This window comes from Aegilops tauschii, chromosome 3, assembly GCF_002575655.3.
Source record: "Aegilops tauschii subsp. strangulata cultivar AL8/78 chromosome 3, Aet v6.0, whole genome shotgun sequence".
Lineage (NCBI taxonomy): Eukaryota > Viridiplantae > Streptophyta > Magnoliopsida > Poales > Poaceae > Aegilops > Aegilops tauschii.
In genome coordinates, this window is record NC_053037.3 from 168,642,983 (window position 1) to 168,715,071 (window position 72,089).

The window sequence follows — 72,089 nt, forward strand, 5'->3', positions numbered from 1 at the left end:
CTTGTTAATCATCTGTGAGGGAAACATAAAGCTCATGCAGTCAGGATAGAAATGGCTAGTTAACTTCACTACTGATACTGATAGCTTCAGTCCTCTTAACTGTGAAGATAATATGTAACAGTTTGAAAGAAAAATAAAGTCCATAGTAAATGTAGATTTAGTTGGTGCGGTATTTTATAGTGATTTAAAGCCAAAGCAATCCTCGTGGTCAGCTAGCCAACTATGTCGAAGTTTAGACCCTTATACATACAGCTAGCTGATTGGACTATTTCTCTAGAAAATATCAAGTCTGAACACACTAAACTGCACGGGCTAGAGCTCAATGCGCATATTACAGTACACAAACTAGAGCTAGTCTTGTTATTGCACAAATAAATATTGTTCTATTCGGCTAAAATTTCGTCCATGTGGGTTTTCATTGACCACATGATGCTAATTTGACCCCTAATTTCTAACATAATAGGGTAGAGGGAAACATATGAGTTTTGACAACGTATCTATCATATGTCCATACACAAATGTATTCTCATGTGTTGAAGTTAGTTACGGATATTTTAGCTATTATAGGTGACAGAATTTCAATTGCATAACCGGGGAAATGAACATTTTATAAAGTGTACTTATTAAGATTGGAGGGTCTGCATATGTTGAATACAATATCCACTTCATCAAATGTCTGATCAAAGCTGATAAGTGTTAGAGATACAACAGGCAAATCAACACGAGAAGAATGAAAACAAGCAGGAGACACAAGATTTGACGTGGAAAACCCTCCAACATGAAGGGGGAAAACTATAGGCGTCAGCCAGCAAATTTTCACTATATTGGGGGAGGTACAAACGCCGGGGATTTACAACTGATCAACTTATCCTGTGCGGCGGCTTACAAGAATTATATATAACACAGGTGACCTAGGTCAATACTCTTCGGCCCAAGCCTACCGGCGACGGGCCTCGCTCCGCTCACTCGACAGAAGTTAGCCTTTCTCTTTATACTTGAATTTGGAGCATAACATAACAATAAGTAATCATTCAACAGTACCAAAACGTATATTTTTACTGAGAATTCAAGCAATATACATCATTGTCTTATTTTTGTAAGAGCAGCTAACAATACACAAACAAGGCATATTGTGCAATTACTGCTTATGCAACTCATATCGGATATCATACACATATATGCCAACATAGAACCTTATGATAAAAGATAATGATGCACAACCCTATGGTGCAGCAGGGGATACATAACACAGATGTAAATCACCAAACGAGCAAACTACATCCGTACACAAAACAAAGACACATTGTATCTGAAACCCATACCTCAACAGGAACCCGAAGATACTTGATTGTGTTCCCACGAATATAGCACTCCGGCATCCTCCAAAACGTATCACCATCCTACAAACCCAACCATAAAAGTAAGACAAGACATCTCAGTCTAATCTAGTAACACTACTGGAATTGCCCTATACGCCGAGTGCCACGGACACTTGGCAAAGGGCCAATAACCACTGGCAACACCTTTGTCGAGAGTCGCACTCGGCAAAGGCCACCCGACGTACACCTCTTAGGAAAACAGGAATATGCCGAGAGCCAAGACATGGGCAATCGGCAAAGTGTTTGCCGAGATCCAAACAGTACAACTCGGCAATATAAAGTGACTTCACGTCGGCTGGTTCCGTCACCTCTTTGCGGGGGCATGGCACGTGTCATGCGGTTTCCCCTTTTAGAGCATGAGAATTTTCAAGGCCAACGGAGCAACAGAACCCGCACTTCCTGCACAAACCGGACACGTTCCCTCTCAATACCCAGAGACTAGCTCGGAGACGGTGCGGTTTACAAGTGGCCTCAGGGTAGGCTTACTCGAAACGCGCTGAAACTTTTACCACACCCTACAGGGGCCATGTGATGACACCATGCCAGATCCCGAGCAATCCTACCATCGTACGATTTTCTGAAGATTTCAACGGTTGCATCAGGAATGACACCGAGCTACTTTTGGTAACCCGGTGGTAGGGCATGCCCCTCCCTCATTTGTGCAAGGCCTAGGCATGCCACAAGGACATCACAAAGGATTTCCCATGCCGCTACTGGGCATGAGTTTTTTTAACCTTGACCGTAGAACAATCATTCTACGGTATTTTCATTAATAAAGGTATAACAAATTTACAAAAATACAAATAAATTCATACAAGAGGCTATAAGCACCTCAGCCTATACCAGTTATGGGAATCATAAGTGTAACCATTACAAGAATTGTTCAGACTAGGCTTTGATCTTATCTACTTTCCCTTCTTTCATCCTGAGTAGAACAGCCCATAGCCCTTCTTTCAAGTAGAATTTCCATGTACCTAGATGAGGAGGAGCTGATCTGAAGATTTTATCATTTCTGCTAACCAAATGCTCCAACAGCTCATAATGATGATGTCCAGTGCAAAGTCATTTGGTAAATGATTGGCAATGAGAAGGAATTCCTCAAATGTTGACATGCCTCTAGTCCTTCCTGGGGAGATGATATCCCAGCATGAGATCGCAAAAGGGCAGTTCCAGAATAGGTCGAGCAATGTTTCTTCCACAGCATCAGAGCATAAAGCACAATGGTGATCTGGGAGATGCATACTCCTTCTGTGTGGCATGTTTCTGGTGTTAAGTCTGTCATGTAACAAAAGCCAGCAAAAAATCTTATGTTTAAGTCTGCAGGATGTACCTTAGAGGTTTTTGAAGATTACATGAGCTGCGTTGGTTCCCATGATTCGCTTATACATTTTCATTGAAGAGTATTGCCCGGAGGGACAATGGTATTTCCAAATGTCATTATTGTCAGAGTTTTCTCTACTGGTAATCATATCTTGCACCCTATTAAATTGCTGGAAAGCTTGTTGTGAAAGGGGTCTCTGAAATTGTATGCTGAAATCATCTTGGTTCATAATACTCCTTAGAGCCATCTCCTTGTTGATGACAAATGAGAAAAGTTATGGATATTTTCTCTACAGTGGTTGTCCAGCCCAATTATCTGACCAAAAGAGGGTTGTGTCTCCTTTTCCAGCTTGACAAATAGAATGGTTCTTGTACAATGGTAGTAGTTTAAGTAAGGCTTTCCACCAAAAAGAACGAACCATTTTATCTCCAGGTAGAGCATCTTGATAGTAGGATTCCCAGATGATGTGAACCCATGGAGTGTCTGTTTTATTGAGGAACTTGTGGAGGAATTTCATTAATAGAACCTTGTTGTGAACTGTGATATCCAATATGCCTAATCCTCCCTGAGATTTGGGCCTACAAACTGTGTCCCATGCTATCAAGGTTGTACAGTTTATTGGGTGCCATTTCCTCCAAAAACAGTTCCTCAAGTAGCCATCAATCTGGTTACCACAGCTTTGGGTAACACCAGTGAGCACATGAAATAAATAGGCATGTTGGCGAAGACTGATTTGATCAAAGTAAGTTTGTCTCCGGTGGATAGTAAGGTGGAGCAACTTAACAGTCTACTTTCAATTCTCTTCTTCATGGGCACAAAGTCCACAATTTTAGGCTTGCTCATCCATAGTGGAAACCCAGATAGGTATGGGGAAGAGTGCCAATTTTGCATCCAAGGATGGCAGAGAGAGCATTCATCTTATCAGGAGGAGTGTTGATGGAAATCATGGATTTAGCATAGTTAACCTTGAGTCCAGTATAGGCAGCATAGTGCAGAGCAAATTCTTAATATGGTTCAACTGACCAAGATCAGCATTAACCACAAGGATTGTATCATCAGCACAGTGAATGATGGGGTAATCTGGGCAAGTTGTATGAAGGATAGGGGAGCTGATCATGGAATGTTGCATGGCCTCATTGAACATGGTTTGAAGAAGATCTGCTGCTAGAACAAAAATTTGGGGTGAAAGTTGATCTCCTTGTCTGACCCCTTTCTTGCAGAGAAATTGTTTCCCTCGAATGCCATTCAGAAGAATTGAGGAGAAACTAGTGCCATAAATCATTTTGATCCTATTAATCCACCTGGCACCAAAACCTTTAGCTTGCAGAATCTCAATTATTGTATCATGGTTGATCATGTCAAAAGATTTTTCAAAATCCAATTGAGAAGAATAATCTCTTTCCTGGATTGATGGCATTGATGTATATGTTCATAAGACCAAGCTAGACAATCCTGGATACACCTATTATTGAGGAAGCCATATTGATTTCTGTGGACCAGTTTCAGTATCACTTTCTACAGCCTGTTTGCTAGTAGTTTAGTGATGATTTTTGGAGTGCAGTTGAGTAGGGATATGGGTCTGAAATCAGCAGGAGTGGATGCTGAGTCTGTTTTGGGGATCAAGGTGATGAAGGAGTAGTTGATGCTTTGAAGGTTCACTTTCCACAGCAAAAATCTTCAATCAATCTGTAGAAATCAGGGGCAATGGTAGGCCAGCACGCTTTCAAGATGTGGCATTAAATTCATCAGTTCCAGGTTAGTTATCTGTAGGCATGTTGTGAACCACTTGATCTATCTCTGTTTTGGTAAATGGCACCTCAAGCTCCTCTAGGTTTTCCTCTGATGAGAGGAGATGTTGCAACAGTAAAGGGTTTTGAGTGTAGACAGTTGACCCAGTCTCTCTTTGAAAGCCCTATATAGTATAGTTGCCTTTGTCTGGTGGTTGTGATGCTCAAGATCATTTTCATGTCTTAACATAGCAATACAATTGTTCCTGTGTTTGATGGTGGCCTTAGCTTGAAAATATTTTGTGTTGGCTTCACCTACCTTAATTTTTCTGATGGTAGCCCTCTGTTTCAGGTATAATCTCTGGTGCTTCAAAATGTTCTCAAGCTGAGCTTTCAGAATTCTTCTTCCATTAGCTTCTACAGTGGTAAGGTCTCTGGCCTCTTCAATATAGTCAAAAACAAAGAATTAGGAAGTTGGTGTTTTCAATAATCTTCTTGAGGTCTGAGATATTCCTAGCCTAGTTCTTAAGCCCTCTTCTCAATCTTTTGAACTTTGTAGCAATAACTTTGCACTATCTCCTTCTCTCACTTCTTGTGTCCAAAGGTTTTTGACCACCTCTTGGAAATCATTGTGTACTAGCCAGAAATTTTCAAATCTGAAAATGTGTGATTTGGGAATGGATGTCCGGGCATGATTTCATGTGCCGCCTTGCTGATCTACAATTTCCGGCGATGAAACCCTAGCAGAGTAATAAATTTCTCGAATATTGCACGCGTGCCCGAAAAATGCGGGGGCGTGGCACGTGTCATGCGGTTGCCCCCTTTTAGAGCACGAGAAGTTTCGAGGCCAACGGAGCAACAGGACCCGCACTTCCTGCACAAACCGGACATGTTCCCTCTCTATACCCAGAGACTAGCTCGGAGACGGTGCGGTTTACAAGCGGCCTCAGGGGAAAATAATAGTTGAATTAATAAAAACACACCAGCATCCACCATTAAGAAGATAGTCTATCACCTTGAATCTTCTCCGCCCGAAACAGGTGAAGATTCAAAGTGATAGTTCATCTCCTTAATAAGGGTGTAATGAATACCGAAGCTTACTGCATCTGGACTATCCCACTATTTAAACAGGTCATGTTGCTTGTCTCTAGGCGAGGTGGGACTAAAGTTTGATGGTAGCCTTATCTTTACCGAGATCTACTCTCGGCAACCGTTCCTTTATCAAGAGTTCCTCTCGATAATTGTCCTCTACCGAGAGCTGCTCTCGGTACAGGTGTGGTTGGATAAATTCGTAAAAAACGCCAACATCCATTCTTTAGAATACAGACTATCAATATGAATTTTATCTGTCCGGAACATGAAGATTCATAGTGACAATATGTATTCTTAATAATGAAGAGCGAAGCTTAATGCGATTGGAGTATTGAACTATTTAAATAGGTCTGTCTGCTTGTCGGTAGGCGAGGTGGGACTAAATCTTTGCCGAGAGCCACTCTCGGTAAAGAGTTGCAACCGTGACCGTGCCGTTATCCGGCGCCGGATGTGCCACCTAGCAAAACTTTGCCGTGTGGTGTCCACTTGGCCCTCGGCAAATAGTGCCTTTGCCGAGTGTTGCCTTTTTGCCGAGGCCTACTCTCGGCATTATCATGTGTTTGCCGAGATACTCCCTTTGCTGAGAGTCACTCTTGGCGTCTCTTACTTTGCCGAGTGCTTGTGGTTTGGCTCTCAACGAAGACCATGACACCCGCGTATACGAAATTTCCAGTAGTGTAAGACAAAAATGTTAAAGAGTCCAAGAGAATACCCAGCAATCTCTACATCAAGTGTGCAGTTCTGTGCATAACTTCTTTCAGAAATAAAGAGCTGCATCCCCTATTCTTTTTAGCCAAGTACTCCCTCCATTCCTAAATATAAATCTTTGTAGAGATTCCACTATGAACCACATACGGATGTATATAGATGCATTTTAAGTCTAGATTCATCCATTTTGCTCCGTATGTAGTCCATCTAGTAGAATCTCTACGAAGACTTATATTTAGAAACGGAGGGAGTATATAATGCCCTTAGCAAGCCATGCAAAAAAATTGCAATTAAGGGGCACCCACCGATCCCATATTGCAGTGTAAGTGGTGGCTTTGATCGTGCCAGCAAGTAACTCATTGTACGCCGAGCACACCAAGTACTGTCCTGAGGTGGACAGGTTCCAAATGAACTGATCCTCGACGCCCATGGCTAGACATCAAGGATCAGTTGGCGTGCAAGCTACGATGGGTGAGTGCCCCTCGATTATTATTATTTTTTGACGAAAAGACTGCATGATGCAGCATTTCATTGAAATTAGGATAGAGTTATTATAGGGGCATTTGGATATGCCCAGAATACAAAGCTACTCCCTCCGTTTCAGATTACTCGTCGTGGTTTTAGTTCAAGTAGTATGCAGCGACCGACAGATGAAAGCACCAATACTAGCCTACCAACAATGATTAGAGGGACAGTGATTTGCTTAAAAATCCTATTACATCTTCATGTGTCACATGCAATTAGAATTAGAAATGTTCACTTCCAGAAACCTGGGGATACCAGTGTCCCTCTAACCATCCAAGGACAGTGGTATCCCCAGCCCACCAGGACTTCATAAACTCAAGATGATATGACGGTTCAGTCTCTCGAAGATGTTCATATGAATAGGGTGTGCGTGTGTGTGTTCATAGGAATGAGTGTATGCGCGCATGTATGAGCGATTACGTCTGTACTGTGTTAAAAAATAGGATTTTCAAAGAAGAGGTGTAAAGGCATCTCGAATCCAAACCCCTACTTGGCCATCAAATGTTAGAACAGAATTGGTTCGGTCACTTTTAGGCCTCCAACGTGGGCTAAAATCTCCCACTATGGCCCAAAATCGAGGGGTGGAGTAGGGAGTCTGCACATCTGTCACGCCGAACTTCGACACCCCAGATCCAACTAAAATCCCATCTGAAGTACACGTTTTTCACTAGTCCGCACTGAAGCTCACCACTCCGCATGCCTGCATTCATGGTGCGATATCAGAGCTCCGTAGAGGAGCCTTCCTGGGCTATCAAAAGGACCTTGGCGATCCCAAAACTCTAGCTGCCGGAATCCCCCTCCCTCTTCCTATCCTTCTGTCGCCCGGAACTAAGCTCGACACGGAACCCATCAATCATCGCAAACCCAAGACCCCGTCTGCCATTGCCATGGTCCGCGAGAAGGTCACATGGTACAAGAAGCTCACGCCAGAGTAAGGCGCCCTCATCGCGGCAGAAGTGTGTCGCTGAGGGCCGGCGCGCGGCTCACATTGCGGTTGCGAAGATCGAGCTCGGGGAAGGAGGAGGAAGAGGAGATCATCTACTGCAAAGTCGAGCATGCATAGATGTATGACGACCTCGTAGCCAAAGAGGAGGACGAGGAGGCTGGCGGCATCGATGCAGTGGATTCGGCTGGCTGCCAATGACCACATGGCTGATGACTCGAGTTCACCTCCAAACGGCCAACGTTGGAGTTCCTAGCTTGCAAGTCGACCGAAACGTTTGTCCATCGACCCGTTGAATAAAGGAAAAGAAATTGGACGGCTGTAGGTGGGCCTACGAGCACGGGTGCAGCGTACTGTACATCCGTTTTTCACGAGAGCCCGGACAGATCACATCAAACCTCGTCCGTACATGCCACACCCCTTCGCGCGGACAACGGAGAAGACAGCAACGCACAACCGATGAGGCCTCGGCAAAATTGATAAATTTGACCTATGGACGAAATCAAATCACAGAATGAACTGTCCGTGAAACTATTTCACGCGGCTGACCTTTTTGTGTGACGCCCGACACGAAGGCGCCACACTATACTGTGCAACGCCTCACAGATAGGTGCTACACGCCTGGCCAGCGTCGCACCCGTGTGATCCGAAAATTACTAAGTCAGTGTGCAGCGCCTGAGAGCTAGGCGCCACACTATACAGTATAGCGCCTAGCTTCTAGCCGTTGCACTAGTGTTGCTTCATTTTGTAGTGCAACCACTAGTGCAGCGACTGAGAGCTAGGCGTCACACTATACAGTGCAGCGCCTAGCTCTTAGGCTCTGCACAATGACTTAGCAATTTTTAGGCAGTCTGAGGTGCAACGCTGGCCAGGCGTGTAGCGCCTATCTGTGAGGCGTTGCACAATGTAGTGTGGCGCCTTCGTGTCGGGCGTCACATAAAAAAGTCAGCCACGTGAAATAGTTTCACGGGCAGTTCATTCTGTGATTTGATTTCGTCCACAGGTCAAATTTGTCAAATTTGCCTGAGGCCTCTCCGCGCTGTTGCTCTACTCCTCGTCGCGACGGCGGCGGTGGCGGCGGCACCGCCATGGGCGGTGAGCGGCCAGCATTACGGCTGTTAGAGTAGTCATTATGGTATACGACTTCTAGTCCAAGTCAGTTTTGTACCACTACCCCAAGTCGGTTTGTACCCTCTTATATACTCTTGTATGCCGCACCAAATCATCAATAAGCAACAGTTTTATTCAGCTTTCATGGTATCAGATACCGGTCCCAGGGTTTAGGGTATGGCTCCGCCAACGCCACCGCCGCCGCCGCCGCCCGGCTACTTTGAGCGCCGGGCCGCACTCATCGCCAAGGCTGCCAACGCCGCGGTCGCTTCTCTCTCGGCCCTCACCATAGCTCCACAAAACTACCCTGCACCCATCCTCGCCGCACCAATATCTCTTGCTGACACAATCTCCGACGTCAGCCCCTACATCCCCATAGTTCTTGATCTCGCCGCCCACAACTACTACCATTGGAGACATCTCTTCGATCTCCACCTCGGCCGCTGCAACCTGCGCTCGCATGTCGCCGCCAACTATCTTCCCCGCCCCGACGATCCGCAATGGTTGAAAGACGATCTCGCGATCGTCCAGTGGTTCTACACCCGCATCACCACCGAGATCTTCAACATGCTCGATCACGATGGCGCCACCGCTGCCAACATCTGGCACTCCCTCCGTCAGCTCTTCCAAAGCAACACCGACGCTCGGAAAAACGCTCTCCACACCGAGCTTCGCAATATGGTGCAAGGAGACGCCCCGGTGAACCTGTTCTGCCAGCGCGTTAAGACCATTGGTGATGAGCTCCGCGAACTCGGCGATACAGTTAGCGACTCACAGCTAATCAATATCGTCGGCGGCGGCCTCAGCGAAGACTTTGACAAGCAAGCCTCGTTCATACCGATCATACGGCCCCCTCCTACCTTCGCTGAAGTTCGTTCCTTGCTACAACTCGTGGCGGAAACACAAGCTTGAAAGGACTCTCGCCCCAAGGTCTTTCATGTTGCGGCTCGTCCTCCTCTGTCGTCTACACCAGCGCCGCCTTCCAGGCCGGCTCCTGCCGCCGGGCCGTCCGCATCGTCATCTGTTGAACCGCCCCCAGGCTGGCGTCCTAGTCCGAACTACCGCGACAAAAACCCTATCTACAGGCCGCCGTCGACTCGTTCGGTTCCGCCTACGACATCACCAGCACCGAGTCCTGCATCACCCACCAGTGCTCCATCTGCGGTTGCATGGCGTCCTCCTCATGATCCTTGGACGGGGCTTGTTCAAGCATGGCCCATGCCCTGGTCCGCTCCGTCCACCCTCGGTGCTCCGCCGGCATACTCAGGTGCCTGGCAACCCGGCCTTCGGCCGCCTACTGGTGCTCCCAGGGTTCTCAACCCCCGACAGCCGGCCAATGCCTATCACGCCGCCCCGACGTATGCTCCTTATGGTCATTACAGCACCGACGGCGGCGCCTACTACACACCTCAGCCGGCCCTGCTCCCGACGCCACCCCCACCACAGCTGGCCAATGCCTACTACACTCCCCAGCCGGCCCTACTGCCTTCACCATCGTATCCGCCGGCACCGCTTCCGACGCCACCCTCACCTGCGATGCCGAGCTGGGATCAAGCTGCCTTTCTCCAGGCCATGAATAACTTTGCTGCACAAGGAAACTCAGGTACGGATTGGATCTTTGATTCAGGGGCCTCTAGTCATATGTCTGCATCTAGTAATTGGTTATCTTCTTGTACTAAATCTCCTTTCCCTTCCATTATCCTTGGAGATGGATCATCTATTCCTATATATTGTGTTGGTCAGGCTCAACTTCCCTCTTCCACCAAACCTCTTTTACTTCGCGATGTTCTAGTTGCACCTGCCCTCATTAAAAATCTTATCTCTGTTCGCCAATTTACTTGCGACAATCTAGTTTCGGCTGAATTTGACCCTTTTGGTTTATCTGTGAAGGATTACCTGACCAAGGCCGAGATCGCTCGCTTCAATAGCTCCGGTGATCTTTATTCTCTTAATGGAGTTCCTGCCGCCACCCCTCCAACATCCATGCTGGCCTCCGTCGATCTCTGGCATCGTCGCTTGGGCCATCCCAACCCCGCCGTCTTAGCTTCTATGCTTAGTGAATTTACCATACCATGTAATAGGAAATATCATAATTCTGTGTTTTGCGAGTCTTGTCAATTAGGCAAACATGTGCGTCTTCCCTTTAGTTCCTCTAGTTCTTGTAGCACTTATCCCTTTGAATTAATACATTGTGATTTATGGACCTCTCCCATTGCAAGTGTTTCGGGTTTTAAATACTACCTTGTTATTGTTGGGGAACGTAGTAATTTCAAAAAAAAATCCTACGCACACGCAAGATCATGGTGATGCATAGCAACGAGAGGGGAGAGTGTTGTCCACGTACCCTCGTAGACCGACAGCGGAAGCGTTATCACAACGCGGTTGATGTAGTCGTACGTCTTCACGATCCGACCGATCAAGTACCGAACGTACGGCACCTCCGAGTTCTACACACGTTCAGCTCGATGACGTCCCTCGAACTCCGATCCAGCCGAGTGTTGAGGGAGAGTTTCGTCAGCACGACGGCGTGGTGACGATGATGATGTTCCACCGACGCAGGGCTTCGCCTAAGCTCCGCGACGGTATTATCGAGGTGTAATATGGTGGAGGGGGGCACCGCACACGCCTAACAGATCTCAAGGATCAATTGTTGTGTCTCTGGGGTGCCCCCTGCCCCCGTATATAAAGGAGCAAGGGAGGAGGAGGCCGGCCCTAGGAGGGGGCGCACCAAGTGTGGAGTCCTACTAGGACTCCCTAGTCCTAGTAGGATTCCACCTCCCATATGGAATAGGAAAAGAGGAAGGGAAAAAGAGAAGGAAGGAAGGGGGCGCCCCCCTTCCCTAGTCCAATTCGGACCAGACAAGGGGAGGGGTGCGGCCACCCTTGAGGCCCTTTTTCTTCTTTCCCGTATGGCCCAATAAGGCCCAATACGTATTCCCGTAACTCTCCGGTACTCCGAAAAATACCCGAATCACTCGGAACCTTTCCGAAGTCCGAATATAGTCGTCCAATATATCGATCTTTACGTCTCGACCATTTCGAGACTCCTCGTCATATCCCCGATCTCATCCAGGACTCCGAACTCCTTCGGTACATCAACATACATAAACTCATAATAAACTGTCATCGTAACTTTAAGCGTGCGGACCCTACGGGTCGAGAACTATGTAGACATGACCGAGACATGTCTCCGGTCAATAACCAATAGCGGGACCTGGATGCCCATATTGACTCCCACATATTCTACGAAGATCTTTATCGGTCAGACCGCATAACAACATACGTTGTTCCCTTTGTCATCGGTATGTTACTTGCCCGAGATTCGATCGTCGGTATCTCGATACCTAGTTCAATCTCGTTACCGGCAAGTCTCTTTACTCGTTCCGTAATACACCATCCCGCAACTAACTCATTAGTCACAATGCTTGCAAGGCTTATAGTGATGTGCATTACCGAGTGGGCCCAGAGATACCTCTCCGACAATCGGAGTGACAAATCCTAATCTCGAAATACGCCAACCCAACAAGTACCTTCGGAGACACCTGTAGAGCACCTTTATAATCACCCATTTACGTTGTGACGTTTGGTAGCACACAAAGTGTTCCTCCGGTAAACGGGAGTTGCATAATCTCATAGTCATAGGAACATGTATAAGTCATGAAGAAAGCAATAGCAACATACTAAACGATCGGGTGCTAAGCTAACGTAATGGGTCATGTCAATCACGTCATTCTCCTAATGAGGTGATCTCGTTAATCAAATGACAACTCATGTCTATGGCTAGGAAACATAACCATCTTTGATTAACGAGCTAGTCTAGTAGAGGCATACTAGTGACACTCTGTTTGTCTATGTATTCACACATGTATTATGTTTCCGGTTAATACAATTCTAGCATGAATAATAAACATTTATCATGATATAAGGAAATAAATAATACTTTATTATTGCCTCTAGGGCATATTTCCTTCAGTTATCCTAGATGATTTCACCCACTTTGTCTGGACTTTTCCTCTACGCAACAAATTCGAGGTCCATTCTCTTTTCCTTAATTTTCAACGCTATGTGTCTGTTCACTTCTTCCTCCCAATTCACTTTATCCAATGTGACAATGGTCGCGAGTTTGATAACATTAAAAATCGTACTTTCTTCTTACAACATGGCATCCTGCTTAGGTTCTCATGTCCCTACACCTCCCCTCAAAATGGTAAAGCAGAACGCTCTCTTCGCACCCTCAATGATATAGTTCGCACTCTCCTCATTCAATCATCTATGCCTCCCAAGTTTTGGGCTGAAGCCCTACACATGGCCACCTTCCTTCTAAATATTCGACCTTCTAAAACTAAACCCAACACTACTCCCTATTATTCCCTCTTTCTTTCCCATCCCGACTACTCCGCAGTTCGTGTTTTCGGCTGTCTCTGTTTTCCCAATGCCTACGCCACTTCTGCAAATAAATTATCACCACGCTCTATCCCATGTGCTTTTCTCGGCTTCTCTGACGAGCACAAAGGCTATCGCTGTCTCGACCTTCACACCGGACACGTTCATGTCTCTCGTCATGTCACGTTTGCTGAGCACATTTTTCCTTTCTCACAACGCACTACTACACCATCCAACACCCCTAGCTCCGCAAACACCCCCTCTCCCCGTCCTTTCCAACTATATACTCCCCTACCTGCCGAACACAACTTATCACCACCACCATTAACACCCACCATAGCCAATCCCAACCATACACTCACCCCACCCGAGACGTCTCCAACACCCCCGGCCCCTACTCCCACTCCACCACCCAGCCCTACTCCTTCGTCCGACTCTTCCGCTGCGCCGGACTCACCAGTACCCACCTTACCCCCTCGTGCTATTCCTACAGCAGCCCCGATTAATGATCATTGCATGCGTACTAGGGCCAAATCAGGATTTCATCAACCCCAAGACCGCGTAAACCTTCATACCTCCGTATCTCTCACTTCTCTTCCAAAGAATTACAAAACTGCTCTACTTGATCCCAATTGGGCCGCTGCCATGCAAGAAGAATATAATGCTTTACTTCAAAACAACACCTGGCAACTTGTTCCTCGTCCTCCCAATACAAATATTGTTTCTGGCAAATGGATTTTTCGCCAAAAGTTCCACTCCGATGGGAGCCTCTCACGATATAAAGCCAGGTGGGTTTGTCGTGGCTTTTCTCAGCAACAAGGAATTGATTACGAAGAAACCTTCTCTCCTGTTGTTAAACCTAGCACCATTCGCACCGTTCTTAGTGTTGTTGTCTCCTCTTCATGGCCCATTCACCAACTTGATGTTAAAAATGCTTTCCTCCATGGTTCCCTTCAAGAAACTGTCTACTGCCAGCAACCTCTGGGTTTTGAAAATCCATCCTTTTCAACTCATGTATGTCTTCTTCAGAAATCTCTCTACGGTCTTAAACAGGCCCCACGAGCTTGGTTTCAACGCTTCTCCTCCTTCATTCAAACAATAGGCTTCACTCCATCTCTCTCCGACACCTCTCTTTTTGTGTATCATCAAACTTCTGACACTGCCTATTTACTTCTCTATGTAGATGATATCATTCTTACCGCCTCCTCTCAAAAGTTCTTAGATCATATTGTCTCTCTTCTTAGATCTGAATTTTCTATGACTGACCTAGGACTCCTTCATCATTTCTTAGGCATTGCTGTTGTTCGAGATTCCTCCAGCCTTTTTCTTTCCCAACGCCAGTATATTCTTGATCTTCTTAATCGTGCTGGTATGCTTGACTGTCAATCATCTCGCACTCCTGTCGATACTAGTTTTAAACTTTCGGCTACTGGTGAACCCTTTTTCGATCCTACTCTCTATCGTAGCCTAACAGGTGCTCTCCAATATCTCACCATTACTCGTCCTGAAATCTCTTTTGCTGTTCAACAAGCATGTCTCTATATGCATGATCCCCGGGTTCCTCACTATAATCATGTTAAACGCATTCTTCGGTATTTAAAAGGAACTCTCAATCATGGTCTCCACCTCAATAATTCTTCTCCAAACTCGCTTACCGCATACTCTGATGCAGACTGGGCTGGTTGTCCTGACACTCGAAGGTCCACTTCCGGTTTTTGTGTTTTTCTTGGTAACAATTTGATTTCTTGGTCTTCAAAAAGACAGGTTACAGTCTCACGTTCGTCGGCCGAGGCTGAGTATCGCGCTGTGGCACATGCCGTTGCAGATACCATCTGGATTCGGCAGTTACTCTCCGAGCTACACAGGCCTATTGAGCAGGCCACTATTGTCTACTGTGACAACATATCAGCAGTCTACATGACCAGCAATCCAGTTCAACACCGACGCACAAAGCATATTGAGATTGATATTCATTTTGTTCATGAAAAGGTTGCTCTTGGTCAGGTTCGGGTGCTTCATGTTCCCTCTACGGCTCAGTTTGCTGACATTTTCACCAAGGCACTGCCTACTAAGCCGTTTCAAGATATCTGTTTCAGCCTCAACGTCGTCGAGCCTGCCGTTGATACTGCGGGGGGATGTTAGAGTAGCCATTATGGTATACGACTTCTAGTCCAAGTCAGTTTTGTACCCCTACCCCAAGTCGGTTTGTACCCTCTTATATACTCTTGTATGCCGCACCAAATCATCAATAAGCAACAGTTTTATTCAGCTTTCAACGGCTCGGTCAGCAGAGACGACTTCCCCATGGACTTCAGCTTCGGGGCTAGTACATCAGCTTATCAGGTGAGAACCATCACGCTTACATTCGTTCGCGGTGAAACGGCGAACACGATCGTTGACATGCTTCTGTGTGTGGTGGGCCGTCGGGATTCAGTGGGAAGGCGCAGCGGCGGAGGACGGCCGGACTCCCAACGTGTGGGACACCTTCGCTCACGCTCACGCCCACGCCGGTACGCAAGAACACTTGGTTTCCCTTATGCTGTGCCGCTAGCACACGTTTGTGCCACTGTTCTAGTAAAGTCTATTTTCAACCTTGAACTGGTAGAGATAGTGAAAATGAATCCTGAACTTTCAGTCTCTGAAGTTGACACCCCGTACTCGCTAATCCTAGTTAATTTCAACCCTATACCGACCCTGGACCTATTTGTTGCATCGGAAAAAGCAATCCCAACGGAGATCACTCGTTTCTATCACTGACTATGGGGGCCTATGTGTCATGCCCATCTTCCCCACTTCGTCCATACCAGCAACATGCTTCTTGCGCTCTGTTAGCTCTAATCTTGATTTGTAGCTGCATACCTAGTTTGTTTTTTGTCATGCATGTGACTTAGATGGCCTAGGGAGTGATAGGCAGGTGAAGGTTCACTTTGAGTCGGAGAAGAGGCGAGATGTCGAGCTGGTCATGCGACGCGGCCGGTGTGCAAGGTGTGATGCCATGGTGTTGTGCGATGCAGCAACGTCGTGTGAAGCGACATGGTACGAGGGAAGTGCAGCGTGACAACCTGTGTGAAAGAGCCCTGGAGCCAACATCTGCACATGCGTGAGCCGAGTGAACAGGTTGAGTCAGTTTGCATACATGTGAGTTTGTTAGCTGCATGTAGTGTGCCTTCGAGGCCAAGTCATGGCTCCTGGAGAGATTCCAGGATTAAGATAAGGTCAGTTACTACGTGGTTAGTGCAGGGAGAGTTTAGTGGAGTAGTGGGTCTAGGTAGTGGAGTGAGTTTTGCACCGCAAGAGTGCCAGCCTCTTCTATATAAATGTGTTGCTTTGAGTAATGAAAAAGTGAGGCCGAGAGGGCTGGGGAAGACGAAAAAAATATCCCCAGCCCCTCCCTCGTCGCCCCCCGCAAGGAGACGGGGAGGGAACCCTAGCGCGCCGCCACCGGGCACTTCCCTCCTCCTCCCCCCTCCCTCGCCGCCGCCAGCGTGCTCGGTCGGGCAAAGCTTGGCTGGAGCCAGCGGCGGCGGGGCGACCTCTTCTCCTCGCACGCTGGGCCGATGCGGGCGGCTCCGACGGGCAGGACGCGGCGCGGTGGCCGGGCACCGGGGCGTGGAGGCGCACAGGCGCCGAGGAAGCGGGCTGGTGCAGCTGCATCGTGATGGGCGGCGTGGACGGCGACAGGTCGTGCTGATGGTGGCGTTCGGCGACGGTGTGGGCTCTACCTAGATCTGGCGTGTGGCGGCCACTGGCTGCGAGCAGCGGGGGCCCGCGGCGGTGCATGGAGTCTCCGGCGAGGTGGAGCTGCTTGGAGTCTCGGCTTGGCGATCTGCTGCTCGGGCTCCTCCGGGTGGCTGCGGGTGGCCCGTTGCTTTCTTGTGGCGGTGGTCCGTGTTGCCGGCGGGGTGGCGCGGATCTATTTTGCGGTGGTGGATGGCGTCTGGTGGAGTGCAGGTGTAGGGGGCCGACCTAGTCCCCGCTAGTATGCCTTCGCATTAGTGCTCTCCGGCCTTGCTGCTCCATTGCTGCGTCGCTCTGAGTAGGTGCCTATGTTGCTACTATGCTGGAGGTCAGATTGACGCCGATGGCCACTGGTGTGGCAGTGTGCGAGTTTGGCTCGACCAAGGTCAAGGACCAGTTGTTGGGGAACGTAGTAATTTCAAAAAATTTCCTACGCACACGCAATATCATGGTGATGCATAGCAACGAGAGGGGAGAGTGTTGTCCACGTACCCTCATAGACCGAAAGCGGAAGCGTTAGCACAACGCGGTTGATGTAGTCGTACGTCTTCACGATCCGACCGATCCAAGTACCGAACGTACGGCACCTCCGAGTTCAGCACACGTTCAGCTCGATGACGTCCCTCGAACTCCGATCCAGCCGAGCTTTGAGGGAGTGTTCCGTCAGCACGACGGCGTGGTGACGATGATGATGTTCTACCAACGCAGGGCTTCGCCTAAGCACCGCTACAATATTATCGAGGTGGATTATGGTGGAGGGGGGCACCGCACACGGCTAAAAGATCAAGAGATCAATTTTTGTGTCTATGGGGTGCCCCCTGCCCCCGTATATAAAGGAGCAAGGGGGGAGGCAGCCGGCCAAGGAGGAGGGCGCGCCAAGGCGGGAGTAGGACTCCTCCTTTCCTTGTTGGAGTAGGAGAGAAGGAAAGAGGGGGAGAGGGAGAAGGAAAAGGGGGTTGCACCCCTTGTCCAATTCGGACCAGAGGGGGGTGCGCACCTCCTTCCTTTTGGCCTCTCTTCTCTATTCCCGTATGGCCCAATAAGTCCCAATACTTCTCCCCGGCGAATTCCCGTAACTCTCCGGTACTCCGATAAATACCCGAATCACTCGGAACCTTTCCGAAGTCCGAATATAGTCGTCCAATATATCGATCTTTATGTCTCGGCCATTTCGAGACTCCTCGTCATGTCCCTGATCTCATCCGGGACTCCGAACTCCTTCGGTACATCAAAACACATAAACTCATAATATAACCGTCATCTAACTTTAAGCGTGCGGACCCTACGGGTTCGAGAACTATGTAGACATGACCGAGACACGTCTCCGGTCAATAACCAATAGCGGAACCTGGATGCTCATATTGGCTCCCACATATTCTACGAACATCTTTATCGGTCAAACCGCATAACAACATACGTTGTTCTCTTTGTCATCGGTATGTTACTTGCCCGAGATTCGATCGTCGGTATCTCAATACCTAGTGCAATCTCGTTACCGGCAAGTCTCTTTACTCGTTCCGTAATACATCATCCCGCAACTAGCTCATTAGTTGCAATGCTTGCAAGGCTTATAGTGATGTGCATTACCGAGTGGGCCCAGAGATACCTCTCCGACAATCGGAGTGACAAATCCTAATCTCGAAATACGCTAACCCAACAAGTACCTTCGGAGACACCTGTAGAGCACCTTTATAATCACCCAGTTACGTTGTGATGTTTGGTAGCACACAAAGTGTTCCTCTGGTAAACGGGAGTTGCATAATCTCATAGTCATAGGAACATGTATAAGTCATGAAGAAAGCAATAGCAACATACTAAACGATCGAGTGTTAAGCTAACGGAATGGGTCAAGTCAATCACATCATTCTCCTAATGATGTGATCCCGTTAATCAAATGACAACTCATGTCTATGGCTAGGAAACATAACCATCTTTGATCAACGAGCTAGTCAAGTAGAGGCATACTAGTGACACTCTGTTTGTCTATGTATTCACACATGTATCAAGTTTCCGATTAATACAATTCTAGCATGAATAATAAACATTTATCATGATATAAGGAAATAAATAATAACTTTATTATTGCCTCTAGGGCATATTTCCTTCACCAGTGTTGGGCCGTGCTCAGCGGTGGTCGTCGGCAACTACTAGGCCGTGTCCCCCTCGGTCCATGGGGATTGACTGGGGATGCAGGCGTGGACGCTTCCTACCGTGGAGGCGCTCACCCAGGTAAGGTGGCTGATGTCGAGCTAGGAGCGGAAGGAGGTGCCTTCCGTTTCTCCCACCGTGGTTGTGTGTTGTGATGCCGATGGCTAGCTAGCGGCGACTCGGGACATGGATGTCGGGGCTGGCGGTCTGTATGGTGGCTTTCCAGCAGGTCCCATGATGGCAGTGGTGGCTATGCTTCTTGGTCATCTGGACAACGAGGGGTGTAGCGGTGGGTGGTTCGGGCACACTTTCTGACCTTGGTAGTGGTGTTTCCCAGATCCGGATCTGGAGGTCGGTTCTCGCCATGACTGGTTTGTGCCTCTTGGTGACACGGGTGAGCTGGCGAGCGAAAGCTCCACGCTTTGGCGTCGACGGCGACGATATCTGCTGGTGTCGTTATCTTCTTGAAGACGTCGTCGTGGTTCTTCTCTCTGTGACGAGTCTCCGGGTGAAAACCTCTGTCCTTTTGGGCTCAGCAACGGCGGTGCTTGCGTTCCCTCTTGAGGGTGTTGTCGTGGAGGCTAGGTGTCCTAGGTCATATCGTGGCGTTGTATTCTGGTCGTCCTGTGATTAATTGTTCGGCAACATAGTCATGTGTGATTATGTTGGCCAGTTATTTACGGATCTGCTATATTAGAGGGCTGCCTCACCACATTGTATCGTTTCATTGTGTAAGTTGATGATGTTGCTTTATATATAAAGCGGGGCGAAAGCCTGTTTCGAGGGCTGGGGAAACAATGTAGAGTTTGTGGCAGCGGGTGAAGCCGTGTGAAGATTGAAGCATCAAGATTAAGGGGGGAAATGTTAGCTCTAATCTTGATTTGTATGTGCATACCTAGTTTTTTTTGTCATGCATGTGGCTTAGATGGCCTAGGGAGTGATAGGCAGGTGAAGGTTCACTTTGAGTCGTAGAAGAGGCGAGATGCCGAGCTGGTCATGCGATGCGGCCAGTGTCCAAGGTGTGGTGCCATGGTGTTGTGCGATACAGCAACGTGTGTGAAGCGACATGATACGAGGGAAGTGCAGCGTGAAAACCTATGTGAAAGAGCCCTGGAGCCAACGTCTGCACATGTGTGAGCCGAGTGAACAGGTTGAGTCAGTTTGCATGCATGTGAGTTTGTTAGCTGCATGTAGTGTGCCTTCGAGGCCAAGTCATGGCTCCTGGAGAGATTCCAGGATTAAGATAAGATCAGTTAGTATGTGGTTAGTACATGGGGAGTTTAGTGGAGTAGTGGGTCTAGGTAGTGGCGTGAGTTTTGCACGGCAAGAGTGCCAGCCTCTTATGTATAAATGTGTTGCTTTGAGTAATGAAAAAGTGAGGCCGGGAGGGCTCGGGAAACAATGTAGTGTTTGTGGCTACCAAGTAAGAGTGCCTCTGGGCAAAGCTTGTGCGCTCTTCTTGGCATATGCGTGTGTGTGTTGAGTCTTCCCCTGGTGTGTGTGTTCTTGTGTGAGACAAGAGAAATAGAGAGGAGAAAACGTTGGCTATGTGAGGCAGCACAACACCAAAACTATCTGTCTCCATTGTCGTTCATGTGTGAGCTATGAGAGGCAGTTGACAGGAAGAAGAAGAGCGGCGCTGTGAGGAGGCGGCGCCAACATGCTCAACACCCTGTTGACGTCTCCTATTCCTGGTGGAGGAGAAACACAGCAAGGATAAACTGCGTCGTCGAGGTCTGCAGGAACTATGTATATTTGTCGCATAACATGTGTATCACATGTAAACGCCCAAGTCCCACAGTGTTTAGTCTTCTCAACTAGTGACGCATTCAGTGATCTATTAACTGATGCTTCAGTGAGCATGGTTGTCATAATGGTGCAATCGGTCTTCAAGATAAAGAGGTTCGACCTCCATTCAAGTGCGAGGGCCACACCCTCCATGCATGCTGCTAGCTCGGCTTCAAGCGCGCTGGAGCACCTCGATAGGAAGCGGCAGGATGCAAGACCTCAACGCCCTGATGATTATGTAGGATAATACCTGCACCCCCCCCCAAACCATGTGCTTCAACTAAACTTCCGTCAACGTTCATCTTGCACCATTTGTCCAGGGGTTTGGTTCAATTCTACGGTGGTCACGGATTATCTGCCGGAGATGAGTGGTCTGTCGTGCGCTTGAGCATATAGTCATAACTCAAAACTATCTTCCCTTTTGTCACGATCGTGTTCTGGTGTTGCCAGATACACATGAGAGATTTAATATAGCTTCACAGGAAGTGTCGCGAGGCTTCTGTAGGAGGCGTTGCCTTCTGGTGTATTCGCTCATTGTGTACATGCCATATACGCCACATTCTCATGAGTACATGCAGGTGTTCATATTCGCTCCAGCGATCCAGCAATTGTAGAAGCCAGTTTGGTCCCGTGTTAATGATGGTATCAATTTATCACCGAATCATGTGGGCACACACATATGATTGATGAGGATGTACGCACTCAGGACGTTGAAGATTCCTTGGGGATTTGGCGCCCATGTGATGACATCCTCAAGTTGTCTCGCCAGCGTTGAGCACCGCCTCCACCCCTCCCTCTGATCACCCTCATCCACATCCCCCTCCTATCCGCCGATGTTGCTCCAAGGTTAGTGCTTAGTTCCTCATCGTGTGAACTCGTTGAATGTGGTTGTGTGCCCGCGCCCCATGCTCCTCTCTAGATTCACTCTTCACCGCCCCCCATCTGCTTTCTCTGCTTTGAACGAATGAAGTTTCAGCATCATATACTTACTTTTGAAGATCAAATTAATATTCGAACTATTATAGATCGTTGCAATTTAGTCATTCACATACTTTTGAAGATTGGGTTTTTACCACTTTTGCTATCTGCTGTGCCACGCTACTCAGTTCTGCCATTATTATTATTTTCTATGGCCCCAAATCATAGTTAATTGTAGTCGCACCATCTCAGTGTTCCCTTCTTAACATGAAAGAAACACATTTATATGTGTGTTCGAGAAAAAATAGTTGTTGCAGTCACTATACATGACTCTGAGTCTCGTGGGGGATTTTTTGAAACGGGACCGGTTTAGTGTCTGGGTTCAGGTTCATGGTGGAAATCGAAAGAAGTGGATTGTGCATACGGATTATGCCTCGATGCTTATAAGTTCTGCAATACAGGTGATGACTCAGTAAATGGTGACGTGGCAGCTGATGGCTACCACAAGTACAAGGTATGGTAATTATTGTAACTTAATTCTGCCATCCTTAATTGGCCTATGTATGTCATGTTATGGAAATGTTTGGTTGCGCCTATTTTTTGGCTTTTGTACTTTTGCTTATAAGCCAAAAATACCTATTTATGGGCTTTTGGCTTGTGACCCAGTATTGTTACATGGTGGTATAAGCCAAAATTGAAAGCAAAACCCCATAAATAAGTTTTTGGGTTTATAAGACAAAGTGCAAAAGCCAAGAATAAGCCCAACTAATCAACGCCTATAGCACAAATGCTCATGTAGTTGCTAAGAAGAATTGTGCACAACAAGCTATCAAAGAGAGGTTGGCTTGGTATGGTCCGATTTTAGATGGAGTGGGTGGTTGAGGTATGAGGAGAGGTGAGAGGGTACTTTGTAGGTAGTGACTCCAAAATATGTTAGTAAAATATTTCTTAAGATATTTTTCTTTTGAACCAACTAGGACACTTGCTTGAGAAAATTTTAAATGATATAAACATCATTGACTAACTATAGCTCCCCTAAACATGACGAAAAGTAGTCAATCCTGGTAAAATGGTGCATGCTAATAATGGTGAATCTGTGACGACCAACCTGATAAGGTTTAAGTCTCTATGTTTACCATGCTAGCCCTGGATTGATTCGCTAGAATACACGGTACCGACATAATACCAAACACAAATGCATCACTCACTATTACATCGAAAGATCCAGAATAACATACTTTAGTACAAACCACTAGCCATAGCTAGTCAAATAGTGTAGCATTGCAACCATCCATGCCATGGGTGAACCATGTCGAGTGGAGAGTCACAACTCTATGTTACGTTCACTCCTCGTCGGTATCACTGCAACATATATAATACGTTGCGACCACAAGGGTCAATACATTGATCGTATTGGAAACTGTCCTATGAAAATATACAACAGACCTATCTCACCTACATGCATTTTGGGTTAAGTGGAGGTTTTGGTTTGTTTTGCAGGAAGCACAATAGTTTTATCATAACTTTGTAATAGGTGGTCTACTCTAAAATACTGGATATGATGCATCACACAGCATAAGTCCTAGACCTGCTGGCTCAAACTCAATGGAAGTGCTTTACCATTGGTTGTTTCCAACAAAGATCAAAATCCCATGTTCCATCCATCAAGTTTTAGTTAAGAAAATTATGGCGATGAGATCTTACAAATGGCTCTAAGCCAACTTGCTCAAAGTTGTCCATAACCGTGGACACGACTAATCATAATTAGTTTTTACACTCTCGAGAGATTTATGTACTTTACCCGCATGACCTAGTCAGTAACATTTGCTACTAAACACATATTGTAGAGTAACCAGGAAAAGACCAAGGCAAAGCCTTCGGGAAATAGTTCCCTGAGTCCACCTTGTATGACCATAACCTACCAAACACCTACATCTGCTGGTCATACAGGGTTAGGTCCCCAAAACATAATTAATTAGCTAAGTTGGAGCTTATATGACACGCGGCTACACATGAAAGCTACTAAACTAGGAACCTGTACAATGTCTTTGAATCTGATTGGCATACCAAAAGTGCACACCCCAATAGGTTATCACCATAGAAATGGCCCAACGGGTGCCACTCAAGATAAACCAAGCAATACCACTTCCACCCCCGTGATTCAATAACTGGAGTTGGTAGTACGTAATTAAGCTTAAACATATATTTCAACTTTGGTAGTTTATGTGATCCCGCCCCGTATATAGCCATGTCCAAGCATTGTAACTCCAAGCGTTGGCGACAAGGAACATGGTAAGGACATATGGCCATCCTACTAGGTTTCATAGCATGGAAGGGCCTATACGTCTCCTAGAGGGGTGAATAGGCGTTTTGAAACTTTTGTGGATTTGGCTTTATCCTAATGCGGAATTAAACTAAACATGCTCAAAACCTAAATATGTTAGGCTCAACTAAGTGCGCCAACAACATATGCTAAACAAGATATGCACTTAAAGGAAACTAGCAAGCACAAACTATGCCACAATATATGGAATTGAAGGATGCAACTAAGCAATTCAAACTAACATAAGATATATGAATAAGAGCAAGTATGAATTATGAAAAGTAAATGATGCGGGAATGAGATAACCACAAGTTAGTCAGAATTACCCTGAAGTTCACACTTGTGAGAGTGCTAATATCCATTGGAGCGGTATCGAAGCCAAAACTCCGGAGCGCCACCAAGTGGCTCACCATGGTCTCCCCTTTTGACTCACCCTCAATGGATGAGCCTCAGTCACTTGGGGTTGGTCTTGAAGGCGACCACAACACCTTTACAAACTTTATCGAAGCACACCACAAGCAAGGAAGCTTCTAGGGGTACCTCGACCACCTAGGCATCTTCACAAACTTTTCAAAGAGGTCACCAAGTCAACACCACCAAACCTTCTAGAAGGCGGCGACCTCCAAGAGTAATAAACTATAGACTCTCACTTGAACAAATTGATGCGGGGAGCTCAAACCAATGCAACAAATGCAGAGCAAGGTCAAGCAATGGATGCTCAACTCACTCTCTCAATCTCACAAGATACAACTCAATAAAGTAGGAGATTGAAGAGAGGGGCATAATGGAGGAGATCAACAAATGGCTCCAAGATCCATACACAAATCCCCCTTCACATAGAGGGGAGATAGGGGTTTGGGGGAGGTGGATTGTAGCTCAAAAGAGTGGTATAAACATGTTTGAACAACACCCAAACCAGTGGGGAATAAGAGCACTTAAATAGACAACCCCCAAAAACTAGTCGCTGGACTCAAACGGACCTTCTCTGGACACACTGTGCCCATTGCGTCCCATGGGCACGGTACAGCTCCATGGGCAAGAGAGGTACCGTGCCCACGGTCTACCCAGAGACAACCCACATCAGAAAACTGAAACATGCATAACTTTGTCGTACAAACTCCAATTTTGATGATCTTGGGCTCGTTTTAAAGTTGTGGGCAAGCCCAAGGCCCTCACATAGAGAACCACCCAACATCAAAAACAAATATTGATGTAAAACATGCAAAGGTTTGAGCCCTCTACATATGAAGTGATCACGCTACTCGCCCGAAAGTGGCTCTTGATAGTACGACTATCAAACCTATAATCCGGCCTCCCACCAAGCAACATGAGACCGGTAAAACTAGGAAAATCTAGCTAATCTTTTCCTTGCATATTCCACTTGAGCTTGATGATGACGTTCATGCTTGCCTCAAGTTGGAATCCTTCTCTTGACCACAATCACTTGGTGAAGATACTCGAATTGCTTACCCATATTGCAATGATGGAATCATTCACTTAAGCACATCTTCACATGTACATTATCACGATGTGGACCGCAAGCTTCAAAGTATATAACCTCCGGATGGTCATCTTGCACTGCACTTCTCGATGACCATCACCACTTGATGTCATCCTCACATAGGCAACTTGAAATCTTTCTTTTGACGCAAGCCCATGAGAAACACCTAACTCACATAGACATAGCAAACACGTGGCATGGGTTAGTTCACAAAAAGCAATTCACAATTTAGTTATCATGCCACTAGATCACTAAAGCCCACGCGGTACATTGTTTGTGCTTGTGTGATGACCATCTAGTATACAATCTTCTAGCTTCATCTTGATCAACCAACATCTTTACTTCACGCTCCATCTTGGTTTCTCGAAAGCCACAATTAACTCTTCATTTCACTTAATTGCTTCAAGAATATATCACCAAAGACTCTTTAATGGCCCTATCAAGCTTCACCATGAACATCATATTGGTCATCACTTGCTCTTATAAATGCTCTAGCACAATCTCTTGAGAGGCATAATGTATTCTTCACTCACCATTTTCTTGTCTTAAAACCATAACTTGAATTTTTCCCATATATAATTCTCTCAAGTCCTTGATCCTTATAAGCCCAAATATGTCAACCTTCGATATCATCCAATGAACTCCACCTTGACATAATTGGTTAGACACTAAGATCAATCTTGATGGCTTCAATAGATATATCCAAAGACCAACTAGTAACCTCACTATACATGAGACTCTGAGAGCCAAACCTTAGGCCCCGTAGGCACGGGGGCCAGACCCCGTGCGCACGAGGTATCCAGAGAGTTTAACACTCGACCCCGTGTGCACGGGGATCAGGAGGCCAGTGCGCATTGAATGTCCAGCAAGATTCCCCTTGACCTGGTGGGCACAGGCCATTGACCCCGTGGCCACGGGGTAACTAGAGAGGGATACTATGAGGACTTCTTCATGAGGCTTTTGGTGGAACTCTTCCCAAATCAACCCATATGCTTCATGCATCACTATGGAACATTTCTTCATACAAGATACAATGCACTTGATGCTGCACAGGAATTGTCAGTCAATACAAAAGCACATAGCATATCTTTGTGTTTATGATATTCATCCTTGAATCCATCCAATATCCTTAAGGAACCACCTATGGAATATTCGTCAAATATATATCAATGAAAACATTAGTCCATAGAGATTGTAATTAGTTACCAAAACACACTTAGGGTTTACATGCACTTTCACATAGCATATTAGTAACATAGTCCTTCGAGCTCAAAAAAGCATAGTTCTATACTCACACCCTATCATGGCTTACTACATGCGTAATCAAAAAAGAGGTGACATGATCAGATGTTCCACCTGCCTTGGCAATTGTTGTTGACTGAACACTCCCCACAAGTGCAGACATTACACTCCTTGCCATCTATACGTTAAAAGAGCATAACGATGAATAACAACTTAAGAACCAAATAATTCATGCAAAAAAAAAATTGAATGAACGGCAACAAGAACCAGATAAGAACTTATGGTAGTATTATATTGGCTAAGGGTCAGTGCATGATTCAGTGTGCACAAAGAATCCTTGCATCTGGGTGTATGGTCTATGAGTTGTGGTCAAATGAGGTTCACCTTAAATTTAAATTAGATTTAAATTTTGCAACGCTAATTCAATTCAAAAGGTTTGAAAGGATAGGGTTCAACATGTGAATCAATGTGTAAAAGATTCATGTTTGAATTCAAATGGGTTTGGAAGTTCTGGTTCAAACAAGGTTTGAACTAAAATTTAAAATAATTCAAACTTGATGGGTTGGGTTGGTCTCAAAATGATTCAAATGGTTTGTGGTCATTATATAAATAATTTTGCAAGAACATTCATTTGATTTGGATAAATGGTTGTAGACTAGGTTCAAGCAAGGTTTGAATTCAAATGATTTGAAAATTTCAATCTTGGAAAATATGGCTCTGCTATACATGTTCCTTTGGAACACAAACCAAAAAGAATTTCTGGATTTGGAACCATAGATCAAAAAGTATGATCAATTCAAATTTCCAAAAACTCTGCCATGGCATCATTTTTTAAATGTATCTGCAATTTCGAAAATTGAAAGAATAATTGGGGTAAATTCAACATAATATTCTATGTGAAACTAGGGTACACAAGGATCATTTTGCAAAAAGAATCACTCCATTTGGGTTCATGGTCTGCAAATTAGGGCCTAATAAGATTCAAATTTAAACCAAATTCAAATTTAAATTTTAAAAAAATGTACTGTTGGAGGAAGCACTCCATGAGGATCAATATGCAAAAATAATCACCTCATCTGGAGTTACAGATAAAGGGTTATAAAGGTTCTAAGGTTCATGGGCTTTTCTGCAAAAGTACCTAATTAACAGAGTTTATTTTAGTTAACAAAAAAATGATGGTTGCGCGATCATATCAAGGGGTGCATCTGCGAATGGCGGTGACGATGGTGGTCGTGGGGGTGCCACGGCTCGTCGGAATTGTCGGAAATCTCTTGTCGGAGTTGCAGGCGGCAACTGCGAGCTTCGGGTTTTGCCAGTGATTCTGCTGTGGTAGTCTTATGGTCATGGCGATGGGTCAGTGCGACGTGCTTGAGTGCGGCGAAGTGAATAGACAACACGGCATGGTCAATTGGTAGCTCACCTCGCTGGAAACATGGTCACGGCGGCAGTTGTGCACCGGTGTGCTCGTGATCATGTCCTGGGGTTGACCTGGACACATGGCGCATTCAAAAGCATGCGATGAAGCACGTAGAGCACGTAGGGGAAAAGAGGGGCCCGCCTTCACTTGTGTGTGTCGGAATCGACCAACAACGGCAACGACAATTGCGGTGACAAAAAATTCCGGCGGCCTGGTGGCAAAGAGGGTGAGCTAGGTGGGGGCTTTTGGCGAGGGCGGCGAGGAGGTTTAAAGTTGGGTGGCAGCGTGGCCATTCGGTCTCGAGAAGGTGGAGAAAGTGGGGGAGTGTTGTGTCATTCTTGAGGGTATGCCCGGGGATCTCGGATGGAGGTTGACAACGAACTGACAGGTGGGTCCTACCTGTCAGCGAGTCAATCGCTCGGGCACGGCGTGAGCTGTTGGATCTTCATTAGATCGGACGGCCGGGACTTGTCCCCGCTTGCGTACCGGTTCAGGTGGAGGGTTGGGTCGTAGGCCCTAAGTGGCTACGCGGACGGTTAGGCTGCGCTGCTGCTGGCCTGAGGCCCAAGTACATAGTGTTTTTTTCTCATATTTGAACTAGAATTTGAATCTGGCTTAAATATTGCCATTTCAAATCCAAAATTTTAAAAACTTGCATGAAACTAGAAGGGATAATATATATCATAGGAAAAATATTTCCAACCTGATGCAACCTTGAAAAAACATTTTATGCAACAGGGCTTTGATATGGAGTATTTAATAAAACCCAAATTCAATTAGGGTTTATAAATTTCCAAACTGAATCCCAAAAATCCAAAATGTATTGGAATCATGGTATGCATATGAAATATATGTTTACAACCTAATTTGAAAATTTTAGGTTGTGGCGGTATCTTTTCTTGTGTTTGTCACAGGAGGATATCAAATTAATGAAGGAGACGGGACTGGATGCTTATAGATTCTCTATCTCTTGGTCAAGGCTTATTCCTAGTATGTCTTCGAAAAACTTGTAGCAAATTTTTATCATTAAGTTGGTTTCTTACAAACAATAGTTCTGTTTACCTTCACATTTCCTCAGATGGAAGAGGAGAAATCAATCCAAAAGGAGTAGAATACTACAACAATCTCATCAATGAACTTCTTGATCATGGTAAATCTTACATGCAAGATATTCTACCTATTAAATCTAATCGTCACGGAGACTACATACTACTCACTCTGTTCACAAATCAATGAATTCAATTTTGTGCACATGCTGCATGCAGTAAAAGAAGTTGAACTCTGACAATTAGTAAATATAAATGGAAATGATATCGGTAGGTTTTAGCCGGGCCCTACACCCCTGAATTTATAGTGGACTGGAATTATAGGCCAGAGATTGGACTAGGGAGTAAGTCCATGAAGAGTTGGACTGAACTGCCAATAACATGTCCAATTTAACTTACTCATCCTGTTTTTATTTTAGAACTGTATTTATCTGCTTTTTAATGGCAAAAGTAGATGTATAAACGGAACTGGAGGGGTATTATGTACCTCTAATATTGAGTTTGATAAATAATAAGTGGCATTAATGAAGAATGCCATTGAAGAATTGAGCACTTAATCAAATCCTTGCTATGTCCGCGCTTACTATGTCTAGTATCTTGCAGGAATTCAACCACATGCAACGATATTTCAGTATGATCTTCCTCAGATCCTTGAAGATGAATATGGTGGATGGTTGAGTCCCCAAATAATGTATGTATTCTGTTTTCATGCATTTCATTTTTTGTCTTCATTTTTGAAAATTTTGATGTGTAAGTATGATATTATTCATTACTGTTAGTGTATGTTATGGATAATTGTGCAAAATAATAATGTAGGCGCAAAAACACGTATTATGTCTGCATTGTACAAAACCAGATTGCTTTTTGCCATGCCTGTAGATTTGTAAGATGTAAATGCGTAGAATATAAGCGCACTTCTTAACTCCGTTGTCTGTTTCCAGTGGTGATTTCACAGCATATGCAGATGTGTGCTTTAGGGAATTTGGGGATAGGGTTACCAATTGGACTACTCTAAATGAACCTAACGCTTTAGTTTCACTTGGATATGATGCTGGTATCGGGCCACCAGGGAGATGTTCTAAACCATTTGGATTTGCTAACTGCTCCTTTGGGGACTCTGTAAACGAGCCATACATTGTAGCTCATAATTGCTTATTGGCTCATAGCTCAGCTGTGTCACTATACAGAAGAAAGTATCAGGTACTATCTTTTCGCTAGCAAATTAGTAGTACTAAGGTATTTATAAAGTACTTTCTTAATAGTTAGATCCACATTATTATTATGAACGATCAATGCAGTAGTCTATGTGATATAATTGTCAAGTTATTTGAGATTAGAATAAACTGTTGTCTTGAATAATTGGTCTGCTCTAAAAAGAAAAATCTGAATGCGATCTTTGTTGCCGATATTCTGTGCTAATTATTGGAAGTATGTTACATACGCAAAACTGGTGTTGTAACATTCATATGTCCCTTGGACTTTAGGTATAGCTTAACTAATATTTCCTAAGGACGTTAAAAGCACCACGTTTCATATGAAATCGGTTATATCCATGGACAAAAAATATACTTTGTGCTGCAGGCAAAGCAACAGGGACTTATTGGCATGAATATCTTTATAAATAACATATTACCTTATACAAATTCAACGGAAGATATAGCTGCAGCGAAAAGAGCACAAGCTTTCTACACAGGCTGGTAGGTTGATCATTTTGTCGTTTTTTTTTTTTACCTTTACAGGGCCAGCATCTATTTTATACTAGTTGGATATACGTGGCCTTGACGAAGAGGATCCAAAATGATCACCAATAGAGAAGCTTTTTAGGATCTTTTTTTTTTGCGAATAAAAGCTTTTTAGGGTCTAGCCTCAACAAGGATGCCATTACCTTATTTTAAACATTTCATCCAACGCCTTTTGAATTTGTGCCAAACTGCCAATGAAACTTATTTGAAATCTTTGATATTTTACTATGTTGAACTCGTCCTATGACAGATAACGTGTCTGAGAGAACATTATGTTATTTAGTAGTGCCAATAGAATTTTTAGGGCCTGAAATAGGCTTGTAAATAGAGAATTTAGATTACACGTACTTTAATACCACATAGCTGTCCCATGGTACTGAAACTACAACCATAAGCCCTTTATTAGTGAAGTTCTTCTGTGTATGTCAACACATTTTTATTTAAAAGTGCGTATGTAATTGTTCATTTTGAAATTGTCAGGTATTATTGGATTTCGTGGTTTACCAATTGATGTATAAAAATCTAAACTTGGCAGCAAGGCATAAAATGAAAGTACATATCATCATCGTAGTATTCAAGAACAAATGTATCGATGTTGTTTCCGTTGGTGGTGCATGATGTATTTTTCTAGTCACGCAACGGTGGGATACTTATCATTTTTTAAGTATGTGTAAACTATTCGCAAAAAAAAGTTTGTGTAAACTTATGGAGCTAGAAAGTTGGATTTCGTAATAGTAAATGTTGCCTTGCATTGCACTAAAATGGTGAGCAAACTTTGGCTCTTTTGTAAATTATGTTGTTTCTCTATATTAGGTTCTTGAATCCTCTTTATTATGGAGACTACCCAGTTGTAATGAAGGAGAACGCCGGCTCCAAGTTGCCAAAATTTTCTCGAAGCCAGTCTGATTAACTAATCAACTCTATGGACTTTCTTGGTATCAATTACTACACATTTTTGTACGTGAAGGATGACCCGCATCATGCTCCCAGCAACAAAAGGGATTTCATGGCTGATATGGCTGCTAAATCAATATGTGAGTTTCATATGTGTTGTATTTTGGGGACTCAATCATTGTTATTTTTCTAGAGTTTATTCATGTCAGGACAAAATATAGGAAAATGTCAGCACTAATATACTAGATTTTGTTTTAGTAACTTTAATATGATTTACGTCGGTAAAGGATCATTATTGATCCTAGTTGGTAATTTATGATTGCTCATAAGTAAATCTGTTTATTATTGTGGTCCGGTGGACAATTGGTCTAGAAAGATGAGCAAAACATAGCTTAATACCAGCACAGAGATCACAAAGTAGCCTCCGAGATGATCATCATGTGCCGTGTCAAGATGAGGTGAATGGAGGCCTTGATGTCGAATTTAGCATAGGTTGAGGCCTCATAGGCACTTGAGGTTGATCCAAGCAGAGGTTCTCATACTCTGTTGAGATGTCTTAGCATTCCTTCATTGCACAGACATAGCATCGTAAAGGGGGTCGATGAATATGAGAAACAGAGGGAAGGAGTTACTAATGGAGGCGGTGGTGGTGAACGAACGGTGCCAGAAGCATCGGTGTCCGGCTGTAGAACGACGAACATCGCACTTGTTGTTATGGAGCGTGGTGGCGCACTCCGATGAGGGGCCTGTGCAAAGTTGAGTTGAGAGAGAGGGGAGCAATAGAGGGTGGTGACTAATGAGATAGAGAAAGGTGAATGCCAAATTTGCAGACGAGTCATTGCCACATCATCTCCATTTCGGCCATACCTGTTAGCTAAACAACGTGGGACCAATTTATGGACAATACAATTTAAAGGAAACGAGTTTAGGGTGCCGAGAAAGTTATTTGCATGTCAAAGGTCGTGCTCCCGAGGTGTTTAGGTTTGGCTGTGACGCGGCCTTGGTGCTCTGCGTTCTGCCTCTTCGCCCCTTGTGGATGGAGGCCGAACAAGGCATGTAGTGTGTCGTTGTGGTCGTGGTGTGGTTGTTTTCATGCATTGTTTGCCGCTCGGCATTGTATCAGCCTTCTTGGCTCTTCTTCTATGAATCTGATACACCTTTCCATGGTGTATCCTCGGGAAAAAAAGACAACCACGCAAGTTTATGGACAATGCGATTTATTATATAGATCAATAGTTACTACCAGAAGCAATTTCTGCTCATTGAGTAATCTTCCATTATCTAGTTAGCTGTGTACTTTGGATTCATATTGATTATTTTAATCATATTGGAATTCTTTATTTTAGTGTGATAATTTAATCCATGATTTATCTCTTGCAGTTGCAAGCAATTCTACCACTGGGGTAAGAGAAACTTGCAGTAAATCTGTTTTTAGATATTAAATGTATAATAACAGAGGGCTGACATATAGTGCTTCTCAGTTCTCTGTGCCAGGTTATGGTCTACGGCAAGTGCTTGAACATTTGAAGCAATCTTATGGTCATCCTCCAATCTATATCCATGAGAATGGTAAGTATTTTGCAACTATCCTTGTTGATAAAATAAGCCGGCTGATCTGGCAATTTTTTTGTTTCTTGTTTAGCATCCTACTTATATGATGTCCAAAAAGTTAGAATCATGCAGAAGACATGTGCTTATTTTTGTCTAAATATTCAGTCCAGACTAGTGCCTATATAGTCTTTTAATAAACACCATTAACACGACTTGCAAAAACGTTCAACTGTAGGGTATCGAATGCATCAAGATGTGGTATTTGATGATGGCCCTAGGGTGGAATTCTTGAGTGAACATCTTAAAAACCTGCTTATTGCTCTCAGGTATTACAAGCAAAATCCTCATCCTGCCAGTCTTCAACAAAATGGCAAAATGATGCAAGTGCGCCAAAGGACCTTTTAGTTTGCATTGTAGAATCGTTCACGTGATAGTAACATGAACATTTTTATTTGATGTCAGAAAAAAAACATGAACATTTTAATTTTGGTGATGACAGGAATGGTTCGAATACTAGGGGCTACTTTGCCTGGTCGCTGATGGATTTATATGAACTACTTAGTGTCGGGGACACGTATGGATTGTATTACGTGGATTTTGCCGATGAGGATCTCAAGAGGTATCCAAGGAGGTCTGCGATTTGGTACAAGGATTTTCTCAATGGGGGCCGCATGGAGACAGAGAGATTCTCCGATCACTAGCTTTTGACCTCTGGCCTAGACCGGGGTAGCTGTTTTCTGTAACATGCAAGGTTAAACTGCTCCGTCCCCCACCGCCGTTATTCCAAACACACCAAAGCGGCCAAGTGGAGTGAGATGAAAGAATAAGGCGCACACGCTTGTCAAATTCCAACTTCGACCATAAATTAGATCAATACTGGATCCCCATCCAAATTACTTGTGTTAGATTTGTCTATATACGGATGTATCTAACATAAATCTAGACACATCCGTATCTAGGCAAGTAATTCGGGACTGAGGAAGCATATAGTTGACTTTAAAATTGTACCACTGAAAACTACTTCTATCTTATAATGTAAGACGTTTTTTGACACTACATTAGCATAAAAAACGTCACTTCATCATGTTTTAGTTGGTCTAATTTATGATCAAATCAAAGTTGAATTTTGTGATGCATGCAGTAGCAGGTTACTAGTAGATGTTTTCCATCTGCAGTATCCCGTTTTAATATTACAGGTCGAATCAGTATCTCTCCCAAAGAAAGAAAACTAAGTTCTACATGGAAACCATCTGATGCATCGACAGACATCTTTTAACGCACAAACATCGTAGGCCGTCATTGGTAAAAACTGCACTTTCACATCACAGAACGATATCTCAACAACCAACAAATAGGTAAAATCTGGGCTGGAACTTTGCAAATACATGTTGACTAGTACGCATAATGCCCATACCCAAAATATTAAGTGAACTGTTTCGAACAACACAAACAGGTGACAGCCAACTCCTCCTCGGTAACTTCAGACCACACAAACGGTTTGCCATACCATACCACAAAACCCAGCAATTCCAGCTCCAAAGTTTTTCATGTCCTAAGCAATCTATGCAACACCACAACTACAGGCCTTAAAAAGCGGCATTCTCGCATCTCAAGATCCGTCTTACCCACGACCACGTCCTGCCATCAAGTACAACAACAGGTCAGTATGTTGTTATCCAGAAAACCGAGAGCACATGGCAGCGGAATCTAAGCGCAAGTAGGGAACATACCGCCTTTGTTGCCACCTTTACTTCCAATCCCACCCCTTCCACGGCCACCACCTTTGCCATCATCTTGGCCACGCCCGATTCCTCTGCCCCCGGGCTTAGTGCCGATGTCTCCTCTTCCTCTTCCGCGGCCAACACCTGGTGGCTTCCTATCTGCATATACAGTAGCATGAAATAATTCAGAACATCACTTAGCTCTATACAAGAACAGGGTAAGTTCTACAGGTTATAACAGTAGTAATAAATAAATCACTGTACATGTGCGTTTGTCATTCCCACCAACACAGGGTCCACTGGAATGTACAACCAGTGTGTATGTGTATTTACATACAGATGATAATGCCTATTAGTTCTCTATAGTTAAGTGCCAGCAGATTTGAGATCAAGTTTATCACAGTATTGTTGCTGCAAATATATAAATTCTTCATTCATCATGCTTAGTTCTGAAAATGCGATCAACATTGTGCTTCTAAGATCGATGGCCTATGAAGCTCTTTAAGAATACAAGTCAGACACCGTGTTTGTGCTTAGTGCAGCCAAACTTGAGAAAAACAAACTCTTAACCGCTTACAATGTTTAGCCACATGAAAATGACATTATTAGACTAGTATACATTCACATTATTATACTTCTAACCTACTGAGTACGAGAGAAGTCAAGTTGCCCCTCAGAGACCACACAATGTCAATTTGCCCATAGTATGCAGTGATGAGCAGTTAGTAAATAACACAACTAGTAAAATGTAGCTATAATTATATATACTTGCCAGTTTATTAGAATATAATGTGTAGACATATAAATATGTGTTCCAATGAACAACCCTCTGCTTCAGCTTTAGCCTTTAGATGCATACCTGATCTACTCTTAGAAGTTTCCTCTTGAACCTTGTCAATCACCTGTGAGGGAAACATAAAGCTCATGCAGTCAGGATAGAAACGGCTGGTTAACCTCACTACAGATACTGATAGCTTCAGCCCTCATAACTGTGAAGATAATATGTAACAGTATGAATAAAAAAGGGGGGGCATGGTAAATGGAGATTTAGTTGGTGCGGTATTTTAGTGATTTAAAGCCAAAGCAATCCTCGTGGGCAGCTAGCCAACTATATCGAAGTTTAGAGACTTGCACAGCTAGCTGGTTGGATTATTTCTCTAGAAAATATCAAGTATGAACACACTACATTGCACAGGATAGAGCTCAATGCACATATTAGAGTGCACAAACTAGAGCTAGTCTTGCTATTGCACAAATAAATACTCTTCTATTCGGCTAAAACTTCGTCCCTGTAGGTTTTCATTGACCATGGCATGCTAATTTGACCCCTAATTTCTAACATAATAGAGTAGAGGGAAACATTTGAGTTTTGACAATGTATCTACCATATGTCCATATACAAAATATTCTCATGTGTTGGAAGTTAGACTCGGATATTTTAGCTATTGTAGGTCACAGAATTTCAATTGCAAAAACTAAATGGTCCAATATTATGAAGTGTACTTATTATTTATTAAGCTTGCAGGGTCTGCATATGCTGTCGTCAAATGTCTGACCAAAACTGATAAGCAAATTTTCAACAATACCAAAACGTAGATTGTACTGAGAAATTCAAGCAATATACATCGTTGTCTTATTTTCGTAAGAGCAGCTAACAATACACAACCAAGGCATATTGTGCAATCACACAATGTAGCGAGTCTAATGACTTGCACGCCAACCATAAATATCAACATGCTGCTTATGCAACTGCTATTGGATATCTTACACATATATGCCAACATAGAACCTTATGAAGATAAGGTTGCACAGGGGATACATCCGACAGATGTAAGTCACCAAACGAGCAAACTACATCCGTACACAAAACAAAGACACATTGTATCCGAAACCCATACCTCATCAGGAACCCGAAGATACTTGATTGTGTTCCCACGAATATAGCACTCCGGCATCCTCCAAAACTTATCACCATCCTGCAAACCCAACCATAAAACGTAAGATAAGACATCTCAGTCTAATCTAGTAAGACAAAAATGTTAAAGAGTCCAAGAGAACACCCAGCAATCTCAACATCAAGCGTGAGGTTCTGTGAATAATTTCTTTCAGAAATAAAGAGCTGCCTCCCCTGTTCGTTTTAGCCAAGTAATGTCCTTAACTGATCTTGAGTTGATCGACAGTCCAGCGCAACTAAATGTAGCAAGCCATGCAAAAACTTTGCAATTAAGGGGCGCCCACCGATCCCATATTGCACTGTAAGTGGTGGCTTTGATCGTGCCAGCAAGTAACTCATTGTACGCCGAGCACGCCAAGTACTGTCCTGAGGTGGACAGGTTCCAAATGAACTGATCCTCGACGCCCATGGCTAGACATCAAGGATCAGTTGGCGTGCAAGCTGGGATGGGTGAGTGCCCCTCGATTGCAATGTTTTTGCATGGCTTGCTACATTGAATCGTTGATGAACTGCCGATCAACTCAAGCATCGAGGCCTGCCGCACCCACCGGCGTGCCCCCTCTGTGATCAGTCCACGGAATCAATATACCATATCCTCACGGATCATGTCTTCGCCAGGCAGGTATGGCACCGGGTGCTTCAACCAGTTCTCGCTGCAGTCCTCTTGTCCCCAGCCGGAAAGAGAATTTCAACAGGAGGTTCGAGTCTGCTGTGGAATATGATGCCGTTACGCACATTTGGTGGCTAAGGAACGACTGCATGTTCGACAGGTGATGAACTGCGGTCATTGCAAAGTTTTTCCATGGCTTGCTACATTGAATCGGTGATGAACTGCGGTCAACTCAAGCATCAAGGCCTGCCGCACCCACTGGTGTGCCCCCACTGTGATCAGTCCATGGAATCAACGTCATATCCTCACGGATCATGTTTTCGCCAGGCAGGCATGGTACCGGGTGCTTAAACCAGTTCTCGCCGCAGTCCTCTAGGTCCCCAGCCCGAAAGAGAATCTGACAGCAGGTTCGAGTCTGCCGCGGAATATGATGGCATTGGAAAGGGTAGGGCGGCATTCTCTCATCATGTTGGCGATGTCGCACATTTGGTGGCTAAGTAAAGGCGTGTTCGACAGCGCAACCACCAAAGTGTTGGCACTGGTTGATTCAATTCTCATGGCGACCAACTATGGATGCAAGAAGGCGTGAAGGCTATCAGGAGACCACCACAGATGTCCTCCTGACATACTACCTTGGCTAGTATACAGTAAGAGAGCTGTACAGTTCTTTTGTCTCTTCGTAGCTTATTCCTAGTTTACTCTGTTCTTGGCATTTTTTGAGTTTTTTCGCGTTTTTGGCTTACCGCAGTTTCTCTTCTAATGCGTTTAACATAAAAAAAATCTTGTGCAAATACACTCAACCACAGGAGGGAGACAGGGAGGGCAAAAATTCACCTTCGAGGTGCAAATAACCTCCCGGAGGTGGATGTTCATCCACGTGTCGCAGTTCACCAAGTGACCATTGTAGGTCTCGCCGTTCTTGAGCTCCACGAGCTGAAACCACGCAAAAAAACAAGTAATCAGGAAACCCTAACACAATTGGAAACAAAAACGGTGAACTATAGCAAGAGCGAAGGCGAATCCAGCCGCCGTGGTCTTACCATGGGATGCCCCTGGGCGGTCTTGAGGAGCGAGAGGGGAAGCTGCGGAAGAATGAAAACACCAAGTTAGACACGACCGCATCTCCAGCTTTGGGGATCGAGAGGAGAGGGGGGAGGGAGGGAACGCACCATCTTGAGCGAGATCCGGAGATTGAAAAAAAGTCCGGATCGGCGGATGGAGACGCGGAGTTGGATCGCCGCCGGCGCGGGAAGAAGGCGGCGGCTTCGGGGGGAGATTGCGGGAGCAAAACCCTAAATTTGGCCGCCGGGTTCGTGTCGGTAAGAGGGGGAAATGAGACGAGGCGGAGAACTCGCGAGCCCTAGTAGGCACGGCAAACCTCGCTCAGTACCGAACGGGCTCGTTTACCTTCTGGAGAAGGTTTTTTTAGCGGGTCTGGAGAAGGGTTGATTTATTTATATAATTCAAAAAGGTTATTTTTAGCATAAAGTTCCTTCTTCTTGCTTAAAAAAAGATAAATGTAATTTCGTTTTAATTAAAAAATTAACGTACACAACTACAGTACAAATTAGAAAGGTGCATTTTCAAGTTCCAATGCAAGACTTCGATAGTGGTCGTTCTATTGTTTGAGCTAGTCTAGATTGAGCAAAAGCTCGACCGAAACCACATTGAATCAAAGATCATGGGGAGGTATAGTCATAAAGATTTGAGCACAATTCACCGGTGTTGAACACTGTAAAATAGCCATGAAATGCTAACTTAAGTAGGGATTTCTATTTCTGTGACCCTCTTCGCTTAGTTCTCCTCGGTTTTGCCCACGCTCTAAGCCAATCCTTACTTTTCCCCTCCACCGCGTGGCCCACCCTCGCAAAAGCCCAAACAGGGGTTTGTCGTTGGGTCAAAGTCTTTGACCATTACTGGGTGTGGTTTCAGACGCGTGGGACACCCCTGTCAGCGGCTGCCTTCTCGTAGATTGTGGGCGCATATACTGACTTGTGGGACACCTCTATCAGCGGTTGCGCGCTCGTAGATGGCGGGAGCATATTCTGACTTGTGGGGCCCCTCTGTCAGCGGCTGCACGGTTGTAGATGGTGGGCGCATATTCTGACTTGTGGAACACCTCTGTCAGTGGTTGCGCGGCCGTAGGTGGTGGGCGCATATTCTGACTTGTGGGACACCTCTGTCAGTGGCTGCGCGATCGTAGGTGGTGGTCGCAGTTACTGGAGCGTGGAACACCTTTGTCAGTGGCTTCACGGTCATAGGTGGTGGGTGCAGTTACTGGCTTATGGGACACTTTTGTCAGCGGCTGCGCCAACCGAAAAAAAGTTGGCTTATTAAGCCGCGAAGAGTACTCGACCCCGAGACCACATGCTCAAAGAGAGGCGCAAGTATGTGTACGTGAATTTTGAAACAGTCCTCGCATTTTATGCTCTAAACGAAGCGAAGCATAAACCAACCGTTTACTCATTATATGTAGTATACCATCAGGGTGTTAATAGTTTTGTTCAAGCCATTTGGTGTGGCGGATGCACTTTAGACAACCAAATTAGTTTAGTACTGAATATTGCTTGGTGAATGGACTTGGGACAAGCAAAGTAACAAAAGTAGGCCACAGAAATTAGTTTAGTCCTTAAAAAATATTTGTTTGTGAAGGAAGAGCCTCAAATAATTTTGAAATTTGTTCCATTTTATTTTCCATCAAAAGCAGGCCACATTGTGGACAATGTTTCATAGGAATTTGCAATTATTTTGTAATAAAAAATAAAAATTTCAATTTTCAAGCCCCGGAAATGACATTTGTTTGTGAAGGAAATGCCTCGAATAATTTTAAAATTTGTTACATTTCATTTTTCATCAAAAGCAGGCCGCATTGGATGGGCGCTGACTAGTTTCAACAATTTTAGAGTAATATTGCTATATTCCATGCATTTAGTTGAGTTTTAGTGAATTATCAGAAAGACCCAAATTTGCACTACAAGTGTGATGTAGATTGCTCCCAATTTAAAAAAACATTTTATGGTACAACAGATGAATTTGGAACAAAGCAAGTAGGAATTCCAAACCATTTTGTATGAATGGTCAACACTACAAGTTTGACCCCAGTTTGAAAAAGAATGAAAAAGGGCTCAAAAATTCAAATACCTTGGCACTGAGTCATCTTATGTACACTAGTTTGTGGGAAAAATATTAAAATTGCAATACAACAAGTCTGAAGAAAAAAAAAACTTCACAAAATGGACTATCTAGAATGGATTTGTGTGGATTTCAAGGCATATGCACATGGAAATGACCACATACATGGCAAAATCCATGATAACATGCCCAAATTTGGCACAACTATTGGTGTTACCATTGTGGATAATGTTTCATAGGAATTTGCAATTATTTTGTAGTAAAAATAAATTTTCCAATTTCCAAGCCCAAAAATGAAATTTGTTTGTGAAGGAAGTGCCTCAAATAATTCGAAAATTGTTCCATTTTATTTTTCATCAAAATCAGGCCACATTGGATGGGCACTGGCCAGGTTTCACCAATTTCAGATTAATATTGTTATATTCCATGCATTTAGTTGAGTTGTAGTGAATTATCAAAAAAAAGCCCAAATTTGCACTACAAGTGTGATGTAGATTGCTCCTGAAATTTTTGAAAAATCATTCTATGGTATAATATTGGTGGTGGATGAACTTGGGACAAGTCAAGTAAGAATTCCAAACCATTTTATATGAATGGTCAACACCGCAAGTTTAACCCCGGTTTGAGAAAAAACAAAAAAATGAAAAAAGATCAAAAATTCAAATGCCTTTGAATCGAGCCATCCTATGTGCACTAGTTTATGGGAAAAATATTAAAGTTGCAATACAACAAGTCTATTAAAACAACCATCACAAAATTGACATTGTTCTATTGAAAACACCCAATTATCTTTGCATCTTCATGAAATTTGGGTCACCACTTGTCACACACAAGCAAACATGGCACAAATTGGACATTCAAACATGCATAGATACAAACATTCAAATTGGATATTCAAACATGCATAGATACAAACATTCAAATTGGATATTCAAACAACACAAATTTCATTTAAAGTTTATAATTTATACACACATAAACCCTAAACAAAGCTACTGATCGTCGTCGTCCACGTCGGAGCCGTTGTCGCTGCCGCCTTGAAGTAGTCATCATCGTCATTAGTGGCGGAGCTTGGTGGGGGCCAACCTGGGCCATGGCCCCCCATTAAGGACAGTATAACCGAGCCTAAAGCGAGCTCTCTCAGCGATTTGGGTTTCTGGTCGTCCGTTTTCGTGATCTAAACGTTTCTGGCCGTCAGATTTAATGTGTAAAATCATCACTCCCGCAACTGGCCCGGCTGTCCTATGGCCTGCTATTCCAGAGGCCGAATCCAAGCCCTGTGGTAAACTGGGCCGGTTATGCCTTTTGGAAACTGCTCCGCTCAGACTTCAAACACACAATTACACTTCAGTTTCTAATCACGCATAGACAAAGATTGATGAGGATGCAGTGCGCGGAGCAGCCGTTTCTACAGAAGCATTAATGGAGTGGGGCTGCGCCTCAAGACGGATGGTGGAGGTCAGGTACCTACATATGCTCTGTCCGGTCACCCAGGTTCTTCTCCCTTCTTCCTCCAGCAGTACTGCAGTAGCATCAAGAGCTACGCTTCTCCACTATGTCGCCCCTCATATTCAATTTTGATGCAGATTTCCCTTTCCCAATACAATCCCTTGACACTTAATATATGTACTCTGGTCGGGCTCCTGCTGATGCTGATTTCCGCTTTTAATTTGTTGCAGTTATTGTTGCCCAAGTGTTTGTGATTGCTTCTAGCTTATTGGTTCAACAAATTTCTGCAGCATCTCAAAAAAAAATTTGCAGGGTGTTTCTGGGGTTAATTTTGTTCCTGAATTCTAAAACTGAGGATCCCAATGGCTGCTCAAAGGTTAGTTTAGTCGAATTTCATATTTTATTCCATAGTCAGTGTGTTCATACGATTGCTTACTTTCCATTTTTATCTGTTCGTAGATATTCATGACATGCTACTGTCCACTATTATTTTCGCTATATATATGCATGATGCATCAGGTTGTTTAGGACGGTAGATCCTTAGACGCAAGCATAATGTTGTTGTACACACTCTTAGTTTGTTCCTATATGAAAAATGACATATATAATGTCTGTACAGTTCTTGCAAAGAAGAAAGGATTGTTGAATGTTTGGTGCTTCCAGTATGTGCCTGATTGTGGAGGAGATGTTGGAGATGGGGATGTGGCTTCTCCAACTTCAGAATGTAGTGTAATTAAACGGCTTCTTGCAGTTTAGTCTTTTTTGGTTACTTCAGAATGTAGCGTAATTAAACGGCTTCTTGCATTCCAGTTAAGTAAAGTCTCTTTTGCACTCTATCTGCAACTCTCTCCTTTGGGGGTATTGGAATTATTTTCAGTATGATTGAATTGATTGTTAAGTGTGCAATGTATGTTGGTGATAGGTTTATAGCCGATTCTTTATTTTTTACAAAGTTGAGCAGAAAGAACAAGAGCAAAGCCTTTTGTTTCCAAAGCCTACCCAGCCTGACAACTTTTGAATGATCTGACCCCGAAGCAAGATTTGTACATAAATTACTATGATGGGCCAACTAAAGATCCAACTCAAGTACCCTTCTTCCCAGGTTAAGGAGAGAACTGTCTTGATGAACCCTTTTTCACCACACACCGGCCCCATTCAATCTTTTCTACTGGACCGAACCACTGCAGAAACTAGGTAAGAGGAATCAAAGAAATGTGAGTATAAGACATGATGTTAACATCATTTGTATGAATTTTATTTCTTGTACTATTGTACCTAAACATTTCTCTCTTAATAATTGGAAAAACCTCAAATTTAAATATGGTAACACCAGCACTATATCTTATTTTTGTTTATAGTCTGTGTATTTATAATAGTTCTACCCTTCTCAGTATTTTTTTACCTGGTAGCTTTTCATTTTCAGTGGGACTTACAAGCATTATCATTATTTATTTTTCTCATTAATAACTTGTATCATATGAAAGCTGCTTTACATGTCAGTATCTTTCTGCAGAAAGAACCGCATATACTGACACTTGAAAGGTGGTTTTAACAACGTCCTAACTGACCGTGAGTTTGCGTTGATTAATCAGTACACTAATTAATCAGTACATAATGCTTTTTTTTCTTTCTGTTTTCCAGTCTGCATACTTTGTGAGTTTGCGTTGTTCCTAGATGTAAAGATATGTATGTAGAACTATTTTATATTGCTCTCATGGTTGCTTTACCCGCAACCTACTCCCTCTATTCCTAAATATTTGTCTTTCTAGAGATTTCAACAAATGATTACATACGGAGCAAAATGAGTGAATCTACACTCTAAAATATGTCTATATACATCCGTATGTGGTAGTCCATTTGAAATCTCTAAAAAGACAAATATTTAGGAATGGAGGGAGTATTTATCATGATGTATCTACCATTCTCAAACTTTGTATTGCAAATCTCTGCAACATTTTGCTATAGAGTTATTTTGGGAGCCAAAACAGTAGATGATCAATCACAAAACATGTTCCCATCAGCCATCCTAATTTAAATCCCATACACTTGATACCACGACTTGAACCAACACGTCGGCATGTGCTCTCAGATGAATAGTAAATTCAAAATAAATAGTAAATAAAAATGAAAATTTCTGTCTTCTTGTGTACATGTTTCTGTGTTCCTGTTAGTGTAACAAGCGTGCTTGACAATTTTCATGCGAAACGGGATAACAGTACTTCATTGGTGAAAAACAAAATTAAGTGTAAAATTCGGTATTCAACTTATTTTTTTGCACGGGTCAACAAAATTGGGCGCAGGAGCATATACTCCCAAGAGCCAAACTGGATTTCCTGGAACACACTACTTTCTTGCAAACCAGCTGGATTCCTCTCTGTAGTTACATAGTATTATTGTAGATTGACCGGCTCCTCTCCCTTATTACATATCGTTTTCTTTGTGAGTCCCGATTACATATCATTGTGTTGAAAAAATCAAGTGGAGACAAAAACAACCTACATGGAAGCCTAATACATCAAAGCATTGCAAACAAAGTATATAAATTACTTCAAGTCCCTAAAAATAAAATTAAGAATGGACAGGCGCAGCAACGCGCGCCAAACGATCTAGTCTCACAAGAAAGCAAGCCTATATCTCTGTCTATTTGGTCTATTTTTCACTATAAATCAGTTGAAAATAATTATGTTTGCCCCCCTCAAGGCCATGCCCCCCATGGTTTTGGCTCTAGCTCCGCCACTGATCGTCGTCATCATACTTCTTCTTGTCCTCGTCATCATTGCTCATGAGGTCGATGGTGACGTCAGCCACTAAGGAGACGATCGCCGGGCTTGCTGGCCACCCCCCCTGTACTCCGCCAGCCGCGGCTGCTCAGGCTCCGGCTTGGGAATGAAGGAAATATGCCCTAGAGGCAATAATAAAGTTGTTATTTATATTTCCTTATATCATGATACATGTTTATTATTCATGCTAGATGTATTAATCGGAAACTTGATACGTGTGTGAATACATAGACAAAACAAAGTGTCCCTAGTATGCCTCTACTTGACTAGCTCGTTAATCAAAGATGGTTAAGTTTCCTGACCATAGACATGTGTTGTCATTTGATGAACGGGATCACATCATTAGGAGAATGATGTTGTAGCGACCAGACCTCAAATAGTCTGATCTTTGTGCATCGGTGTCATCCCTGGATCGGTAATGCTGACACACACAGTACTTGAAGGATTTATAACAGAGTAGCAATCACACACTTATTACATCGAATGTCTCAAAAGATAACTTATTACAAATAATATGGCTTAAGGCCATCTAAAAACGATAACAACGGAAGGCTTGGAAGATAAAGTGAGTCCATCAACTCCAACGGCATCACTGAGTGAAAGACCACGACCTAAGGCACCTTACTCGTCGTCTGAAAAGTCTGCAACATGATACGTTGCAGCCCGAAAACGGGTCAGCACATGGAATATGCTGGCAATATAACACCAAGGAGTAATAAACAGAATAAGGCTATCACTACATGCATATATGGCTGATGGAGGCTGTATGGTTAATATGTTTTGCGAAAAGCCAATTTTTCCCTACAACAAAGGAATAAATTTTATTTAACTATCATGGTGGTTGTTAAACATTGAGAATGGTAAACTCCATCTCAATCCCAATTAAAAGTAATTAATAACCCAATCAAATTTTATAATTAAGAGTGATGAGATCCACATGATAATCCAAGAACCAGATACTCAAGACGTCCATAACCGGGGACACGGCTAACCATGATTAGTTTGTACACTCTGTAAAGGTTTGCGCACTTTTCCCCACAAGACTCGATCTCCTCCGTTGGATTTCTCGCACTACATGGTGTTTGAGAAACGGATGACCGAGACACAGTCTTTCAGAAGCGTTAATTCTTTACTCTGGGTAGACAGTACCACCTACATCCCCTACATCTGCTAGCCTACCACTGAAAGAGGTCACACAACATACTCAACTATGCCAGAGCCCATAATGGCTTGTGGCTGCACACGGAAGTTTCTAGCATGAATAATCTCATGATCCCTTTGAGCCTGGGTGGCAGTCCATAGGAGAATCACACGGTACCCCGGGATTTCCAAAAAAACACAGGCAATCAATGGGTTCCCCAGGTGCCTCAATCCACCCAAATGTGTATTAAAGTTGCCACCTTAAGTTAACCAATAATTAACAATACTCACAACTGTCATGAATACTTTCAAACCCAAACCACGTCTACGGGCATAGCATAGCAATATAAGCAACGTAGAAGTAACTCCCATAGGTTTGATAATAAACAGGTGAATAGGTACTACCTCATCTACTTCCCAAGCCCACAAATTAAATTAGACCCTACCCATGCAATTGTTTGAGGATTGATCTAATGCAATAAAACTGGGTAGTAAAGAGGTATGATCAAAGTGTTACTTGCCTTGCTGATGATCCATGAAACCTAGAGACTCATAGTAGCACGCTTCGCACTCCAGGTACTCTATCGCAAACAAACAAGCATACAATAAGCAATCAAGCAACAATGCACGGGTAAACCTCAAATAAGAGATCTAACCAGAAAGTTCAAATTAAGAACTCCGGCTTGCAAAAAGAATCAAATCAAACAAAACAACGAAACTCAAACTGCGAAAGAAACAAGCTTCATTTGCTAATCTGGACTAAAGTCAATTTTTATAGTTACAAAAACTTGTTTAAGTAGGTTAAACAGAAAAAGGGTTTCGAGACGAAACTCTAGCGTTTGAATCGCCTGATTTCGATAAACGAGCGAAAAGTTAAACTAAAACGAAAATCGCGATCGAAAATAATCGCGGAAAAATCCGAGAAAAAGAAACACTGACGAACAGACTAACGAACGAACGTTCGTTATCTGTGGCTAACGGGCGAAAACCGTTCGTTAAAACGAACGTACGGACGAACGTCCGCTAAATCACTAAACCGAAAAAAAATCGAACCGAAACTAAAAAAACGGATCTAGGGTTAAAAAAACGATCGCTTTTCTCGCGGAAATTGAGGCGGCGGCGGCTACCTCCGGCGGGGTCGAACGGAACGGCAGCGGCGGCGTGCGGCTCCTCCGGCGGGGTCAGGCGGCGGCGGGCGGCAACGGCGTCGCGGGCGGCGGCGGCGGCGCTGGCGGCGGGGCTAGGGTTTGCGGGTGGGCTGCGACGGCGGTTGGGCCTCGCGGCTTATAAAGCCCCCCACCCCCCCCCCCGGGCGGAGTCCCGGGCGGATACGGCCCAAGGTCGGTTTCCCTTTTTTAAAATTATTTCGCGCAGAAAAACGAATAAAAGAAATACTAAACGGACTCCAAAAATCCTGAAATAAATTTTCCCCGTCCTCTAAAAATCTACCGGACAAGGTGAACATTTATTTGGGACTCTAATGCAATTTTGAAAAACGCATATTTTTCCTAATTCAAATAAAATAGCGATAAAACTCCGAATAAAAATCTTATTTGATTTTAATATTAAATCTCGAATAGTTATTTATTTTGAGGAAGTCATTTTATCGTCTCTATTTTATTTATAAAAGAAATATTCGAAGAGGAAATAATTAAAATCAAACGGTCCTCTTTTCAAAATTTGAGAAAAACTCAAATATGAAAATAATGGAATTCCCAACTCTCTCCGTGGGTCCTTGAGTTGCGTAGAATTTTTAGGATCAAGCCAAAATGCAATAAAATATGATATGCAATGATGATCTAATGTATAACATTCCAAATTGAAAATTTGGGATGTTACAAACCTACCCCCCTTAAGATGAATCTCGCCCTCGAGATTCGGGTTGGCTAGAAAATAGGTGAGGGTGATCCTTCCGTAGGTCTTCCTCTCGTTCCCAGGTGGCTTCATCTTCGGTATGGTGACTCCACTGAACTTTGTAAAACTTGATTACTTTGTTGCCTGTAACTTGGCTGGTAAACTCGAGTATCTTGACTGGTTTCTCCTCATATGTCAAGTCACTATCCAACTGTATCGCTTCCAGTGGTACTGTATCTCTCAGAGGGATATCAGCCATCTCTGCGTGGCACTTCTTCAACTGAGAATCATGGAACACGTCGTGAACTCCTGACAATCCTTCAGGCAATTCCAACTTGTAAGCAACTTCTCCCATACGTCCCAAAACTTGGTATGGTCCCACAAAACATGGTGCTAACTTTCCCTTAACTCCAAAGCGCTTCACTCCTCGAAGTGGTGATACACGAAGATACACTCTGTCTCCAACTTCGTAAACTGTCTCCTTGCGTTTAGAATCCGCATAACTCTTTTGCTTGGACTGGGCTACCTTGAGTCTATCGCGAATCAGCTTAACCTTCTCTTCAGATTCTTTAATCAAATCTGGTCCAAACAACTGTCGGTCTCCAACTTCGTCCCACAACAACGGTGTTCTGCACCTCCTTCCGTACAGTGCTTTGAAAGGGGCCATCTTCAAACTGGCTTGATAGTTGTTGTTGTGGATAACTCTGCATACGGCAAATTATCGTCCCAACTAGACCCATAGTCTAGCACACAAGCTCTCAACATGTCCTCCAGAATCTGGTTGACTCTCTCAGTTTGTCCATCTGTCTGCGGGTGAAAAGCTGTACTGAACTCTAGCCTGGTTCCCAAAGTTTCATGCAACTGATTCCAAAACTTTGAGGTGAACTGGGTTCCTCTATCTGATACAATGGTCCTCGGAACTCCATGCAGACATACGATCCTGGTCATGTATATCTTTGCCAACTTTGCACTGGTGTAAGTGGTCTTCACTGGGATGAAATGAGCTACCTTCGTCAAACGATCGACTACAACCCATATCGAGTCATAGCCTGAATGAGTCCTGGGTAATCCAGTGATAAAAGTCCATGCCTAGTTTATCCCACTTCCATTCGGGTATCGGCAATGGCTGTAGCAATCCTGGTGGCTTCTGATGTTCTGCCTTCACTCTCTGACATACATCACAAACTGCTACATACTCCGCAATATCCTTCTTCATTCCGGTCCACCAGAAACTATCCTTCAAATTCAGGTACATCTTGTATTTCCTGGGTGAATCGAATATGGCGAATCATGGGCCTCCTGCAAAATCAGCTTCCTGATCTCCTGATCATTTGGCACATATACGCGGTCCTCAAACCATAAGGTATCGTGCTCATCCTCACGAAATCCTTTAGCCTTTTCTTTACTCATCCTTTCCTTTATTTCGGCTATCTCCTTGTCCGTCTTCTGAGCTTCTCTGATCTTATCCATCAAAGTAGATTGAATCTCCAAAGCTGCTACATAACCTCTCGGAACAATTTCCAAACATAGCTCGCGAAGGTCATCTGCTGTAACACCCCGAGATTCTTGCTACAGTAATCTTCCACTAATTATGCCAAGTTATCATCATTAACTTCTAATAGTCATTACGATCCGAAACCTATTCCAATTTAAAATTCAAATAGTGAGAAAAAATAAAACTTCTTAAAAAAATTAAATAAAAGTTTTCATGTTATTGCAAGTAATCCCCTAGTATTTGTCATGTAGAAATACTACTCAAAATTGGATTTTTAGATTGACAATAGCAATATTTAAGTGGTCCAGCAGCTCTAAACATGGCCATTTAAAAATAAACAAAGGCCTAAACATTTCCAAATGTTTTGGAACTTTGTGTGCAGCCTTGAAATAATACCTAGTATTTGTGTGCCAAATTTCATAACTAGATAAATTCATCTACTATGAAGAGGAATGGAAAACAAAATAAATAAATAATAGAGACAAAAAAAAGGAAAAGCTAGCTAGCCCATTGTGCCTGTGGGCTCTACATGTACAGGACCTAGCCCAGCCCAAGTCTTCGTTCATCCCCAACCTCATGCCGTGGACGCTGCTCGTCCGTCCAGTGAGCGGATGCTGCGTTGTCGGCCATCCCGTGGTCGTAGAGATGGATAAGGACCTTCCCTCGACGCCCCTCTCTTTGTCGTAAACCCTAGCTCCCTCTGTTTTCCCCTTTCGCACCGTTCTCCACCGAATCGAGCCGTGCCCGAGACCACAGTCGTCGCCGCCTTCGTCGATCCCGCGGCCACCGGCCTTCCTTCGCCGCGCCAAGACATCCAAGAGCTCCGCCATCGTCGTCTCCTTCGCCCTCGCCTATGGGTTCGATCTAGGACCGCCCAAGCCTCGCCATCGCCGGTCTTCTTCTCCAGGGCTGCCGCATCTCGTCGTCGGCATCGATGCGTCCGGCCACCTCGCACCTCCTCGACCTCGCCGTCGAGCTAGTGGTGAGCCCCTCCTTCGGATTCCCCCTGTAGCCCCCTCGATCCGTCGCCGTTGTAGTCGCGCTCGCCGAGGCTGCCATGGCCGGCGCTCGCGCCCGAGTCCACACACCCTCGTGCTCGCCGCGGCGTTGACCGCGTCCCGCGTGCCCTGCCTTCCCTGCTGCTACTGCCGCTGCGCCCTGGCCAAGCTCCGTGCCGAACCGTGCGTGCTGCTGCTCCTAGCCGTACTGCTGCCCTCCCTTTGCTGCTGTCTGTTGCTGCTGCTCATACGTTACTGGGGCTCTGCGCTACTGGTGCTAGTGCTGCTCGCTGCTCCCTGCGGTGCTCAGTGCTGCTCTACTTGCTGCCGCTATGTGCTGCTGCTAGCTAATGCTTCTGCCGCTGCGTATTGCTACTACCTACTGCTGATGCGTATTGTTGCTGCTGCCATTCTTGGCCATGGCCGCCACCCCCTGTAAATGGCCGTGTGTGGCCGGCTGGGCTCTATCCACTAATGGCCGGCCCCTGCTTAGATTAGTACTACTAGGTTTAGTTAGTATTAATTAGTGTTAAGTTAGTACCGCTCAAAAAAAAATTTAATGTTAAGTTAGTCTAGTGGTAAATGACATGTAGTCCCCCATTAAATAAGTTAGGTCTATTTATTTGTTTAGGTAAATAGTCTATGACACGTGGGTCACACCTGTCCTTTTGACTAGTCAAATTGACTTAGTCAATTCGGTTTAAACTAAATATAATAATTCCAGAATATTATTAAAACTTAAAAAATTAATATAAAATAATCCGTAATTCGGATGGGAAAACTTTGTACATGAAAGTTGCTCAGAACGACGAGACGAATCCGAATACGCAGTCTGTTCGTCCGCCACGCGTTCCTAGCATAGTGAACCTGCAACATTTTACCTCTGGTTTCTCTGTCCGAAAACGTGAAACACCCGGGATACTTTCCCGGATGTTTCACCCCTTCGCTAGTATCACCTATCCCTACGTTAGGTCACCCCTAGCACAACGTATCGCCGCGTCTTGCTTTGTGTTACATTTGATTGCTCTGTTATTTATTGTGTTCCCCCTCCGTTACCTATTTTCGGTAGACTCCGAGACCGCTGCCGATGTTCATGTGTTCGACTACATCGAAGATGACCCCTCCTTCTTGCCAGAGCAACCAGGCAAGCCCCCCCTTGATCACCAGATATCGCCTACTCTACTCTCTACTGCTTGCAATAGAGTAGTGTAGCATGTTACTGCTTTCGGTTAATCCTATTCTGTTGCATAGCCTGTCATTGTTGCTACAGCTGTTTCCCTTACCTGCTATCCTACTGCTTAGTATAGGATGCTAGTTTTCCATCAGTGGCCCTACACTCTTGTCCGTCTGCCATGCTATACTACTTGGCCGTGATCACTTCGGGAGGTGATCACGGGTATATACTTATATACTATATACATGACACGTGTGGTGACTAAAGTCGGGTCGGCTCATTGAGTACCCGCAAGTGCTACTGATGAGGGGGCTGAAAGGACAGGTGGCTCCATCCCGGTAGAGGTGGGCCTGGGTTCCCGACGGCCCCCGACTGTTACTTTGTGGCGGAGCGACAGGGCAGGTTGAGACTACCTAGGAGAGAGGTGGGCCTGGCCCTGGTCGGCGTTCGCGGATACTTAACACGCTTAACGAGTTCTTGGTATTTGATCTGAGTCTGGCCATTTGGTCTACACGCACTAACCATCTACGCGGGAGTAGTTATGGGTATCCCGACGTCGTGGTATCAGCCGAAGCCTTCGTGACGTCAGCGACTGAGTGGCGCGCGCCGCATTGGACCGTAAGCTCGTGCTTGTATTAAGGGGGCTAGGTCTGCTTCCGGCCGCGTACGCAACGTGCAGGTGTGCAATGGGCGATGGGCCCAGACCCCTGCGCGCATAGGGTTTAGACCGGCGTGCTGACCTCTCTGTTGTGCCTAGGTAGGGCTGCGACGTGTTGATCTTATGAGGCCGGGCATGACCCAGAAAAGTGTGTCCGGCCAAATGGGATCGAGCGTGATGGGTTATGTGGTGCACCCCTGCAGGTAAGTTTATCTATTCGAATAGCCGTGTCCCTCGGTAAAAGGACGACCCGGAGTTGTACCTTATGACAACTAGAACTGGATACTTAATAAAACACACCCTTCCAAGTGCCAGATACAACCCGGTGATCGCTCTCTAACAGGGCGACGAGGAGGGGATCGCCGGGTAGGATTATGCTATGCGATGCTACTTGGTGAACTTACAATCTACTCTCTTCTACATGCTGCAAGATGGAGGTGGCCAGAAGCGTAGTCTTCGACAGGATTAGCTATCCCCCTCTTATTCTGACATTCTGCAGTTCAGTCCACCGATATGGCCCTTTACACATATACCCATGCATATGTAGTGTAGATCCTTGCTTGCGAGTACTTTGGATGAGTACTCACGGTTGCTTTTCTCCCTCTTTTCCCCTTTCTATACCTGATTGTCGCAACCAGATGCTGGAGTCCAGGAGCTAGAGATCCCGAGGATGTTTCTACATGGAGTTCGGCTTCGAGGAGTAGTTAGGAGGATCCCAGGCAGGAGGCCCGCGCCTCGTTCGATCTGTATCCCAGTTTGTGCTAGCCTTCTTAAGGCAAACTTGTTTAACTTATGTCTGTACTCAGATATTGTTGCTTTCGCTGACTCGTCTGTGATCGAGCACTTGTATTCGAGCCCTCGAGGCCCCTGGCTTGTATTATAATGCTTGTATGACTTATTTATGTTTTAGAGTTGTGTTGTGATATCTTCCCGTGAGTCCCTGATCTTGATCGTACACATTGCGTGCATGATTAGTGTACGGTCAAATCGGGGGCGTCACATCTGCCAACTCCTTGGGTAATTCTCCGGTCATGAGTGTATTGGCATGACTTTTGCGGCTCAACGCATCGGCTACTACGTTAGCCTTTCCGGGATGATAATGCAACCTCATATCATAATCCTTAATGAGTTCTAACCATCTCCTCTGCCTGAGATTCAACTCCTTCTGCGTGAAAATATACTTAAAACTCTTGTGATCTGTGTATACCTCACAATGGTTTCCGATAAGAAAATGTCTCCAAGTCTTCAACGCATGCACTACGGCTGCTAACTCCAAATCATGGGTAGCATAATTTAACTCATGGGGTTTAAGCTGTCGTGAGGCATGTGAAACAACTCTTCCCTCCTGCATAAGTATGGCTCCAAGTCCTCGACGAGAAGCGTCGCAATACACTTCGTAATCCTTGCGTTGATCTGGCAGAATCAACACTGGTGATGTAACCAAGCATTTCTTCAACTCCTGAAAAGTGGCCTCACATTCTTCAGTCCATTTGAACTTGGTGTCCTTCAACAACTCCGTCATGGGCTTCGCAATCTTTGAGAAATTTTCAATGAACCTCCGGTAGTATCCCGCGAGTCCAAGAAAACTCCGAATCTCTTCGACTGACGTGGGTGACTCCCAATTTGTCACAGTGACAACTTTGGTGGGGTCTACTGCTATTCCTTCTCCAGATATAACATGTCCAAGGAATCCAACTTCCTTCAACCAAAACTCACACTTGCTGAACTTGGTGTATAGCTGATGTTCCCTGAGCTTCCCAAGTACCAAACGCAAATGCTCTTTATGTTCTTCTTCATTCTTCGAGTAGACCAGAATATCATCAATGAACACCACAACGAACTTATCCAAAAACTCCATAAACACCTTGTTCATCATGTTCATAAAATAGGCAGGTGCGTTAGTCAAGCCAAACGACATAACGGTATACTCATATAGCCCGTACCTCGTGGTAAAAGCTGTCTTAGGTATATCATGCTCTCGAATCTTCAGTTGGTGGTACCCTGATCGCAGATCGATCTTGGAAAACACCTTAGCTCCTTGCAGCTGGTCAAACAAATCATTGATCATCGGCAGTGGGTATTTGTTCTTGATCGTCACCTCATTCAATCCTCGATAATCAACAACCATCCTTAACGATCCATCCTTCTTCTCAACTAGAAGTACTGGGGATCCCCAAGGTGACGAACTTGGGCGAATATAACCTTTATCCAGTAACTCCTTAATCTGCTTCTTAATTTCCTCCAAATCCTTTGCGGGCATTCTGTACGGTCTCTTAGATATTGGCCATGTGCCTGGCAAAAGCTTAATAAAAAACTCAATGTCTCTATCCGGTGGCATGCCTGGCAACTCTTCTGGAAATACATCCGGAAAATCCTTCACCGCTGGTACTTCCTCCTGTACAACTCCTGATAAGGAATTCACTTGAGTCCTATTCGGCATATGCCGGGATACATACTTGATCCTTCTTCCTTCTAGGGTGGTGAGCAAAATCGACTTACTGGCACAGTCAATGTTCCCTCCATACTTCGATAACCAATCCATGCCTAATATCACATCCAGTCCTTGTGACTCCAATACTATTAGGTCTGAGGGAAACAGGTAGTTACCAATCCTTAATGGTAACCGATCACACCATAGGCTAGCCATATACTCTGCTCCTGGCGAGGTTACTGACATGGGTGACCTAAGGGCTTGGGTTGGCAGTTTAAACTTATCCACAAATCCCCTTGATATGTATGAATGTGATGCACCAGTATCAAAAAGTACGACTGCAGTAAATGACTTAACCAAAACTTACCTATTACTGCATCGGGTTGGGCTTCAACCTCCTCCACGCTAACGTGGTTCACTTGTCCCCTGGTGAAAGGGTTGGGCTTCTTCCCAGAGCTTCCATTGCCGTTTCCATTCTTAGCTTCAGGACATTCATTGGCGTAATGTCCAGTCTTCTGGCACTTGTAGCAAGTAACATGGCTTAGATCTTTCTTGGCGGGTGTTGCCGGGTTGGAACGGTTCTGTCCGTTGCTTCCTCCATTACCATTCCCGTTCTTGGCGCCACTATGGTTATGCGAACTCCCTCCAGTGTGATTGTGACTTCCATGGTTATGGACAAGTCCTCCCGAGTTCGGGGTGAAACGGGGCCTCTGATGAGCTCCAGAATTATACTTCCCTTGTCCATACTTCCTCTTGCGGTTGTCAATCTGCTGTTGCTTCCCTTCAATCATGAGAGCTCTGTCTACCAACTCCTGGTAGTTATTGAAATTTGCCACCATCAATTGCATGCTCAGCTCATCATTCAGTCCTTCCAGAAACTTCTCCTGCTTAGCTGCATCTGTAGCGACGTCATCTGGGGCATAACGTGCTAGCTTACTAAATTCATCCACATACTGGCCAAGGGTGCGTCCTCCTTGGCGTAAGTTGCGAAACTCGCGCTTTTTCATGGCCATAGCTCCTGTTGATACATGGGCAGTGCGAAAAGCCTGCTGAAACTGGTCCCATGTCACAGTGTCGATGGGGTAAGTGACTATGAAATTCTCCCATCATGATGCTGCGGGTCCATCAAGCTGATGTGCGGCAAAACGCACTCTCTCCGCATCTGTGCATCCTACAGTAGTCAACTCCCTTTCAATCTTGCGGAGCCAATCATCTGCAATAATCGGCTCGGTGCTACTGGAGAACACCGGCGGATTCAGCCTAAGAAAACGGGCTAAGTGATCAACTGGTGGTGGTGGGGGTGGGTTGTTGTTGTTGTTGTTGTTGTTCCCCTGGTTCTGATTCTGGACTAGTATCTACATCAATGCATTCTGCTGCTGGATCAACTGAGTGAGCTCCGGTGGGAAAGCAAATCCATTGTCGCGTCTCGGAGGCATCTGCTGGGTTTAGAAAAGGTGAGAAAACAGAGTAGAATGAGGTCTAGGGGGAAAACACTACCCATATGCACATGAGACAAACACAAACATATCACTCAATCAATCAAGCAAGGGCATATAATCGGTTTAAAAACTATCGTTACTAAAGTGCTCGGACTATACTATATACATGGTGGAATTCTACTACGGATTTGGTGGTCAACTAGAAAAATTGATCGGTCGAAGACTCCATGATATCTGCTCCCGCTTCATCAACATAGTCATCATCGCTATCGTCGGGATCCGAGTCGGTTTCGTCGATGATGATGTAGTTCTCCGGGCAAGTGGAACTATCATCTTCTCCTCCTGGCGCGGGGTCTCCCATGAATACTCCCAGCTTCCTTGTCAAGTCGTCATTCTTCTCCACTAGTACGACGATTTCCTCCATATAATCCTCACGAGTAGCCTTGAGTTCTTCCCCCAGTTCCGTGATCCTTGTCATTGCCTGCTTCAAATTTGTCATGCCTGCGCACATCTGGTTCTCCTGGCGTCGAATGTGTTGGTTTAACTCCTGGACGAAAGCGGCAATCGATCTATCCTTCCTGGTGCCGATCATTTCCCATTGCTCATCTCAGCGCCCACAAATTTGGTAGATAGTATCCTTGAGATCATTGTGGTAAACTTCTCCAATGCGTCCCATGGTAATGTGGGCTGCCATACTCTTTCCTAGACTCCAGGTTGGTGCATCAAAGGAAAACTCGATGGGCTCAGTGACTGGCGTAAACGTCCTTCCTGGAACTTGAACTTGAATCATCCAGCGCTCCTCTTCTGGTAAGGTGGCGTTGTAAGTCCCTGTGAAGCTTGGTATTCCAATGTTCAGGTATCTGGTGACTTCCTTCAAGTGACGTCCAAAAGGGGTGTCTTCATCCGGTTGCGTGAATTGATCCTTGCATCCGCCATCCTAAAGAGTAGAAAATGGGGAGAAGTTAGAAATGAGAAGAGAGTAGTGATCTAGGGCTTTAGCTTAGTGGTCGTGTCCTACAGTCAGCGTGTGCTCTGATACCATATTGTAGCGACCAGACCTCAAACAGTCTGATCTCTGTGCATCAGTGTCATCCTTGGATCGGTAATGCTGACACGCACAGTACTTGAAGGATTTATAACCGAGTAGCAATCACACGCTAGAATTGTATTAACCGGAAACTTGATACGTGTGTGAATACATAGACAAAACAAAGTGTCCCTAGTATGCCTCTACTTGACTAGCTCGTTAATCAAAGATGGTTAAGTTTCTTGACCATAGACATGTGTTGTCATTTGATGAACGGGATCACATCATTAGGAGAATGATGTTGTAGCGACCAGACCTCAAATAGTCTGATCTTTGTGCATCAGTGTCATCCCTGGATCGGTAATGCTGACACACACAGTACTTGAAGGATTTATAACAGAGTAGCAATCACACACTTATTACATCGAATGTCTCAAAAGATAACTTATTACAAATAATATGGCTTAAGGCCATCTAAAAACGACAACAACGGAAGGCTTGGAAGATAAAGTGAGTCCATCAACTCCAACGGCATCACTGAGTGAAAGACCACAACCTAAGGCACCTTACTCGTCGTCTGTAAAGTCTGCAACATGATACGTTGCAGCCCGAAAACGGGTCAGCACATGGAATATGCTGGCAATATAACACCAAGGAGTAATAAAAAGAATAAGGCTATCACTACATGCATATATGGCTGATGGAGGCTGTATGGTTAATATGTTTTGCGAAAAGCCAATTTTTCCCTACAACAAAGGAATAAATTTTATTTAACTATCATGGTGGTTGTTAAACATTGAGAATGGTAAACCCCATCTCAATCCCAATTAAAAGTAATTAATAACCCAATCAAATTTTATAATTAAGAGTGATGAGATCCACATGATAATCCAAGAACCAGATACTCAAGACGTCCATAACCGGGGACACGGCTAACCATGATTAGTTTGTACACTCTGTAGAGGTTTGCGCACTTTTCCCCATAAGACTCGATCTCCTCCGTTGGATTTCTCGCACTACATGGTGTTTGAGAAACGGATGACCGAGACACAGTCTTTCAGAAGCGTTAACTCTTTACTCTGGGTAGACAGTACCACCTACATCCCCTACATCTGCTAGCCTACCACTGAAAGAGGTCACACAACATACTCAACTATGCCAGAGCCCATAATGGCTTGGGGCTGCACACGGAAGTTTCTAGCATGAATAATCTCATGATCCCTTTGAGCCTGGGTGGCAGTCCATAGGAGAATCACACGGTACCCCGGGATTTCCAAAAAAATACAGGCAATCACTGGGTTCCCCAGGTGCCTCAGTCCACCTAGATGTGTATTAAAGTTGCCACCTTAAGTTAAACAATAATTAACAATACTCACAACTGTCATGCATACTCTCAAACCCAAACCACGTCTACGGGCATAGCATAGCAATATAAGCAACGCAGAAGTAACTCCCATAGGTTTGATAATAAACAGGTGTATAGGTACTACCTCATCTACTTCCCAAGCCCAAAAATTAAATTAGACCCTAACCATGCAATTGTTTGAGGATTGATCTAATGCAATAAAACTGGGTAGTAAAGAGGTATGATCAAAGTGTTACTTGCCTTGCTGATGATCTGTGAAACCTAGAGACTCGTAGTAGCACGCTTCGCACTCCAGGTACTCTATCGCAAACAAACAAGCATACAATAAGCAATCAAGCAACAATGCACGGGTAAACCTCAAATAAGACATCTAACCAGAAAGTTCAAATTAAGAACTCCGGCTTGCAAAAAGAATCAAATCAAACAAAACAACGAAACTCAAACTGCGAAAGAAACAAGCTTCATTTGCTAATCTGGACTAAAGTCAATTTTTATAGTGGCAAAAACTTGTTTAAGTAGGTTAAACAGAAAAAGGGTTTCGAGACGAAACTCTAGGCGTTTGAATCGCCTGATTTCGATAAACGAGCGAAAAGTTAAACTAAAACGAAAATCGGATCAGAAATCGCGATCGAAAATAATCGCGGAAAAATCCGAGAAAAAGAAACACTGACGAACGGACTAACGAACGAACGTTCGTTATTTGCGGCTAGCGGGCGAAAACCGTTCGTTAAAACGAACGTACGGACGAACGTCCGCTAAATCACTAAACCGAAAAAAACGAACCGAAACTAAAAAAACGGATCTAGGGTTTTCAAAAAAACCGATCGGTTTTCTCTCGAAAACCGAGGCGGCGGCGGCAACCTCCGGCGGAGTCGGGTGGAACGGCGGCGGCGGGGTCGGCGGTGGCAGGCGGCAACGGCGTCGCGGGCGGCGGCTCGCGGCGGCGGCGGGGCTAGGGTTTGCGGGTGGACTGCGACGGCGACTGGGCCTCGCGGCTTATAACCCCCCCCCCCCCCCCCGGCGGAGTCCCGGGCGGATACGGCCCAAGGTCAGTTTCCCTTTTTTTAAAATTATTTCGCACAGAAAAACGAATAAAAGAAATACTAAACGGACTCCCAAAATCCTGAAATAAATTTTCCCCATCCTCTAAAAATCTACCGGACAAGGTGAACATTTACTTGGGACTCTAATGCAATTTTGAAAAACGCATATTTTTCCTAATTCAAATAAAATAGCGATAAAACTCCGAATAAAAATCTTATTTGATTTTAATATTAAGTCTCCAATATTTCTTTATTTTGAGGAAGTCATTTTATCCTCTCTATTTTATTTTTATAAATTAAATATTCGAAGAGGAAATAATTAAAATCAAACGATCCTCTTTTCAAAATTTGAGAAAAACTCAAATATGAAAATAACGGAATTCCCAACTCTCTCCGTGGGTCCTTGAGTTGCGTAGAATTTCTAGGATCAAGCCAAAATGCAATAAAATATGATATGCAATGATGATCTAATGTATAACATTCCAAATTGAAAATTTGGGATGTTACAGATGTGATAGACAAGACCCATCCGTTAGCTTAGCATAATGATCATTAAGTTTTATTGCTATTGCTTTCTTCAAGACTTATACATATTCCTTTGACTATGAGATTATGCAACTCCCGAATACCGGAGGAACACCTTGTGTGCTATCAAACGTCACAACGTAACTGGGTGATTATAAAGATGCTCTACAGGTGTCTCCGAAGGTGTTTGTTGGGTTGGCATAGATCAAGATTAGGATTTGTCACTCCGAGTATCGGAGAGGTATCTCTAGGCCCTCTCAGTAATGCACATCATGATAAGCCTTGCAAGCAATGTGACTAATGAGTTAGTTGCGGGATGATGCATTACGGAACGAGTAAAGAGACTTCCCGGTAACGAGATTGAACTAGGTATAAGGATACCGACGATCGAATCTCGGGCAAGTAACATACCGATGACAAAGGGAAAACATATGCTGTCATTGCGGTTTGACCGATAAAGATCTTCGTAGAACATGTAGGAACCAATACGAGCATCCAGGTTCCGATGTTAGTTATTGACCGGAGATGTGTCTCGGTCATGTCTACATAGTTCTCAAACCCGTAGGGTCCGCACGCTTAACGTTCGATGACGATTTGTATTATGAGTTATGTGTTTTCGTGACCTAAGATTGTTCGGAGTCCCGGATGAGATCACGGACATGGCGAGGAGTCTCGAAATGGTCGAGAGGTAAAGATTGATATATTGGACGATGATATTCGGACACCGGAATGGTTCCGGATCGTTCCGGGTATTTTTGGGAGTACGGGAAGGTTACCGGAACCCCCTGGGGAAAGTAATGAGCCTACATGGGCCATAGGGGAGAGAGGAGGCAGCCCATAAGGGATGTTCGCGCCCCCTCCCATAGGGAGTCCGAATTGGACTAGGGGAGCGGCGCGCCCCCTTCCCTTCTCCTTCTCCATCTCCTTCCCCCTTTTCCCCTCCGAAAGAAGGAAGGGGGAGGCCGAATTGGACATGGAGTCCAAGTCGGTTTCCTCCCCCCATGGTGCGCCCCTTGGCCGGCCTCCTCCCTCTCCTCCTTTATATACGGGGGCAGGGGGCACCCCAAAGCACATCAATTGTTCTCTTAGCCCGTGTGCGGTGCCCCCTCCATAGTTTACTCCTCCGGTCATAGCGTCGTAGTGCTTAGGCGAAGCCCTGCGCAGATCACATCACCATCACCATCACCATGCCGTCGTGCTGACGAAACTCTCCCTCGACCCTCTGCAGGATCAAGAGTTCGAGGGACGTCATCGAGCTGAACGTGTGCTGAACTCGGACGTGTCGTATGTTCGGTACTTGATCGGTTGGATCGCGAAGACGTTCGACTACATCGACCGCGTTAATCTAATGCTTCCGCTTTCGGTCTACGAGGGTACGTGGACACACTCTCCCCCTCTCGTTGCTATGCATCTCCTAGATAGATCTTGCGTGATCGTAGGAATTTTTTTGAAATTGCATGCTACGTTCCCCAACAGTGGCATCCGAGCGTCTATGCGTAGATGATATGCACGAGTAGAACACAAAGAGTTGTGGGCGATAATAGTCATTGTGCTTACCACCAACGTCTTATTTTGATTCGGTGGTATTGTTGGATGAAGCGGCCCGGACCAACCTTACATGACCACGTTCATGAGACTGGTTCCACCGACAAACATGCAACTTGTTTTGCATAAAGGTGGTTGGCAGGTGTCTGTTTCTCCAACTTTAGTTGAATCGAATTTGACTACGGTCGGTCCTTATTGAAGATTAAAACAACACACTTGACAAAAATCGTTGTGGTTTTGATGCGTAGGTAAGAACGGTTCTTACTAGAAGCCCGTAGCAGCCACGTAAAACTTGCAACAACAAAGTAGAGGACGTCTAACTTGTTTTTGCAAGGCATGTTGTGATGTGATATGTTCAAGACATGATGTGATATACGTTATTGTATGAGATGATCATGTTTTGTAAAAGTTATCAGAAACTGGCAAGAGCCTTATGGTTGTCGCTTTATTGTATGAAATGCAATCGCCATGCAATTGCTTTACTTTATCACTATGCGGTAGCGATAGTTGTAGAAGCAATAGTTGGCGAGACGACAACGACGCTATGATGGAGATCAAGGTGTCAAGTCGGTGACGATGGATATCATGACGGTGCTTCGAAGATGAAGATCAAAGGCACAAGATGATGATGGCCATATCATGTCACATATTTTGATTGCATGTGTTGTTTGTCTTTTATGCATCTTATTTTGCTTAGTACGGCGGTAGCATTATAAGATGATCCCTCACTAAATTTCAAGGTATAAGTGTTCTCCCTGAGTATGCACCGTTGTGACAGTTCGTCATGCCGAGACACCACATGATGATCGGGTGTGATGGGCTCTACGTTCACATACAACGGGTGCAAGACAGTTTTGCACGTGCAGAATACTCGGGTTAAACTTGATGAGCCTAGCATGTACAGACATGGCCTCGGAACACTGAGGCCGAAAGGTCGAACGTGAATCATATAGTAGATATGATCAACATAGAGATGTTCACCATTGAAAACTACTCCATCTCACGTGATGATCGAACATGGTTTAGTTGATATGGATCACGTGATCATTTAGATGACTCGAGGGATGTCTATCTAAGTGGGAATTCTTTAGTAATATGATTAATTGAACTTAATTTATCATGAACTTAGTCCTGATAGTTTTTGAATATCTATGTTGTAGATCAATGGCCCGTGCTACCGTTCCCTTGAATTTTAATGTGTTCCTAGAGAAAGCTAAGTTGAAAGATGATGGTAGCAACTACACGGACTGGGTCCTGATACGTCTCCAACGTATCTATAATTTATGAAGTATTCATGCTATTATATTACCCATCGTAGATGTTTTATATGCATTTATATGCTATTTTATATGATTTTTGGGACTAACTTATTAACCTAGAGCCCAGTGCCAGTTTCTGTTTTCTCCTTGTTTTTGAGTATCGCAGAAAAGGAATACCATGTTGGGGAACGTAGTAATTTCAAAAAAAATCCTATGCACACACAAGATCATGGTGATGCATAGCAACGAGAGGGGAGAGTGTGTCCACGTACCCTCGTAGACCGAAAGCGGAAGCGTTAGCACAACGCGGTTGATGTAGTCGTACGTCTTCACGATCCGACCGATCCAAGTACCGAACGTACGGCACCTCCGAGTTCAGCACACGTTCAGCTCGATGACGTCCCGCGAACTCCAATCCAGCAGAGCTTCATGGGAGAGTTCCGTCAGCACGATGGTGTGATGATGGTGATGATGTTGCTACCGATACAAAGCTTCGCCTAAGCACCGCTACGATATGGTCGAGGTGGAATATGGTGGAGGGGGGCACCGCACACGGCTAAGAGATCAAGAGATCAATTGTTGTGTCTCCAAGGGGTGCCCCCTCCCTGTATATAAAGGAGTGGAGGAGGGGGAGGGCCGGCCCTCTCTATGGCGCGCCCTAGGGGAGTCCTACTCCCACCGAGAGTAGGATTCCCCCTTTCCTAGTAGAACTAGGAGCCCTTCCAAGTAGTAGGAGTAGGAGAGAAGGAAAGGGAAAAGAGAAGAGAAGGAGCGAGGGGGCGCCGCCCCTCCCCCTAGTCCAATTCGGACTAAGCCTTGGGGGGCGCGCAGCCTCCCCTCTCTCTCTTTCCCCTAAAGCCCAATAAGGCCCATATACTCCCCGGTGAATTCCCGCAACTCTCCGGTACTCCGAAAAATATCCGAATCACTCGAACCTTTCCGATGTCCGAATATAGTCGTCCAATATATCGATCTTTACGTCTCGACCATTTCGAGACTCCTCGTCAGGTCCCCGATCTCATCCGGGACTCCGAACTACCTTCGGTACATCAAAACACATAAACTCATATTACCGATCGTCACCGAACGTTAAGCGTGCAGACCCTACGGTTCGAGAATTATGTAGACATGACCGAGACACATCTCCGGTCAATAACCAATAGCGGAACCTGGATGCTCATATTGGCTCCCACATATTCTACGAAGATCTTCATCGGTCAAACCGCATAACAACATACGTTGTGCCCTTTGTCATCGGTATGTTACTTGCCCGAGGTTCGATCGTCGGTATCTCAATACCTAGTTCAATCTCATTACGGGCAAGTCTCTTTACTCGTTTCGTAATACATCATCCCGCAACTAACTCATTAGTTGCATTGCTTGCAAGGCTTATAGTGATGTGCATTACCGAGAGGGCCCAGAGATACCTCTCCCACAATCGGAGTGACAAATCCTAATCTCGATCTACGACAACCCAACAAACACCTTCGGAGACACCTGTAGAGCACCTTTATAATCACCCAGTTACGTTGTGACGTTCGGTAGCACACAAAGTGTTCCTCCGGTATCTGAGAGTTGCATAATCTCATAGTAATAGGAACATGTATAAGTCACGAAGAAAGCAATAGCAATATACTAAACGATCACATGCTAAGCTAACGGAATGGGTCAAGTCAATCACATCATTCTCCTAATGATGTGACCCCATTTATCAAATGACAACTCATGTCTATGGTTAGGAAACATAACCATCTTTGATCAACGAGCTAGTCAAGTAGAGGCATACTAGTGACACTCTGTTTGTCTATGTATTCACACATGTATTATGTTTCCGGTTAATGCAATTCTAGCATGAATAATAAACATTTATCATGAAATAAGGAAATAAATAATAACTTTATTATTGCCTCTAGGGCATATTTCCTTCAGTCTCCCACTTGCACTAGATTCAATAATCTAGTTCACATGGCCATGTGATTTAACACCAACAGTTCACATCACCATGTGATTCATATCCATAGTTCACATCGTCATGTGACCAACACCCAAAGGGTTTACTAGAGTCAATAATCTAGTTCACATCACCATGTGATTAACACCCAAAGAGTACTAAGGTGTGATCATGTTTTGCTTGTGAGAGAAGTTTAGTCAATGGGTCTGCCAAATTCAGATCTGTATGTATTTTGCAAATTTCTATGTCAACAATGCTCCGCACGGAGCTACTCTAGCTAATTGCTCCTTGCTCCCACTTTCAATATGTATCTAGATTGAGACTTAGAGTCATCAGGATCAGTGTCAAAACTTGTATCGACGTAACCCTTTACGACAAACCTTTTGGCACCTCCATAATTGAGAAACATATCCTTATTCCACTAAGGATAATTTTGACCGCTGTCCAGTGATCTACTCTTAGATCATTATTGTACTCCCTTGCCAAACTCAATGTAGGGTATACAATAGATCTGGTACACAGCATAGCATACTTTATAGAACCTATGACTGAGGCATAGGGAATGACTTTTCATTCCCTTTCTATTTTCTGCCGTGGTCGGGTTTTGAGTCTTCACTCAACTTCACACCTTAAAACACAGGCAAGAACTCCTTCTTTGACTGTTCCATTTTGAACTACTTCAAAATCTTTGTCAAGGTATGTACTCATTGAAAAATCTTATCAAGCGTCTTGATCTATCTTTATAGATCTTGATGCTCAATATGTAAGCAGCTTCACCGAGGTCTTTCTTTGAAAAACTCCTTTCAAATACTCCTTTATGCTTTCCAGAAAATTCTACATTATTTCCGATCAACAATATGTCATACATATACTTATCAGAAATGTTGTAGTGCTCCCACTCACTTTCTTGTAAATACAGGCTTCACCGCAAGTCTGTATAAAACTATATGCTTTGATCAACTCATCAAAGCGTATATTCCATCTCCGAGATGCTTGCACCCGTCCATAGATGGATCGCCGGAGCTTGCACATTTTGTTAGCATCTTTAGGATCGACAAAACCTTCTGGTTGCATCATATACAACTCTTCTTTAAGAAATCCATTAAGGAATGTAGTTTTGACATCCATTTGCCAGATTTCATAAAATGTGACTATTTGCTAACATGATTTAGACAGACTTAAGCATCGCTACGAGTGAGAAAATCTCATCGTATTCAACACCTTGAACTTTGTCAAAACCTTTTTCAACAAGTCCAGCTTTGTAGATAGTAGCACTACTACCAGCGTCCGTCTTTCTCTTGAAGATCCATTTATTTTCTATGGCTTGCCGATCATGGGGCAAGTCAACCAAAGTCCACACTTTGTTCTCATACATGGATCCCATCTCAGATTTCATGGCCTCAAGCCATTTCGCGGAATCTGGGATCATCATCGCTTCCTCATAGTTCGTAGGTTCGTCATGGTCAAGTAACATGACCTCCAGAACAGGATTACCGTACCACTCTGGTGCAGATCTCACTCTGGTTTACCTACGAGGTTCGGCAGTAACTTGATCTGAAGTTACATGATCATCATCATTAGCTTCCTCACTAATTGGTGTAGGAGTCACAGGAACAGATTTCTGTGATGAACTACTTTCTAATAAGGGAGCAGGTACAGTTACCTCATTAAGTTCTACTTTCCTCCCACTCACTTCTTTCGAGAGAAACTCCTTCTCTAGAAAGGAACCATTCTTAGCAACGAATGTCTTGCCTTCGGATCTGTGATAGAAGGTGTACCCAACTGTCTCCTTTGGGTATCCTATGAAGACATTTTTCTCCGATTTGGGTTTGAGCTTATCAGGATGAAACTTTTTCACATAAGCATCGCAACCCCAAACTTTAAGAAACGACAACTTTGGTTTCTTGCCAAACCACAATTCATATGGTGTCGCCTCAACGGATTTAGATGGTGCCCTATTTAACGTGAATGCAGCTGTCTCTAATGCATAACCCCAAAACGATAGTGGTAAATCGGTGAGAGACATCATAGATTCCACCATATCTAATAAAGTACGGTTACGATGTTCGGACACACCATTACGCTGTGGTGTCCCAGGTGGCGTGAGTTGCGAAACTATTCCGCATTGTTCCAAATGAAGACCAAACTCATAACTCAAATATTCTCCTCCATGATCAGATCGTAGAAACTTTATTTTCTTGTTACCATGATTTTCCACTTCACTCTGAAATTATATGAACTTTTCAAATGTTTCAGACTTATGTTTCATCAAGTAGATATACCCATATCTGCTCAAATCATCTGTGAAGGTCAGAAAATAACGATACCCGCCGTGAGCCTCAATATTCATCGGACCAATACATCAGTATGTATGATTTCCAACAAATCTGTTGCTCGCTCCATTGATCTGGAGAACGGCGTTTTAGTCATCTTTCCCAAGAGGCATGATTCGCAAGCATCAAGTGATTCATAATCAAGTGATTCCAAAAGCCCATCAGCATGGAGTTTCTTCATGCGCTTTACACCAATATGACCTAAACGGTAGTGCCACAAATAAGTTGCACTATCATTATTAACTTTGCATCTTTTGGCTTCAATATTATGAATATGTGTATCACTACGATCGAGATCCAACAAACCATTTTCATTGGGTGTATGACCATATAAGGTTTTATTCATGTTAACAGAACAACAATTATTCTTGAACTTAAATGAATAACCGTATTGCAATAAACATGATCAAATCATATTCATGCTCAATGCAAACACCAAATAACACTTATTTAGGTTCAACACTAATCCCGAAAGTATAGGGAGTGTGCGATGATGATCATATCAATCTTGGAACTACTTCCAACACACCTCGCCCTTAACTAGTTTCTGTTCATTCTGCAACTCCCGTTTCGAGTTACTACTCTTAGCAACTGAACCAGTATCAAATGCCGAGGGGTTGCTATAAACACTAGTAAAGTACACATCAATAACATGTATATCCAATATACCTTTGTTCACTTTGCCATCCTTCTTATCCGCCAAGTATCTAGGGCAGTTCCACTTCAAGTGACCAATCCTTTTGCAGTAGAAGCACTTAGTCTCAAGCTTAGGTCAAGACTTGGGCTTCTTCACTTGAGCAGCAACTTGCTTGCCGTTCTTCTTGAAGTCCCCCTTCTTCCCTTTGCCATTTTCTTGAAACTAGTGGTCTTGTCAACCATCCACACTTGATGCTTTTCTTGATTTCTACCTTCGTCGATTTCAGCATCACGAAGAGCTTGGGAATCGTTTCCGTTATCCCTTGCATATTATAGTTCATCACGAAGTTCTAGTAACTTTGTGATAGTGACTAGAGAACTCTGTCAATCAGTATCTTATCTGGAAGATTAACTCCCACTGGATTCAAGTGATTGTAGTACTCAGACATTCTGAGCACATGCTCACTAGCTGAGCAATTCTCCTCCATCTTGTAGGCAAAGTGCTTGTCAAAAGTCTCATACCTTTCGACATGGGCATGAGTCTGAAATACTAATTTCAACTCTTGGAACATCTCATATGCTCCATGGCGTTCAAAACGTCTTTGAAGCCCTGATTCTAATCCGTAAAGCATGGTGCACTAAACTATCAAGTAGTCATCATATTGAGCTTGACAAACGTTCATAACGTCTGCATCTGCTCCTGCAATCGGTCTGTCACCTAGCGGTGCATGAAGGACGTAATTCTTCTGTGCAGCAATGAGGATAATCCTCAGATCACGGATCCAATCCGCATCATTGCTACTAACATCTTTCAACTTAGTTTTCTCTAGGAACATATCAAAAATAAAACAGGGGAGCTAAACGCGAGCTATTGATCCACAACATAGATATGCTAATACTACCAGGACTAAGTTCATGATAAATTAAAGTTCAATTAATCATATTACTTAAGAACTCCCACTTAGATAGACATCCCTCTAATCATCTAAGTGATCACGTGATCCATATCAACTAAACCATGTCCGATCATCACGTGAGATGGAGTAGTTTTCAATGGTGAACATCACTATGTTGATCATATCTTGTATATGATTCACGCTCGACCTTTCGGTCTCCAGTGTTCTGAGGCCATATCTGCATATGCTAGGCCTGTCAAGTTTAACCCGAGTATTCTGCGTGTGCAAAACTGTCTTGCACCCGTTGTATTTGAACGTAGAGCTTATCACACCCGATCATCACGTGGTGTCTCACCACGAAGAACTTTCGCAACGGTGCATACTCAGGGAGAACACTTATACCTTGAAATTTAGTGAGAGATCATCTTATAATGCTACCGTCGATCTAAGCAAAATAAGATGCATAAAAGATAAACATCACATGCAATCAATATAAGTGATATGATATGGCCATCATCATCTTGTACTTGTGACCTCCATCTCCGAAGCACCGTCATGATCACCATCGTCACCGGCGCGACACCTTGATCTCCATCGTAGCATCGTTGTCGTCTCGCCAACTATTGCTTCTACGACTATCGCTACCGCTTAGCGATAAAGTAAAGCAATTACAGGGCGATTGCATTGCATACAGTAAAGCGACAACCATATGGCTCCTGCCAGTTGCCGATAACTCGGTTACAAAACATGATCATCTCATACAACAAAATATAGCATCATGTCTTGACCATATCACATCACAAAATGCCCTGCAAAAACAAGTTAGACGTCCTCTACTTTGTTGTTGCAAGTTTTACGTGGCTGCTATGGGCTTGAGCAAGAACCGTTCTTACCTACGCATCAAAACCACAACGATAGTTCGTCAAGTTAGTGTTGTTTTAACCTTCTCAAGGACCAGGCGTAGTCACACTCGGTTCAACCAAAGTTGGAGAAACTGACACCCGCCAGCCACCTGTGCGCAAAGCACGTCGGTAGAACCAGTCTCGCGTAAGCGTACGCGTAATGTCGGTCCGGGCCGCTTCATCCAACAATACCGCTGAACCAAAGTATGACATGCTGGTAAGCAGTATGACTTGTATTGCCCACAACTCACTCGTGTTCTACTCGTGCATATAACATCTACGCAATAACCTGGCTCGGATGCCACTGTTGGGGAACGTAGTAATTTCAAAAAAATTCCTACGCACACACAGGATCATGGTGATGCATAGCAACGAGAGGGGAGAGTGTGTCCACGTACCCTCATAGACCGAAAGCGGAAGCGTTAGCACAACGCGGTTGATGTAGTCGTACGTCTTCACGATCCGACTGATCCAAGTACCGAACGTACGGCACCTCCGAGTTCAGCACACGTTCAGCTCGATGACGTCCCGCGAACTCCAATCCAGCAGAGCTTCACAGGAGAGTTCCGTCAGCACGAGGGTGTGATGACGCTGATGATGTTGCTACCGATGCAGAGCTTCGCCTAAGCACCGCTACGATATGATCGAGGTGGAATATGGTGGAGGGGGGCACCGCACACGGCTAAGAGATCAAGAGATCAATTGTTGTGTCTCCAAGGGGTGCCCCCCTCCCCGTATATAAAGGAGTGGAGGAGGGGGAGGGCCGGCCCTCTCTATGGCGCGCCCTAGGGGAGTCCTAAAAACTCCCACCGGGAGTAGGATTCCCCCTTTCCTAGTAGAACTAGGAGCCCTTCCAAGTAGTAGGAGTAGGAGAGAAGGAAAGGGAAAAGAGAAGAGAAGGAAGGAGGGGGCGCCGCCCCTCACCTAGTCCAATTAGGACTAAGCCTTGGGGGTTGTGCAGCCTCCCCTCTCTCTTTCCCCTAAAGCCCAATAAGGCCCATATACTCCCCGGCGAATTCCCGTAACTCTCCGGTACTCCAAAAAATACCCGAATCACTCGGAACCTTTCCGATGTCCGAATATAGTCGTCCAATATATCGATCTTTACGTCTCGACCATTTCGAGACTCCTCGTCATGTCCCCGATCTCATCCGGAACTTCGAACTACCTTCGGTACATCAAAACACATAAACTCATATTACCGATCGTCACCGAACGTTAAGCGTGCGGACCCTATGGGTTCGAGAACTATGTAGACATGACCGAGACACGTCTCCGGTCAATAACCAATAGCGGAACCTGGATGCTCATATTTGCTCCTACATATTCTACGAAGATCTTTAGCGGTCAAACCGTATAACAACATACGTTGTTCCCTTTGTCATCGATATGTTACTTGCCCGAGATTCGATCGTTGGTATCTCAATACCTAGTTCAATCTCGTTACCGGCAAGTCTCTTTACTCGTTCCGTAATACATCATCCCGCAACTAACTCATTAGTTGCATTGCTTGCAAGGCTTATAGTGATGTGCATTACCGAGAGGGCCCAGAGATACCTCTCCGACAATCGGAGTGACAAATCCTAATCTCGATCTATGCCAACCCAACAAACACCTTCAGAGACACCTATAGAGCATCTTTATAATCACCCAGTTATGTTGTGACGTTTGGTAGCACACAAAGTGTTCCTCCGGTATCCGGGAGTTGCATAATCTCATAGTCATAGGAACATGTATAAGTCATGAAGAAAGCAATAGCAATATACTAAACGATCACATGCTAAGCTAACGGAATGGGTCAAGTCAATCACATCATTCTCCTAATGATGTGATCCCGTTTATCAAATGACAACTCATGTATATGGTTAGGAAACATAACCATCTTTGATCAACGAGCTAGTCAAGTAGAGGCATACTAGTGACACTCTGTTTGTCTATGTATTCACACATGTATTATGTTTCCGGTTAATACAATTCTAGCATGAATAATAAACATTTATCATGAAATAAGGAAATAAATAATAACTTTATTATTGCCTCTAGGGCATATTTCCTTCATACCAAACGGAGTCCAATTGACCTGAAACTTGACGGAGCTTATTTTTGGACCAGAAGAAGGCCAAGGAGTCAAAGAGTTGGGCCAGAAGAGTCCACGGCTGCCCACGAGGGTGGGGGCGCGCCCACCCCCCTGGGCGCGCCTCCCTGCCTCATGGACAGCCCGGAGACCCCCCTGACTTGTTTTCGACGCCAACACCTCTCATATATACCCAAACTT

General features: G+C 44.4%; 1 protein-coding gene, 1 long non-coding RNA gene and 1 pseudogene across 2 annotated transcripts; 2 read left to right on the top strand and 1 right to left on the bottom strand.

Moving 5' to 3' along the window:
* The first annotated feature begins 7,900 nt into the window (after positions 1–7,900).
* On the top strand, positions 7,901–32,171 carry LOC109739340 (cyanidin 3-O-glucoside 7-O-glucosyltransferase (acyl-glucose)-like; annotated as a pseudogene).
* Positions 32,172–34,795: 2,624 nt separating this feature from the next.
* On the bottom strand, positions 34,796–39,197 carry LOC109739341 (probable U6 snRNA-associated Sm-like protein LSm4). The gene is made up of 7 exons (XM_020298428.4): positions 38,951–39,197; positions 38,822–38,863; positions 38,616–38,714; positions 37,116–37,193; positions 36,077–36,119; positions 35,227–35,376; positions 34,796–35,134 (listed from the first exon to the last, which is right to left on the bottom strand). Exons 1-7 carry the CDS (start codon positions 38,951–38,953, stop codon positions 35,118–35,120), a joined length of 432 nt encoding a protein of 143 aa, XP_020154017.1. The 5' UTR covers positions 38,954–39,197; the 3' UTR covers positions 34,796–35,117.
* A 3,162-nt stretch (positions 39,198–42,359) lies between these two features.
* On the top strand, positions 42,360–43,253 carry LOC120975434 (uncharacterized). Its single transcript, XR_005771198.2, has 2 exons — positions 42,360–42,738; positions 42,982–43,253. It is a non-coding gene; the product is annotated as an uncharacterized lncRNA (long non-coding RNA).
* The last annotated feature ends 28,836 nt before the right edge of the window (positions 43,254–72,089 follow it).

Bases quoted from the DNA above. Each gene is read 5' to 3' on its own strand.
- LOC109739341 (XM_020298428.4), bottom strand. The intron at 38,715-38,821 runs GTAAGACCACGG...GCGTGGTTTCAG, and splicing joins CCGCCCAGGGGCATCCCATG to CTCGTGGAGCTCAAGAACGG. The intron at 37,194-38,615 runs GTGAATTTTTGC...TTGGGTTTGCAG, and splicing joins AGGTTATTTGCACCTCGAAG to GATGGTGATAAGTTTTGGAG.